This window comes from Sesamum indicum, linkage group LG5 (genome assembly GCF_000512975.1).
Source record: "Sesamum indicum cultivar Zhongzhi No. 13 linkage group LG5, S_indicum_v1.0, whole genome shotgun sequence".
NCBI lineage: Eukaryota > Viridiplantae > Streptophyta > Magnoliopsida > Lamiales > Pedaliaceae > Sesamum > Sesamum indicum.
This window is the reverse complement of record NC_026149.1, coordinates 17,121,749-17,192,636: the sequence shown is the minus strand read 5'-3', so window position 1 is coordinate 17,192,636 and position 70,888 is coordinate 17,121,749. Positions and strand designations below refer to the sequence as shown.

Below are 70,888 nucleotides of genomic sequence, written 5' to 3'. Positions count from 1 at the left end.
CCTTAGGCCAAAAGATTCTTGCTGGTACTAAACATTACCAGAATCTGTATGGAATCATTGGTGAAGCTGTCAAAATGCTCGAAGAAGAAGTGGGTCCTCTAACTGGTTTACCTGTGAAGAAGGCTAGAGGGATTGTGAACAGGCTCTCATCAGGCCCTGAAATTCAGAGGATTTGTGCTTCTGCTGTGGAGTCTCTTGACTTGATGCTTTCTAACCGGCTGTCTGATGTGCCTTCTGGTGCTCTCTCTCTCTCTCTCTCTCTATCTCTCCATCTCTGTCTCTGTCTCTGTCTCTATCTCTATGTCTCTTTGTGGAACAATTCTTACATGCACTCTTCGGGAAAATTACCATACGGTGAGGATTGACCATGTCCTTATAATACAGGTTCCACTACTAATGTGGTTCGATCCTCACTTTTTGGTGTTTTCACACCCGGCATACATAAGAAAAATCTTGCTGTGTGTGTTTGTGCAACTAGGTCCTATTCCCACACCTAAAAAACAGTTATCCTGCCTTTTGTATATTCCCTTACTGTTGGTCAAGACAAGTGTTTGTCATCTGACTCCATTCATGGGGTTTATTATCTATCCAGATTGCAATACACTTGCCTCGAAGCTTGTCAGATTTGAAGATGTCCGTGACTCATCATTAGCGGTGGTTCTGAATTCTGATGATTCAAATATGGGAAATGTCGTGGGTTACTCCATATGGCATCGGAAAGCTGATGATATAGACTATCCAATAGAGCCTACTTGTAGATTGTTTAAACCAAATACAAAGTTTCTCCTTTCTGGTCTAACACCTGCTACACAGTATTTTCTGAAAGTTGTTATCCTCGATTCCGACAGAGAGATGGGCTTCCATGAATTTCAGTTCCAGACAGTAACGTCTCAAGATGAGCTGCGAAATCTGAACTCTAAGAGCTCAGAGGTGGAAAGAAGCCAAAGTCCCGCTACTAACTGCAGCAGTCTCTCTAATCCTTCTTCAGTGGACGATGAGGATGAAAACAGAGGGGATAACAATTTTCTTCCTTTTAATGGTAATGCTGGTAAAATGACTGCAGATATGGTTGATGACACCATCAACTTCTCGGGTCAGAAGAGCCAGAAGGAGACTCCTGGAGACATAATTTCTTTGTTGGATGAAGAATATAGCATGGTGAAAACTAGCTGCACCCCAAGTGGTGATGCTCTGTTGAATCCCAGAAACAAAGAATCATCAAATGGTCAGATGGTTGAGGAAACGAGCACCGAGAATGGGTCTAATACACCTCTTCCGACTGGCTTAGAATGTGTTCCCATTGTGGATAGTTCAGAAGCGGGCTTGCCTATCACTCCCTGCAAGTTTGAGAATGTGAAGGATGACACTGGGAGGAGCAACAGATACAAATTCAATGGCAAAGATGCCGATATTGGTTCCGAAGGGGAAAAGGAGCCTCAGGCCGGTAGCTCTTCTAAGAAGAGAAGTGGAGAAAGGCAAGAGGAGGAGTGTTCTGGGATCGGGGACAAAGATTTCGAGTACTATGTGAAAGTCATCCGGTGGTTGGAGTGCGATGGTCATATAGAGACAGCATTTAGGCAGAAATTCTTGACGTGGTACAGCTTGAGAGCGACCTCTCAAGAGGTCCGTGTCGTGAAAGTATTCATCGACACTTTTATTGAAGATCCTGAATCTCTTGCTGGACAACTTATTGACGCCTTCACAGATGTCATTTCAAACAAGAGATGTTCTACGGTACCAGCTGGATTTTGCACGAAGCTCTGGCACTGAGACGTTCGACAAATTCCAGTACTGTGGGATTAAGCATGCAGATTTAAGGAGATCTGCCTGCTTTATTCTTTCGACTTAGGAATTTCTTGATCATTCTTCATAGAAACTAGCATCATTTACAAACTTGGTACTAAGATATTTGCTGGTGTTATAAGATCATGTCTGTTTTTTTTTGCTCTGGAAATTCCTGGCTATCTGTAGCTCTTTTATGTTGTAGTGCATGAGGGGGGAATTCAAATTTCATGTTCTGGTGAAAGATGGAAGTATTAGTTTTTGCATTGTACATAGGCTAAGCTGCAAAATGTCGTTCTTGCATGTATCCAATCAGGCAGTCTTGTCTGATATTTTCTCTGATTAAGTGCAATTTATCATTAATACTCAAATGCTTTGTTTGGTTCGTAAGATAGGATTAGGCGTGATGAAATTTGGTGGGATAGGAAATGAAATGATAACTAATCTCATCATTCATTAGATAATGTTTGGTTTGATATATTGTATGTGTTATCCTATGTGATAATATAATATAGTATTTTGTTGAAGGGATTGCAAAATCTATGTCTATACTATTATGAATTTTTTATGTGTCTGTTCCTCATTGTGAAAAGACATTCCTATTCTTATTTAAGTAATCTTTATAATAATAAATAAAATTAATTATGAAAGTATAAAATTCTTTTGAAAGAAGACTATTTAAGAGTTCTAATACTTCTAAACTACATGAGAACGTACAATCCTACTAAAACAATAGACTAATCATATGTTTAGGCCATTAATTTGTTAGACGATATTTTTAAATACTTTATTAATATTATTTTACTATAGCATAATATAACTTAAAATGAATAATATCAGAATAATACATAAAAATAATAAACTTCAAAATACATACATACATATATATATATATATATGAAAGAATAAAGACAAAATTGTAAAATTAGTCCTATAAGTATAGGGGTGGCAAAATTAGCCTTGTAAGTATAGGAGGGTGGAAAATTAGTCCTATAACTGCTGGACTAAAAATTTTAGTCCTATACGTTTTAATTTAGTGGCAATTTTGGTCCTTTCAGCCAAATTACCCAAAAAAATTGGAGCTTATGTTTCTGACTGCCAACTAGTCTCAACTTAAACAGATGGTGTCTTGCGTGGCTGCTGACATGGTAAGGGGCGGGTAATTTTGGTCGAAAGGACCGAAATTTACCATTAAATTAAAACATATAAGAAAAAAGTCAAACGATAAAGAAATCGTGACGTGGATGGTGCCGTTGATGGAAACTGATCGGAGGGATGTGAGTGCCATGGGAGCAAATACAAGGGTGTTTGTCCGCCGGCGAGACCCATCGTGGGCGCGGCAAAAAAGTGGCAAAAATGAAAATGAAGAAAATCGGCGGATAGTGGACAAAAATGAATGGGCTTGGGTGCAATCAACTCACCGGAGGATGGGGAGTTGATTGGTGGTGATCTCGAACAATGGATATGTCGGACGGCGGCGAATCTAGAAAAGAAATAAAACAAATTTAGGTTTTAGGGCAAGACTATGATAAGCAATTAGGGGTTCATTTGAACTCTGATTGAAACACATGTTGTAGGGTTGGAATCAGTGTCTGACGGAGAGTTCAGTGATGGTGTGCGTGGCCAGAGACGTACCGAAAAAAATTCCGACGACCGACTGTGTAGTGGTGGTGGGTGGTCTTTAACCATATGTAATGTCCATTTTTCATCAAAACCCTAATCCCTAATTTGATTTGTTTTTTGGTTACTTTTGGTCAGAAGGATCAACATTGCTATAAATTTAAAACATAAAAGACTAAAATTGTTAGTCTCATGGTTATGGGACCAATTTTGCCAATTTCCATAAATACAGGACTAGTTTTACAATTTTGCCAAGAATAAATATCATGAAAATTTAAATAAAAATTATCAATCTTAATTAATGCTTTCCAAAAATTTAACATTGGTGACTTCTTACTAATTAATTTTATTTTAATTTTAGTAGTAGCAAATTATTTTAAGATTATACTTTCACGTACTTTTAATTTATAGCATATAATATAGTGGAGATAAAATACTACTACTAAGTGCAACTTGTGATAGTGAGAATCTTTTTAGTGTTTATTATGATTGTGAGGAGATGTCGTATTTTTTCTGTGGTTCTCTTTTCAATAATAAATTAGAGGGATAATTACTTTTACACTTCCTAATTTATGGTGTATTTATATAAACTATCCATACCTTTCACATAATTACATTAACCACCCCTAACAACCAAAGAATAAGGGTATTGTAATGATATTGATACATGGGGGGGGGGGTGTAATTTTTTAAAAATTGATGGTGATTTGTGTAAATAATTTTGATGTTTCTGGTGGTGTATATGTAATTATAAAAAAGACATGGGTGATCTCTATAAACAAGTCATATATTACAGGGGTGCACATATAATTATTTCTAAATAAGAATTAGTTATAAGAATCAAATTCTATCAAAGCAGTAATTATTTAGTAATCATTCATAGCGAGGAAATGAGCTAAAAGCATAAAATTATTTGGTAATTTTAATTTGTCTGAATTACTTAGGGAATGAATGATATATTCTAAAATATAAATAAATTTCAGGGTAAGTTGCATAACATATATATTAGTTAAAAACTTTCTATGTTAAAAAAATAGGAAAAAGACCCTCTGTATTTTTCAAAATATTGCATACTCTCTCCCGTTAAGTAAATCCTAACACCATTAATTTTTTGTTAAATTATCCATTATACCCTTTTTATGACAACCGTTTATCTTTAATTGTAAACAATGAATGATTTAAATTTTAAGTAATTTAAAATATATTTATATATACTATACATACACTATATATAATATATATTATAAAAATATATTATACAATACACTATATATAATATATATAAATATGTATTTATACAAAATTTAGGCAGCAAAGTCCCCCGTCTATGTGGGCGGGGAAGCCGTCGCCTAGACTTTTCTGGGCAATGACGATAAAAAAGAAGGCGACGGTGAGATCGCCTGCTCGTAGTTGACCACTCCTGTAATGGGGGACCTTGCGCTCACTGGAAGGAGGCGGCAACCAAAATCGAGGGGCGACGTTGCCCCCGTAGTTTTGACCTTGATGACTGTCGTCGCCAAGAGAAGAAGGCGACTTCTGTAGCCCAAGCACCATCGTCGGCCTGTAGTGGCCGGTGATGGAGAAGAAGATTAAAAAAAAAATATTTTTTAAAAGTAATATAAATAATTTAATATATTCAAAATTTAAACACTAATAATTTTAATATTTAATTTTAAGATTCTTTATAATAAATAATATAATTTAAAATAATTGATATTAATTTTTTTATATTTAATTAGCATTATTTATGTGTGAAAGAATTTATTTGGTAAATAATAATCTAATTGAGTTAATAATATACAATTATTCTAAGTGACTTTTATATTGCATAATTCTTTTATTTGAAAAGTGAATTTTAGTAAATTATATTTGTATTGTGTTTTATAAATTTAAAATTTTAATCTTTAACAAATTTATATACTTTTTACATCACATTAATATATTTTATAAGTAAATACAATTTATTACGATATATTTGGACTCAATAAATAATTTAAATTAATTAAATATATTCAAAATAAAATAATTTAATTTAAGATATAATTAAGTGTGAAAGAAAGGAGCAAAATGGACATTATACGTACACTTAAAGTAATCCAAAAAAAGGTCATAAAATGAGGCCTACTTGTACAATAGACGAGTGTCAGACACTCTCTGTTAGTTTCTAATAGAGAGGGATTTTTTGATGTATTTTATAAAATACAGGGTTTTTTTTAATACAAGGAGTTTTTAACTAAATTCTGAAAACACAGGGGAATTTTATACAATTTATCCTAAATTTTAACGTTAATTTGCAAGAAATATTTTAAATATTTTTTAAAAAATTAATTTACCTGGGAACTATAAGATTTAAAATAAATGGCATATAACTAAGATGTAAATATATATTAATCCAAACTTCAAAACATTAAAAAAAATAATAAAGAATAAATATTAGAAAATTCCAAATAAAAACCATCAATTTTCAGTATAGAAATCGGTTGAAAGTTTTATAGTATGCGTATATAAAAATTAAGGTTTTTAAAAAAATAAAGTACTATTGTATAATAAATATAATGCCAATTAAATTTCTATGAATTAATAGATTAAGAAATCACACTAAAAATTTGAAGTTAAAAATGTAAAGAATAATATTTTAAATTTAGAAGCTAATGAAGAATGTAAACAATATTTTGACAAACTTTAAAAATTGATAGTAAAATATAATTAGAATAATTATAGGACATCTTAATACAAATTAATATGGATATGTCTAATTAGATTAATTTTTTATAAAAAATATTTAATAAATAATTAGTTTAAAATTACTTCACATTACATTTAAAAAAAAAAGAATTCGAGATATGATATTTCAGAAAAATATATAACAAACACAAAGTAAAATTAAAAGAATAGAAAATATATATTAATAGGGTGAATAGCAATTTACCCCCCTATGATATTGAAAATGAACACCTTACTCTATAAAAACAATATAGCAATTTACCCTCTAGACTTTTTAAAATAAAGCAATTTACCTCCTTATACACGGAGGTTAATTGCTCCATTTTAAAAAGCATAAGGAGATAAATTGTTATATTTTAAAAAATATAAGAAGATAAATCGCTATTTATTTTTTATAAGGGGGTAATTTGCCCACTTACAATATCACAAAAGGGTTATTAGCATTTTTTCCTATATTAAAAATAAAACATGACCAATTTTACTAAATTATAATTTCTTATAAAGAATCCAAAAACAGGGGACTTCATTAATTTTATTTTAATATTGGATGCTTTATATATTATATTTTACTTTTGTGCTAACTTGTTCTAATATGAAATCATTAAACATAATAACTATTAAATATGAAATGCAAAATTTCAATTTTAAGGAACAAAACTTTTATCTAATATTATCAATTAAATTTAGCATTCGTCACAAATAACAAATTAAATGGTTTCTTCATCAACTAAAGCAATTATTATCAAGTTTTTTGAAAAAAGATTATATACTAATGATTCAATAATAGAAATATAAATAAACTATGAGTTTAATATCTTTACTAACTAATAAATTCTATATTCAAATCTAAAAATATATTCTTACATGTGCATTGCACGTGAAACTTCCTACTATAATTAAATGTGAAATGATATTAAAGATATCATTTTTATGTTATTTTTTTTAATATTAAGCTATGAATAATTATAAAAAGATAAAACCTCAATATTTATTGTAATATAATTTTTACGATATTTTAATTTTTCTTTTCTATATTCATATGAAGCAGGAGTTTAAAATACACATTCAATAATAATAATTAAAAAAAAAAGAGAACGAAGGCTTACTTTTCGGGAAAAAAAAACTATGAAATATGGCAAAAATTGTACTTTTTAAAATTTAATAACTAATGAAAACTCAAGTATTAGTAATTTTTTTATTATATTTTATTATTCTCATTTAAAGTACATTCCTTTAAGCAAACATATTTCACAAGGAAAAAGTCAGAGTGAAAAAAAAAATTGATTTTATTGAAGAAATGAAAAATAATTAACCAACTTAATAATGAGCAAATATATGAATAACAAAAATTATGTCAACTTTAAATTGAAGGCATATAAGGAGAAAAAAATAATAATTCTAGCTTAGAATGATTAAAGGGATAGCAAGGTGGAATATATTATCCTATAAATTAAGATTTGTAAAATCAAGATTTGAACTCTAATAACATGAACCAAATATAATAATCAATATTATCATGCCTAAAATAATAAATAATCCAAATGTTTTACTTATTAGAGCTGACAATGCTACTTCAACGGACAACAAAATGGAGTTGCAAACGATAAATTCTAATTTTAGAAAGTATGTATGAGCAAAAGTCATAAAGGTGACAAGATTCAAGTCTCAATATGGCATCCAACTTTTATGGTAATAGAATAAATTTGGTCAAGTAGTTTTTCAATTGCTTCAAATGGCAATTCAAAATGCAATATTTCTACTCATAAATGCATGACTAATATTCGGTCATTCATAGTTATAATTTCAGTTCAAATCTTCTACTGCAAATTGGTATTGAATATCGTATTATACTTTACATATGCATGCCAAGTTTTATGTTTCATGCCGCCTACAGTGAAACTCAAATCTCAGTTCTATCAGCATTTTTCCATGATCAAGCAATCCAAGAAGGATTCCATGGTGTGGCATTAGTTACTTACACAGAATATTACTCTTTTAACTGCAGAGCAGAACAGAATACAGAGAATAGAAGCAGATAGATACGGAAGGCAAAAATTCCATGTTAGCCCCCGAAACTTTCTAAGTACATTAGGAAAGTAAAAGATAATCCTAAAAGAACAATTACCAGAACTATTGTCAATCTCAAAGGAAATCATCATATAAAGTTGCTGTCATGGCATACAGGGAATGGCTACGATGGCCCAAGAATTATATCTCAAATGAATAAATATTTGAACATCGTAATGATGTACCTTTCGACGGTCTAACAAAGTGCAGATGCATTTTCAGACACACATGACCTCAACTCAAATTTGAAGATCAGTGGAGAAGCTTCCCTACTACCATTCAAAGTCATTCTTCGATTTCATTGGTTAGTGATATTAACTGGGTATTAAGTCCCGGACTAGGGTAGAACTATTATACTCAGTTGTCCAACAATTCCACTGCATTTGTAACCTATTCTTGTCGCGATCATCTGCAAGGATAATTACTTTTAAGGTATTTATTCATCTAACCTCAATCGAGTCTTGGGTCGATAGGCTAACAAATAGTCTAAGATATATGGCATTATGTGTAAGATGACAACTCTGTGCAACTCCAGCTTGAACTTTGTGTAATGCAACGAATTCCTATTTATGGCTCTAGTGCCCAGATTTTCAAGAACACCTTTTTTTGGATGATAAATAGAAGGTTCATATCAGCCATTTTAACGTTGTTGTATCTAGGAAAGGAACACAAGACTTACAAAAATGACGTATTTAAGTTTGTAGAAACAAACAAATTAACAGAGTGAAAGGAACTAGAAACAGAGAGCACAAACCAAGGAGACCTAGCCTCAGAAAATTCATACACACATCTTATTGAACATGCATATGGAAGCATGTAAATTAGGATTAGTTTTCATTCTGATCTTTGTGTATATACGTGAAATGTGATCTCACCAAGCAATTATATCTTCAATCAAGAAAATGAAGACGAACCACTTACAGATTTCTCAATAGAGGTATGAAATGTGATTGAAAATTCATAGACCAACATGCTCAAATTTAACAACACAGAAAAATCAACAGCATATTTCACAATGAATTGCCCAAATAGCTGTAAGACAACCCTCAATTTCTTATAACATCAGTGTATGTCAGTGCAGCTCTCAGTAAATTGTAAAATTGAAGTAAAAGAGAACCAAATACAAGCCACTAGGAGTTTTAGAGCACAACTTCAACACGTTATCACTAATCAAATTGAAGAAAGCATGTCAAAACTCAAGTAGCCGGAAATAAATAAAGAAACAAGCATCTAAAGAAAACAATCCTTCAACCTGAATACTATCACACAGATCGTGTTTGCATCTTTTTCCGCCGCTTCATCAACGGTGTGGCACTCTTCAACCTATTTAGAGCTTTCTTCTTCTGCTTTGCCTTTTTCATGACAGATGGCATCTCTATAATAGGCCCTGGGGGGACCCCCTTCTTCAATGCACTACCCCTTGGAGTGACAGATGGTGGCAATCTCAAACTTTCAGGAGGCAATGGAGTCTGTGGCTTCCAAACCAGGTTATTCTTCATAGCAAACCTAACCTTCTTTGCACTCTTCTCTATGCTCCTTGCAGCATCACCTCCATCTCCAGTCAAATTTGTGTTCGGATTGCCAGGCTCCTGCACATCTGCACCTTTCGTTCTCTTCCTCTTGGATACTAGAGGAGTATCTGAGAAATCTGAACCCTCATCACTCTCGGAACCCATTTCGGTAGCAACTTTCTCAAATTGTTTCTGAAGATTCAGTATCACGTTTTCATTCAAATCCACTGAAGTTCCATCAATTTCCAGGTTATTACTTAGACTATTCTCAGAACCAATATGCAAATACAGATTCTCGGTGCCATTAATCCTATCTAAATCACCATTTTCCTCAGCTGCAGAGTTATCCTTGGCAACCCCATTTTCATCTTTTCTCTTCTTCTTCTTCCTCTTCTTATCATCTCCATCTACCCCCTTTTTTGCCTTCTTTTTCTTCTTCTTAAAGGCATTATCAGCCCCTTCCTGCGTCCTTGTTTCCTCATTACTCTTACTAGCATCATAATCAATAGGGATCAACTGAGGCACCTCTTCATGCTCACCACAATCACCTGCATCACCGTATTCAGGTATACCAATTTCAACACCAGATGATTCTAAATCTTTTTCCAACTTCAGAAACTCATCATGCAACCCCAATACAACTTTCCTATTAGCCTGAATGCAGTCCGCCGATGAACCAACCTCATAAAACCTCGCGGATAACCCCATTCTCAAAGCAACCACCCCCAACAACATATCCGCATCCTTTTCATCACAATCCACTCCTGTCCTCTTCTTTGCCAACAGTTCCTTCCCTAGTTTCACCAACTCATCAAATAGGCAACTCTTTACCTTCCCCAATAAAATCTTATCCTTACTCCTCATCATAACCGAAAAAAATGGTCCAAGAATCACATCAACCACTTCCTTCCTCACAGGAAAACCAACCCCCTTCAGCTCCTCCAAAAATACAGACGCCACCTGATAATTCACCCCATTCCCCTGCAGTTTGTCCTCCGCCAAGAACCCATCATTCTCCAACACCCCCAAATATTCCCCCAAAACATCCACATCCCATTTCCTCAACCTCATCAACTCAAACAACGCCTTCACAAAACGGCGTATCAACAAGTAAAACTTATCCAACCTCAGCCGGTCAATACCAGGCCACTCCCTCCGAAGGGTAACTAAAAACCCACGAAAGAACTCCAAGGAAAGCGAGGGCTGGAGCGACAGAAACAGATTGGTGAGTCGATTGATTAGGGCTAGCTGATTGGGGGTTTTGTCAGCGTGCCAGAGGCAATAAAAGAGCCCTTTCCAAAGCTTCTTGATATCAGAATCCGCGAGCTGCTGCGACTCTGAGGCGAGCCAAGACTGGAGAAGCCTTAAGGATTGAGATCTGACAGTGGTATTGCATGAGGCCAAGTGTTTGATTAAGGCAGGGCCGGTGGCCGATGCTAGAAACGGAAGAAGAGGTTTGGGCTCCCGAGGTCTCTTCTTCATTGAGGAGTACTGGTGGTAGTATGTGGAGAGAGAGAGAGAGAGAGAGAGGAACTTCCAGTTGCCAATTAGGGTTTATGCGGGTTATCAATCGGTTAGGGTTTTCTGGGGTTAAGACTGAATTGAGAAGGTATTCTCAAAGAATGGTAAATAGCATTTCAGCCCACAAATTTACCCATTTTAACACTTTACTACCCAAAAACAATATAAACTTACTCTTTCTTACCCAATATATACTAGCATCACCTCCACACTCTACATTTCTGGTTCAAATTGTAAAAAATAAAAAACTTCCAATATCTATTAAATTTTTTAAATCATAAAATGAACTTTCTTTAATTATCTAATATATTTATTAAATTTATTATAAGTGAAAAAATAGGTTAAAATTAAAATAAATTTATGTAAACAAAAATAAATAACGTCAACAAAACATGTTAATTAACTAATCAGATTTTCTATTACGATTTCTGTTACATCTTCTACTTCATATACATGCTACGTATATAAAATCTTTCCTTAAATGAAATTAATGACATAATTTTTGTACACATGACTAATATATGTAAAATGAAATTGCCGATGCGATAGAAAATCCTATCGATTACAATATAACAATTGATTTTTCTAAAAATAGTCCATGCAAAAAATAAAGGAGCCAAGTGTAGATAAATTACATGTTAAAACTTATAAATAATGTTTTGTTATATTTCTTTTATTTATTTATTTTTTTCTAAGGAGCAAAATAATGCAGGCCACGTAACGTGTATATATTAAATCAAAATATGGTATGCAATACTATTTAAATCGAAGTATTCTTGTGAAGTTAAATTTAAAACACGCATAACGGAGTATTCACGATCATAATCACGAGTAGTTATTATTGTTGCTGGTTCGAACCGACTTTTGAGTTTACTGTTTAATTGCATTGTCCATATCGATACATATAAGTCGTGAAATATATCATCGGTATAGAGAAGATTAGTATGGCCCGTGCACGAGGATGATACTGATGAGTCGAACAAAAATACACTAGAAAGTGAGTGGTAATATAAAGGGGGGAAAGCTTGAGTTTGAAAAACTGTGTTACAAGAACCCTTTTCTGAGGGCCATTAGAAAGCAAGAAGATAGATCAGGAAACTACAAGTGGCTCTTTTTCCAGCCTCATGCAAACAAGGTTGTTTTATTAAGACAAACTCCTCTTCTTAGGTCTCTAAATTAAGATCTTGGCTTGTGGGATGTCGTTCGATTGCTTCATACGGTGTAATGTTGCTGAATTGTCTCAATGTCGAGGCCCTTAAGCTTTACGACTGACTCAACGTGACCCTTGAGCGTATGCAGCTCGCGCAGCCTGCACCGGGTTTGAGCATGTTGTAGTCAAGATAGTTGAAGAAGGGGAGGATGCACTTTGGAACAAAGAAACTTAATGAAATAGTGTTGTTACCTTGCAATCTCAGCTCTCCTCTTTGCCTGTTCTGCAATTTCAGACAGTTCTCTGTAGCTGCTCTTCTCATTGAAGACGGTAGTAGCTTCCGGTGTTTGAAGGCCGTGTAAGGTCCTCTGAGCAAGCGCCCATTGCGCTTCTCTTTCCTCTTTGCCATAGTCCTTCTTGGTGGTGAAAGCAATCTGTTGTAGAGGGAAGCAAGAAAACGGAAGATATCATTTAGAAGCGAAATGAAAAAACCACAAGAAAACAATGTGTGTATATAGGCTAACCTTGTTCTCATACAAGTTCTGCCATGCCTTTCCACTCAAGATGTAACGTACAGCAAACTTCATTAGGTCGAGGGGCACGTAGAAGACGACACTGTAAATCCAGATGACACCAGCCCATCCCCATCCGCATCCCTTGATTCTTGCAAAACCCCAGTTGGCATAGACAGCAATCAGAGTTGCAACCTAAAAAACCAGATCAGTTTTCAGCACTTCAAACCATGATAATGTAATCTTCCGTTTCATGCAAGTTTATGTCGAAAGCATGGAGCCTGACCCTACATTACACTTCGCCAGTTTTTGCAGGTGGGCCGGCTGTTAATAAATTAAGAAACTCTTTCTTGAATGAAGGAGTAGGAACTTTTACCAGTTGTGCAATGACAAAAGCAGTCATTAGCAGTGCTCCAGGGCGTTCGACGTACGACCAGCTGCGCGATCGGGTAACGAAAATGAGGGCCTGGCTAACAATACTCACTTGCAAGTACAGAGCAGCCATCATCTCATGCTCACTATGTTTAATGTGTTTAACTCCAAATTTTTCCTATTTTGATCAGCAACAGAGTGAACTCAGACTCTCATGATTGAACTCATTTTTTCAAGAAAACAAAACAATATGTTTTTTACCGGAAAAAAGTCGGTTTTATGCATCAACCAGAAGAATATAACAGTCATCAAGGCAAGATAGCCTCCAAGAAATACACCGGTGGCGAAGATTTCTTTCAACTTCCAGCTATCAGGCAACGGAGATGGCTTCACTCTGTCCTTGGAGATGGTCATGATTGTACCTGAACAAACCACAGTTATTGATTCATTAATCTCCACACATTACCTTAAAAAGTTGTTAAGGAATCAAGACGGAACAGAGAAGTATTACCGTCATTCAGGATGGCAATGATCAAAACCATGAATGGAGAGAAATCGAACTTCCAGATCAATGCAATAAGCATGAAACCAAACTGCAAAGCACAAGTTCATAGAATAGGATCAACTTATCATGAAACTAATATACTAATAATGTTTTCTTCTCCGAAAACTTACCACAATACGGATAGTGATGGACACTGCATATATCTGCCAAAAATGACACAAAAACATTTTAGCTTGCTTCAATGCAAATATATTTGCGTAAAAAGAAACAACAAAAGAAGAATGGAAACTAACAGTGTAATTCTTCATTCTTTGGAAAATAGCTCGGCTGGTCAAGACTGCACTGATGATAACACTGAGCCCGGGTTCAGTTAGCACGATATCAGAAGCACTTCTTGCAGCATCTGTAGCATCAGCGACAGCGATACCAATGTCAGCCTTTTTAAGAGCCGGTGCATCATTTACACCATCTCCCGTCATTCCAACAATGTGCTTTCTTTCTTGCAACTTCTTAACGATTTCATATTTGTGCTCTGTTGTTGGCCAGAAAATTGAAAGCAAGATGAGTGTGGAGTTTTCATTCAGAGATAATGATGGAAAAAGACGAAAAAAGTACGCACCGGGAAAGACCCCTGCAAAACCGTCTGCCTTCTCAATCAGTTCTTCAACAGGAAGGCCAGCTATGGATTCATCTTTGTGCTGGCCGAGTAAAGAAGAGGAAGGGTACATATTAGCTCCCATCCCAAGTCTACGTCCCGTCTCCTTAGCAATAGCAAGTTGATCACCTAAGAGTATACGATTATGAGTATGAGTTTAATGGAGAAAACATTGTAGCTTAAATGTTGTATATCTAGGCTAATGAACGGTTAACATACCAGTGATCATCTTGACGTTTACACCAAGATGGAGGGCCCTGCGGATTGTCTCTGCACTATCATGCCTAGGAGGATCGAAAAGCGACAAGAGTCCAACAAACTGCCACGGACCACCTGGGCTTTCCTTAGATTTCTCTGGCACTTCCTGAAAATGTAAAGACATTTGGTTAAGTAACCAGCTTTTCTCAATAAAAGCTAGCTAAGAGCTAAGGCATTTCAGACCTGTCTAGCAACAGCCAACGACCGGAGCCCACGCTCAGCAAACTTATTGATAACAGAATGAACGTTTTTCTTGAAGTCTTCCTTGCAGTTGCAAAGGGTCAAGATCTGATTTAAGGAGAGACGGAAACGAAATTGACGATCAAGATCTCAAAGTTCTGTTTATTTATTCATGAATTAGCAGGGAAAGAAAACAAAGAACTAGAGAAAAAAAAAATAAAAGACCTGTTCAGGCGCTCCCTTGCTAGCTCGATGCCAGTTCCCTTTCGAATCAATGTAAGTCAAAGCAGTCCTCTTGTCCACAGGGTTGAAGGGAAAGAAATGCACCTCCCTGATACCAGCTCTTGCCTAAGAATACAAATGTACAAATCATTAACCTGTGTAATCTTTATAGAAAACACAAAATCACGGATAAAAATTATAGAGACAAACGCACCTCCTTAGGATCAGCAAGAGTACCAACAATAGCAGCATCAATTGCATCTTGATTCTCAGTTCTTGAAGCTCTTGCAGCCAAAAGCAGCACATGCTCTTGATCCACACCCTTTGCAAAGACCTCGATCAAGCTTTTATCGACCGTCAACTTGTTGAGCGTCAATGTGCCCGTCTTGTCACTACACAGAACATCCATTCCAGCCATTTCCTCTATAGCTGTCATTCGCTTCGTGATGGCACCTTGCTGGGACAGCCTGTGGGATCCGATAGCCATGGTAACCGACAAGACGGTTGGCATGGCAATAGGAATACCTCCAATCAAGAGAACAAGGAGATTATCAATCCCCTGCCTGTACTTCCTATGTTGAATTGGGTACATCACGATGATCTCGGCCAACATTCCCACTGCTATAGAGCAAATGCAAAAGTTCCCAATCGCAGTCAGCACTTTCTGGAAGTGCCCCACCTGGTTTGTGCTGTCGACAAGATGAGCTGCCTTTCCAAAGAAAGTGTGCACCCCAGTGGCAATCACAACCGCTTCAATCTCACCTTGTTTGCACGTTGAACCAGAGAAAACTTCGTCGTATGGATTCTTGGTAACGGGGAGCGATTCTCCCGTGAGGGCCGACTGATCAACCTTCAATGGATCTCCTTCAAGAAGACGAGCGTCAGCAGGGATGATATCTCCAAGTTTAATGCTTATAATGTCTCCAGGAACCAAAATGGCAGCTTCTTGCTCACTCCATTTACCATCTCTGAGAACCTACACATTTTCAAAGAAAGGTTCGATCACAAACAAGCCGGCCAATTCATTCATTCATGGGTTGGATAAATCATCACATCCTCAAAGAATATACCTTAGTTTTGGGAGCAAGACCAGCCATAAGAGCTGCAGCAGCATTTCCAGCATTGTTTTCTTCAATGAAACTGATGGTGGAGTTGATCACCAGCAGGCAGACGATACCGACAAAGTCCTGCCAGTCGGGGGGCTGTCCGCTTCCGTTAGCCAGCACGATGGCCATCAGGGCTGCAGCTTCCATCACCCATGACAGAGGATTCCACATAAAACCAAGAAACTTGAGTAATTTGCTTTCCTGCATCGATAAATATGTTCACATCAGTAGAATGCTAAATGTTGTCATTACAGTGCAAAAGCAAACAATAACGACGAGACGAACCTTCTTCTCTTCCAATTTGTTGGGGCCAAAGATTTGAATCCTGTTGGCTCCTTCTTCAGAACTCAGCCCCTCACGGGTGCATTTCAACTGCTCAAAGACTTCCTCTATCGGAACTTTTTCCTGTTATTTTCAATACGAAAATACAGTTAATTGCCAACCTCAGTATGATCATTTTCCATAACAAAGAATTCAGACATACACAAGTTTTGGTTGGAAACTGCATATGTTTTTACCTTTGTGGCCTTAGGACTTGCATGCATGAAAGTGGTTTGATTATTACATCCTAAGTTGTCTATTGCATAAAAATCCCTATTCTTGTCTTCTTATTGTAGAATTTCTTGATTTGAGTTAGAATTTCTTGTGAGACTAAGTTTGATTACTACAATCCTAAGTTATCTTTCAACCTTCGAGTTTACCCTATACTCGACCCGTAAAAAATTTCTCGGACATGAACCCAATACTAATTCATTGGGTTGGAATGGCAAAAAATAGGTTTACCACGATCCGAGATCCGACGTATCAAAATTTTATGAATATGAGACCCTAAACGAGACCTTTAGAGTTGAACGTATTAAATTTGTCGGGCCCACTTTACATCTTTCATACTATTTTTTTAAAAAAATTAAATGACAAAATATTACAACAGAAACAAATAGTAAAATTACCAAAATTTAAGAAAAATTAAATCCAATTTGTCTATTTTAGTTGTACAAGTCAACCTAGTACACCAGTTTTATAATTTTAAAAATAATATAAAAGTATTTTTATATTAAAAGCAATAATATCACCGTAACTTTCTAAATATGCCAACGTAATAATTTTAATACAAAATAATTATTCATCATAACCTTATATTCCATGTATTTAAATTTTAATTTGGACCCATTGATATTCCTAGACGTCTAAGCATGTATGCACACTCCTATATATTTATACTAATATAAAAAAAAATTATTTCACTTATTGATTGTTTATGATACCATAATACTAAATTTTTAAAATATCAATTATACCCTTAAATATTTCTAGCCATATTATGACGTATACTTATTTTAAATGACTCGCCATCTTTTATACTTTCATTCAATTCGTCATTTATTTCTTTTTTTTTTATTTTAAAATTTTGTATATCTATACTAATAAAAGGAAAATTCTATTTTTACTCACAAACAACAGTTACTTACAGAGCGGCACTAATTTTTTAAATTATAAAAAATATTTCTAATATATTTTTCAACCATCCCTACTCAAATTTTTATTTTCATGTATATATTTATACTATCTATTTATAATAATCTAAAAAAAAAAAGATCTTTTTCACTCAACGCAATACCAATTTTTTGGTGTAGATAATATCTTTTAATTAATTTTATTTATTTATTTATTTTAAATATAATACATCAATTTATATATTTTATTATTATATCTAGTATATTTTAAAGTATTATCTAATATATTTTAAAGTATAAAAAATTACTTATTATATACATATATAAAGACGTCGCGCTGTAAGTGTTACCACCACATGAGAATGACACAAGCAATCATGCGGACCATGGTGATGGAGACCATCTGAAGTTGACTTTTCAATATTACCCCTATATTTATATTGTAATTGATATATAATTTAAAAAATAAATTACCAACTATATAATATTTTTTTTATTATTGCAATTATAAATCTCTTCTTTACTATTACTCCCAATTATTAATACCAAAAAGAGCGCTATTATTATTATTATTATTATTGATAAAAAATGATAATCACATCACTTTGTCTCAATATCAACAATTACATTCGTATCTCGACCAACAATATTCATATTACAAGTAATAATAAAATATCACAATGAACTCAGATAAAATTTGATAAATATCCATATATTTAGTGGGAGTCAAACTATGAATTTGTATTTTTTTCACGGGATTTCAATCTCAACTATCAGGACTTGATGAATTTTGTTAGTATATTTGACTAAATTTTGTTTTGTGATCCTAACAATGATTGACCATCTTATCAGACAGAAAGCGGACTTTGTAACTTTTATACAACGAGTCTATGTATCTCTATTTTTACTTTTGTTTTCATATTTTATTTCATCTATTAGAGGTTATAATATCATATATTGAAAATTTATAAATTCTCTCTTCTGTACACACGACATATCATCTCTAATGATTCGTATTGTTTCTTTCTGAATGTACGTTTTTAACATTCTACATGCATGAAAAATATTTATCCTACGTTAGAAGCTACAAACGGCTTAAAAATCATATAAAATTCAAGAAAAACAAAATTGTATTCTATTTTCCCTAACTAATTTCAATAAACTTGAAAAAAAACAATTAAATAACCAAATCCCAGTTCAAGATTTCCAGAAAAAACAAAAACACACAGAAAGAGTAGGGAAAAATCTTACCAGATCAACAGTCTCATTCTTGATCTGCTCCAGGCTAATAGCATCACCTCCCATGTTTGGAAACAGCCCAGAGACTATCCCCGTTTGCTGGTGGAGAGGAAGGAAAATCGGAGTAAGGAAAACTGGTTTATCTCCTCTCCTGCGTCTACCCTCTTTTTATACGCTCAAATCACCCTATTTTCTACTGATCCCAGCTCCCTCAGGTACACCCTTCTCTACATGCATTTTTATTCAAAAACACACACACACATTTATCTAATTTTTACACTCTTCACGACGAGGCTTAGTTTAATTGGCAAAATTGAGACTTCATGACCTCATTAATGTATGGGTATTGGTTTATTTTAATAATAGTCATCAGTGAATTTGACTAATGGAGGGACTTTAATTTTTTAGATAAAAGCAAACATCAGGGATGTTAGATGTAATTTTTCAAATCATATGGGGTTTACGTGTAATTACATCAAACCATGGCAAATTGGATAAAAATTTATATTTACCTCTGATTTGACTTATTATTGATTTATTGCAGGTCAAATAAATTCTTTTATGATCAAATTATCCTTGTATATCTTCATTAATGTATGTGATGAGGTATATCTTCACCATTATAAGAGTTGATTGATTAGTTCCAAACAATTGGATAAAAATATATAAGAATATCTCCCAAACAATTTCAAATTAATGCCTAAACAGATTGAAAACCGCACACTTCTCTACCTGCACACGACTCCACCCGACGATCCAAAATCATCACTATTGATCATTCAATACTTGAAAAGTGAAGATCACGACATATGAATCTATACAAATATGAACGAATAGATGGCTTTATATAGGAATGTCAATGAGTAGGGTAAGATTCTACTCAAACTCAGATTAATTCTAAGACCCAGATCTAATGAATATTATTAGACCCAAATCCAAACCTATTAAAAAAATATAGATTGGGTCTGGGTTGGGCGTCTACCCATATATACCCATGGGTCTATGTATCGAACTTAGACAAAAAGAAAATATATTTATTTTTCTTCATTATTCAATTGGATTATTATTTATCAAGCGATCTAATTTCAAATTAACAAATTTTTAAAAAACTTAAAACATCATAACATTATTTAACGTGTAATATTTTTCATAAAATTATTTTGTAAATTTAAATTAAACGATATACTATTTAAAAAATTTTATAAAAAAAAAAGAGCTATTTGTAAATTGGTCTCACAATAAATTTGAATTTATTGTTAAATTATGGATAGAAATAAAAAAATTTAAAAATAATTCCAATAGTACGATTTGTAAAAAAATTAATTTGAAAAAAAAAAAGAGAGAATCGGGTCTAGGTTTAGTCGGGTCTAGACCCATGGGTTTTGAGTGAGGTTCAATGAATTGGATACGATTAGAGTCTATCATTCAATCGGTATTTCATATCTGACATTTACTCAGAATTAGACTATTCTTGAATTCACTACGATCTCGAACCCGGATAAAATATTAATTTATAAATATATAATTATAAAAATAAATAAATAAATAAATTACAACGAGCACCGCTGAAATCTACTATAATACAAATATTTTTCGTTATTTGAATAATTACAAATACCCTTCAAATACGGTCATCTAACACACACAACAACAAAAAAAGGCATGACAATTGATGGTAAATACAAGAAAACAGGTCATGCTCATGCGTGTAATAATTGATGATCGACCTACTCCATCGTGGACTCCCATAAAAAGACAAAATTGTTTGTGAATTACGTATAAGGTACATGGGATGTTTCATGTCATAAATACCAACATAAATTTACTTTTTAATATATAATCGTGACAATATAAAATAAAATTATAAAAAATAGTGTTAGTAATAATAGCAAAATCATCTGTGATAAATAATGATGACTTTATATATATATATATATACAAGTAACCTATAATTATTTTTATTTTTACTATTTATATATAAAAATTACGTAATTTATTTTACTTGAAAGAATATAATACGTTTTAAATAAAATATAAGATACAATAGTATATATGTGCTACATAACGAATACAAAGATTACGTCATTTTTTTTACACATAATGTGTATTTATTAAATAGAACATATATATATTTGAAATAAAAAATTATGTCCTCGAAAAACACTTATTATAAGGTGAAATCCATATTTTTATTTGACACGGAACCACTATTTCTCTGACTTAAACAACCATATTTATGCAAATATTTCAATAAATTATAAATAATTGAAAAATTAAAAGGTCAAGAAAGTTGGAAAACATATAAATATATATTTTTTAAAAAAGGTGTGACTGGACAGGCATTTTATGATAAATAGAACTATGTTTCTGGGGATTATGTGATGTCAAAGTTGCACATAGAATTATTTATTTATGTATTATACAATTTATATAAACTGCATCAATTCAATCAATAATTATTAAAAAAAATCATAATAATTACTTAAACAAAGTTTTCTTTATGATTTTGATAGGAATATACGAGTCTGCGTTATGTAGCAATCAAAATATTCCTTATTAAGGCAAAATACTTAAAACGGGATTAGAATTTGTGTGTTTTCTTACTCGAGTCGGGTTCCTCCTCGACCCGGTCACACGAAACACGATCATTGATCAATCTAGACCTGAGAGTTCGATGTCGTGCCACGTGATCCCGTACTAATACAAATATCTGGGCCTTTAAATACCCCACAACTATTTTGAACCATGGGACGCCATTTACTACTTTCAAACTAGCTAAAAATCATGGTAAATGACTACTATTAACTACAGTTAAATAAAATCGATGCAAAAAATTAATTTTTCACCATAAAAAGAATTATCTATCACGGCTAAGAACCCATAGTCAAAATATTTACCACCCTCATAGAAACCACGACCAACAACTATTGCAAAATTGTGGCCAATAATTATATTTTATAATTATTTATTATTAATCATAATTAAATGATATCTAGTTACTAAATTTCAAAGTTGCATAAAGTCATGGAAATGCACCTCAAAACACACGCACATCACACACTCATGTGCTTGACATTATTGTACATCGCGACTTCTTTTTTTTAAATTTAATTTTATCTACTACTAAGTCAACTCTATAAATTAAATAAAATTAGTATATATATATATATATATATTTCTCATATTAAAATATCTTAGTACAAAATCCTTATATCATCATCTATATATTATAGTGTTCGTGTTTGAAATGTGAATTACACCTCATCTTTTGCTTTGATTACGTCTACTAGTTGTCCTACACAAATATCTCATATTCTTTGTAATCTGGATAAGGCCACTTTTTTTAATATATTAGTTCGATCAATGCATTAATATGACAAAAAATTATAAATAAATTACAATAAATTTACACAAAATATGATAAATAACTGCACCCCAAAAAAACTCGAACCCCGTGACGTCTTGCAGATTAATAGTTTAAGGTCCCATTTATTCGTGTGATTAGGTATGATAAAATTGTATATCATGCATAATCACACGTTTGGTTTGCATTAGGGATAATTTCACTTTTCATATCCAAAGTATACCCTTTTTTCAGTTTTAGTACACAAATTTTTAATCATCAGACTTGGTACTCAAAATTTTTAATTTTCATCCACCTGAGTACCATCTGTTAAGTTGACTGTTAAAAAAAACGGTCATCCAATTTTGAAGGGAAAATTAGGCAAGAATTTGTCTATATAAGGACATGTTCGACTTTCATTTTACACACAAAAATTTATTTATTTTGATTCATTTTGATTTTAATCATAATTGAGGACAATAATGTTTTTAAAAAAAATCATATTTAATCCAATTTCTATAAAATAAAAGCAATTTTATTGAAAAAAAGCAATTTTTTTTTCCTTTTTTCTTTTTGGTTTCTTTTTTATGACTAATGAAATAGAAGGTTTTGATAAATTTATAGATAAAATTCTCTATCCAAAAATAATAATTAAAATGTATTTTTTATGTTGTATACGAACAACGGTATAATATATAAAAGTATGGGTATGCAATTTTATTTGACTCAAAAGTACATTAATACCCTTTGAGTGGCTTATTCGATTTTTTTCTATTTATTTTTTCGCATACAATGCGAGTGGCCATATGTTTAAATGAAAGACTCTATTAGTTTTCTTAAATTATTACTAGGCAATTATTTTTACATTACTCCATCTTTAGCATGCGTTTTTATTTTTATAATGATTTAAATTAGAAGAAAATGCTTGAATTGCTATTCCCATAATGGTTTGAATTAGTATTCTTTTTTTTGTATATATAGAAATTGGGTTAAATATATATATATATATATATATTATATTATTATCCTCAATTATAAAAGGGTAAAATACACTTGTCTCTGAACTATTTTTGATGTAATATTTACCCCTTTAAATTAATAAATATGATACTTACCCCTAAAATTTAATTTTTGAACAATATTACCCTTATATTATATATATATATGTGTATATATTTAATTCAAAGAAAAATTTTTTCAACAATTTTTCATTTTCACTTTAATTAAAATTTTCTTATTTGGAAAAGTATCTTTTAATTATAATAAAATAAAATATAATTAGTGAATTAAATTGTTCTAATTTTATTATATTTTATAGACTCAAATTTAAACAATGAATGAGTACAACAACTACACAAAAAAAATTATAAAAAGTTTTTATTAATTTGGTTACAAAATAAAGTTATTAACTATTTATTATTTTAGACAAAAATAAGTACTTATGCATCAATTTTTTAATATATTTTCTATAAAAAAAGAAATAGAGTTAGATACACTTTGCACCCCTGAACTATGCATTTTGTCTCATTTACACCTCTAAAGTATGAAAGGTAATAAAAACACCCCTGACAAAATAATTTGACATTAATAAGACAAAAATGCCCTTCTCACTTATCCCTATACTATTTTGTTCTACTTCCTAAAATCTATTTTATTAAAATATATCCCTAAACTATTTTTAGTAACTTAAAATTTTACTCATATTCTATTTTAAAAATAATATTATTTATAATTTTTTATAAATTATGAAGCACCAAAAATAATATTCTCAATATAAGAGAATATATTTTACAAAGTAAATAAATTATGGTAAAAAGTATATGTAAATATGTGTAAAATACATAATGCATATAATATTATAGAAAAAGTATGTTGTATAACTTATGAATTTTCATTCAATTATATTTCAACATAATAAAAATATACCATATCATTACTTAAAAAATATACAATACTATATATTATTTATATTATAAATTTTCATATTTTACAGTATATATATTCGATATAATATTTTATTTCTAAAAAAAGTTCAATATATATAACAATACTGGCAAAACTTATATAAATTTTTTATTAGTTGAGTAAAAAATATAAGAATTATAAATTTATGGAGTTTATATATCTTCTAATTAAAAAAATTATAATAATTTAGATTATATTTAGGAGAATAATTGTAATAGCGATCTTTTAGGGGTGTAAATAATAAGGGGTCATTTTGTTACATTTTATAGTTCAGGGTGTAAATAGACTTTATGGATAGTTTAGGAGTGCAAAATGTATTTAACCAAAAAAATATGATAAAATATATTTATTTATTTCAAATATTGAACTCTTGATTAAGCATATATATATATTTGCCAATTTTTTTTAAAAAGCATATATGAGTTTAATTTAAATATTCCACAAGGATTATTACTTTAAATATATGGAGTTTACTTCATATATATATATATATATATATTCCACAAGGATTATTGCTTTAGAAATTATATTTCAATAAATATTGAGACATTTTTTTATTTTTTATAATTATTCAGAAGCTACAATATAAAATAAAAATAACTTAAAAAACAATATCCGTAATGATTTTTTTACATTTAATCATATTTTGTGATCCCTTCAACTAAATACTATATTATATTATCACAAATTATATCACACGTACAATACGTCAAATTAAATGCTATATAATGAATAATAAAATTAATTATCAATTCATTTTTTATCTCATCAAATTCCATTATATCTAATCTTATCACGCGAACCAAACGAGACCTAATCAAATACATATAGTTATCAGTCTATATCATCTATATTGAATAGTACACTTAGAATCCAACATAATAAAGATAAAATGGATTCAAGTCAAACTTCTACTATTAAATGACATCATGTCCTCTTGCATCATAATTGCATTTATTTAAATAAAAATAGTTATATATATATATATACATACATGAACAACAACCATGGTTGAATTATAAAATCTTATAAAAAAAGCAAATTAAATATTTCTTATTTTTAATAATTATAGGAGATATGATAAAAAAATCATTGATAAATATTCATATTTAAATATAAAAGTAAATTACATCGACGCTGCTTAACAAGAAGGTTAACCAGTGGTGTTAGTGTAAATATCTATGTCAAATTTTATTAATAAATAAAAAATATACTTATAATTTTACAAAGAGTATACTGTATTTTTATAATTAAACCTAATTTCATAGAATGTCAATATACCTAAATATATAATATAATAAAATTATATATTGAAGAATCAACATATTCAATATAATTTACTCCTAAATATAATACAGGGAAAAGTATTATTTTAGTCTGCTAAGTATACCTAATTTTAATTTTTAGTCCAATAACTATGTCCATTTTTGTTTAGGTCCAATAACTTATGAAATTGCTTATTTTTAGTCCTTTGGTAGATTTTCGGACAATTTTATCCCTATGCAACATTTGAAAGGCAGTTTTAGGCGGTATGCACTTATAGGGTAAAATTATCCGAAAATATGTCAGGGGACTAAAAGTAAGCAATTTCGTAAGTTACTGACCTAAACAAAACTAGACATAGTTATTGGATTAAAATTAAAATTAGGCATACTTAGCGGACTAAAATAATAATTTTTCCTATAATATATAAAAATATATACTAAAGGTGTGTAGCCACCAACTTTGAACTTCAATTAGGCCTATTCATGCTTGTCTTTGTACCGTACCTACATAAAGTTTCGATTATTAATTCAACGAATCACAATATAAGCTGGGTACAAATTCAACATAAATTCCGATTATTAAATTAAATTTTCTGACAATTATCATATAGGATACCGTTACTATATATTAATTCAACGAATCACAATATAAGCTGGGTACAAATTCAACATAAATTCCGATTATTAAATTAAATTTTCCGACAATTATCATATTGGATACCGTTACTATATATTAATTCAACAATTCACAGCAAAAGGGTCCGAATTCAATTGGACCACATCAAATTTCGGCACAAGGTTTTAAATGCCAATTATTGTTATTATTACCTTCCCCGGAAATTACTATACAAAATTTGTGATATTTATCCATCTTTTGGTTGACTAAAAACGGATTCTTATTATTTTATTTTTTTCACAAGTAGTTTATTGCATTATTGAATAGATATTACTTTATTATATTATACCAATAATTTTAGATTAAAAAATATGTATATATGTTTGAAAGAAAGAAATAAAAAAAATATAGAGAATTATTGCAAAAAAACATTTATATTTTATTTTCACTCTATAGCATATGTAAGATAAGTTACAATACGTTTCTCTTGAAATTTGACATAATTACAAATACTTTCGCTGTATTTGAAAAATTATTAGTATCTTTCCGATTTTAATGGTTGTCTAACAATTAACCCAATTTATTAGTCTCAATTAGGCTTTCATCTATTTTTGTGGTGAATCGTCCACAATGCTCTTGTAGATTATGAATTATAATTTTATTTATTTCTAAAATTTTTTTATTTTTTTAATGGACTAAGTGAATGCTTTTTTTTTTTATAATTTTTTCAAAAATTTTCATCCATCTCGTTTGATTTTTTTTCTAAAAAAAATACAACAATAGCAAAGTTGACAATTTCAGATATCCATTCAAGAATTACATAATTTCATCAAATATTATGGGGTATTTGTAATTTTTTAAACAACAAGAAAATATTTATAATTATATCAAACTTTATAAAAGTTTATTGTAATTTACTCGTAAATATATATATATATATATATATATTGTTGTAGTAGTGATATAAGTTTTATATAAATAATTACTATATACTTAGAAGATAATATTAATTTGAAATAGAGAATATATTAAATACTTGATAACGACTTATTCAAAGAAATGAGTGAGATCTTCTCTATGTGTCACTCATTTATTTAAATAAGTCTTTATCAAGTATTTAATAAATAAAATATTTAAAAAATTATTTAATAAATAAGACAAGGGTAAAATATATTTCACCCTCATGAATTATTTCTGATGAAATATTTATTTTTTAATTAATAAATATAATATTTATTTTTTATAATTAAATTTGAATTATATTGTCCTTATATTATATATATAATTAAAAAAAATCCTAACAATTTTACTTTTTAAGGTTAATTAAAAAATATATCTTTTAATTATAATTAACTAATAAATAATTAATAAATTAAATAATTTGAATTTTATTATATTTTACAGATGCAAAGTTAAGAATGGATGAGTATACACAAAAAAATTTTACGAAAAGATTTTATTAATTTGATAATAAGATTAAGTTATTAATTATATATTCTTTTAAATAAAAAAATATAATAAAATATTAATATTTATTTATTTTTTTAATATAAATATTTAACTTTTGGTTAAGCATATATATATTTGTCAATTTTTGTTAAAAAGTATATATGAATTGTTGGTTATATTATATTTACAGCGTATCTACTGTATATATTAATTTATACTCTATTTTAATTTAAACTCTTCCCTTATCAAAAACTTAATTAAAAAATAATTTAGTAATGATTTAAGGTGCAAAACGTTAAAATATATTGAGAATAAAATACTTATTCAAAACATGTTACATCAGGGTAAATTATACGTACACCGGAAGAAATACAATATTTTTTTATAATTAATTACTGTGGTTAAAAATAAAAAAATAGTAATTAATCAAAATAAGCTACAACTAGTAAATCGCGATGAATAAAAATTAATCATACTTAAAACTTAAGCTTGTAGATCCGTTTTGATTGGCCGCAATAAATAATATTAATTTTTCATGATTTTTTAAATCATAAGAATTTATAGTGTCGAGAATAAAATATTTCTTGCAATATTACGTGGAATTCGAACGCAAAACCTTTGTCTAATAAAAGAGTTTTGAATTCTCAACCTTACGTCTGAGGGAAGGCAAAGAACTCATTGGCCAAGTAGGTGAATAGTTGCTATGACTTATGTTACAGTTATTGTGAAATGGGCAAAAGAGCAGTTGTGTAATAAATTATGTTTTAATTATAAAGGATGTCAGACTACGGATTTTTAGTAAAAATCTTTCTTGCTCTGTTAGCTCTAGTGCACTTTATAAATTATGGCGTATCCCTTGGCCTGTTGAGGGATAACATATCATACGAGCACTGTTGTATTATACATCCTTTTCCCATTTATGAAAGTTACCTTTCCCAAAAAAAAAATAAATTGTGTTTTAACTTGACAAAAATATGCATTATGTTTGTTTTTATTTTTAACTTGTTTTGGGTGTTTTGTCGAGACAGAGAGAGAAAAACAAAGATAAATAAGTGTAAGTTAGAGGTAATGCGTATGTTTGAATTTGTTTTTGGTGATAATATAAAATAAGTATGGAATGTTTGATGTTGGTTAGTGGGAGACAACAAGTATCTTTCATTGTCAAATCATGTTTCTTTTATATATATATATATATATATATATATGTATGATATGCATATAATTTATTTAGTTGTGAGTGGATTAAAATAAATAGTATTTTCTAATTATATATGTACGGAAATGAAAAAAATATAATTTATATAAATATACTTTTATAAATAATTATATACACTCTAGTAATGGATTAACAATATTTTTGTCAGATATTTTATTCGAGGTGATAAATTTAAATACATTATTCAAATAATATAATATATGAATTAACCGCGTAAAGTTGATATATTATTTTGTGTTTTTTGAAATTTTTTAATTATTCCAATAATGTAGAAAAATATTACGTATAAAATAATAAGTGGTTAAAATGAAATATATTTGTATTTAAAAATAAAAAATACAAACCTCACCGGAAAAAATATTATACAGAGGATGAGAGATGTCGTTCTTTTGCAAAGAGAAATGCTGAAATGAAAAAAAACTATCTCATAGCAGCTATTTTTGTTGGGCTTTAGGAAATATACTCATATATATATATATATATATATATATATTGTTGTAGTAGTGATATAAGTTTTATATAAATAATTACTCTTAGATTAGAAGATAATATTAATTTGAAATAGAGAATATATTAAATACTTGATAACGACTTATTCAAAGAAATGAGTGAGATCTTTGTGTCACTCCACTCATTTATTTAAATAAGTCTTTATCAAGTATTTAATAAATAAAATATTTAAAAAATTATTTAATAAATAAGACAAGGGTAAAATATATTTCACCCTCATGAATTATTTCTGATGAAATATTTATTTTTTAATTAATAAATATAATATTTATTTTTTATAATTAAATTTGAATTATATTGTCCTTATATTATATATATAATTAAAAAAAATCCTAACAATTTTACTTTTTAAGGTTAATTAAAAAATATATCTTTTAATTATAATTAACTAATAAATAATTAATAAATTAAATAATTTGAATTTTATTATATTTTACAGATGCAAAGTTAAGAATGGATGAGTATACACAAAAAAATTTTACGAAAAGATTTTATTAATTTGATAATAAGATTAAGTTATTAATTATATATTCTTTTAAATAAAAAAATATAATAAAATATTAATATTTATTTATTTTTTTAATATAAATATTTAACTTTTGGTTAAGCATATATATATTTGTCAATTTTTGTTAAAAAGTATATATGAATTGTTGGTTATATTATATTTACAGCGTATCTACTGTATATATTAATTTATACTCTATTTTAATTTAAACTCTTCCCTTATCAAAAACTTAATTAAAAAATAATTTAGTAATGATTTAAGGTGCAAAACGTTAAAATATATTGAGAATAAAATACTTATTCAAAACATGTTACATCAGGGTAAATTATACGTACACCGGAAGAAATACAATATTTTTTTATAATTAATTACTGTGGTTAAAAATAAAAAAATAGTAATTAATCAAAATAAGCTACAACTAGTAAATCGCGATGAATAAAAATTAATCATACTTAAAACTTAAGCTTGTAGATCCGTTTTGATTGGCCGCAATAAATAATATTAATTTTTCATGATTTTTTAAATCATAAGAATTTATAGTGTCGAGAATAAAATATTTCTTGCAATATTACGTGGAATTCGAACGCAAAACCTTTGTCTAATAAAAGAGTTTTGAATTCTCAACCTTACGTCTGAGGGAAGGCAAAGAACTCATTGGCCAAGTAGGTGAATAGTTGCTATGACTTATGTTACAGTTATTGTGAAATGGGCAAAAGAGCAGTTGTGTAATAAATTATGTTTTAATTATAAAGGATGTCAGACTACGGATTTTTAGTAAAAATCTTTCTTGCTCTGTTAGCTCTAGTGCACTTTATAAATTATGGCGTATCCCTTGGCCTGTTGAGGGATAACATATCATACGAGCACTGTTGTATTATACATCCTTTTCCCATTTATGAAAGTTACCTTTCCCAAAAAAAAAATAAATTGTGTTTTAACTTGACAAAAATATGCATTATGTTTGTTTTTATTTTTAACTTGTTTTGGGTGTTTTGTCGAGACAGAGAGAGAAAAACAAAGATAAATAAGTGTAAGTTAGAGGTAATGCGTATGTTTGAATTTGTTTTTGGTGATAATATAAAATAAGTATGGAATGTTTGATGTTGGTTAGTGGGAGACAACAAGTATCTTTCATTGTCAAATCATGTTTCTTTTATATATATATATATATATATATATATGTATGATATGCATATAATTTATTTAGTTGTGAGTGGATTAAAATAAATAGTATTTTCTAATTATATATGTACGGAAATGAAAAAAATATAATTTATATAAATATACTTTTATAAATAATTATATACACTCTAGTAATGGATTAACAATATTTTTGTCAGATATTTTATTCGAGGTGATAAATTTAAATACATTATTCAAATAATATAATATATGAATTAACCGCGTAAAGTTGATATATTATTTTGTGTTTTTTGAAATTTTTTAATTATTCCAATAATGTAGAAAAATATTACGTATAAAATAATAAGTGGTTAAAATGAAATATATTTGTATTTAAAAATAAAAAATACAAACCTCACCGGAAAAAATATTATACAGAGGATGAGAGATGTCGTTCTTTTGCAAAGAGAAATGCTGAAATGAAAAAAAACTATCTCATAGCAGCTATTTTTGTTGGGCTTTAGGAAATAAAATTAACTAAAACAGTTGAAAACAAGTCTAAAAACTACAAAATAAGTTGACCCAAACACACAAATGTTGCGATGGGCCAAAAACGAAGACAAACATAATGATAAAATTTTAAATAGGATAAATTACGATGAATTCTTTTGAAATTTGATATAATTATAATTATTCATCATTGTTCAGAAAAATATCAATACCCCTTTAATTTTACATACAGTGGTCCGACAACTAATTCAATTTGTTAATTTCTGTTAAACTTTCATCAATTTTTTATAATGGACTGACCAAAATATCCTTATAGATTATAAATTAAATTTTACTTAAATTGACAATTCCAAACTGTCATCCAAAATTTAGTACTTACAGTTTCTGGAGAGTATATACATCAGACCACCAAAAAAAAAGAAAAAAAAAAAAAAAAGCGCGCTGATCGACCGCTTGACAAGAAGAAGACGATGACCGCGGCGGTGCCGCAAAATATTTACCTCACAAGAGGAATAAGCAGGTACTCTGCATAAAAGAGCTGCATAGCAGAAGATGAGGTTACAAATTCACTATACATCGACAAGTCAAATAAGAAAGATCGATCAACGATCAACGATCAACGATCAACGATCAACGATCAACGATCAAACGTGACAAAATACAGGGCCGAAAAATAAATAAAGTGACTAGAGGAGCGGGAAATCGACAGTTGATCGAAGCAAAGTTTCCGATGATATATCCACAAATACACATTTAGACGATGCAAAGTGAATTACCTTCCATATGAACATGTAAAAGGACGTTACTGAAGCCTTGTTCTTGAAATCGATGGATTTCGCACGACTCCACAGCAATGAGCCCAGCACGGCGTGACCGATGACCTAAACGAGCGCAAGAGAACACGATGAGTAGCTGGCCATTTGCGATGTTTTACATCAAAACAAATAAATTGTCAACAAATTTAACCTTTCCAGTTATCCGTTTTCACCATTCTAGTGGCCGTTAAGATTGGATTCTGTGAATAAGTTCGAGATCATGGATTCAAATCTTAATGAATGATGTCTGGATGTTTCTCACTTTATTTGAATTATAGTAATTTATTTAATTTTTCTTTTTCCCATTGATGTATGATCTAACTCATGTATTACTTAGTTTATTGAGATATTGATATAATTGTATAATCATCGCTTATTAATAATGATATTTCTTAATATGTGTACAACGAGCTCCCATGAAGTTACGGACTATACGTATGGTAAAAGCATTAAAAAAGCGTAAATTACAATGAAGTCCTCTAAAGTTTAGAATAATTAAGAATACCCTCTCGTTGTTTGAAAAATCATGATGTTTGATAAAATTGTATAATCATTGAATGGAGGTCTGGAATTGTCAACTTTGTTGTTGTTGTATTTTCTTTTCTTTTTTAAACAAAATTATAAAAAATAAGATGAGGTGAATGGAAAAAGTTAAAAATTTATCCACTAAGTTAGTGAAAATTTTCAAAAAATAAGTAAAACTATAATTCAGTCCAAAAGAATATTTTGGTCAGTTCATCACAAAAAATGGAAGGAAAAATAATGGATTGTGCTAATTGTTAGTCGGCCGTTAAAATCTTGATACTTTTTCAAACAACAAGGGGGTATATGTAATTATGCCAAACCTCATGGGAGCTCGTTGTAATTTACCCTTAAAAAGATCAGTGTAGTTAAAAATATAGCATGACTATGCCTTTTCGTATAAAAACCTACTACAAACATCGTAAATTCAAACACATTATCATTTTATCACGTCTTTTTGTATAAAAAAAACTATCACAAAAATCCTTACTATTTTACTAGCGTTAGACAAGTCCAATGTATGTGTAGGAAGTGTGGGGTACGATGTTTGTTTAGAAGAATATTTTGTTAATAGTTTCGGACATGTTTTTAACACGTATACTAGAGTATACTACTCTATCGAGATATCCAATATGACTATGGCATCCAATCAAAAAGCAATACTAATACGAACAAGAAGTCGAGGAATAGTTGTGTCTTACTATAGTCCACTTGCTCCAAATGCAAGAAGACGTTGCTCCGACTAACAAAGCAACAGCATATGCCATTTCAAGAAGTGCAATGCAGATCCAGAAGACCTGCCCGAGATCGTTTGAACAAAATCAGCTTGGAAAAATTAACTGCAATATTGTAGAAAATGCTTGTTCAAGAGTTGCAATAATTATTAGCTGATGACTAAGTTACAAACCTTCTCTTGGCCCAATCGGACCGTAAAAGATTGGATCCCGTATATCTTGTCCCCGACAATATCAGGTATGTCCTAAAAACATGAAAATATCAAAGTCAGAATAGCAATTTTTTTCTGAGATTTTAATCCAGCAGTGATTTTGGGTAGAAGATGGTAATCTCGGAAGCCGCAAGGATTATTACCTTAAACAATGCAATGACAACTGAGAAGAAGCTCATGAATGCAGTCGCAAAAATCACTGGCTTCGTGAGAACAGCTGGTCGCCCATACACATACATCTAAAAATGGCGAAATGCGTTAGTGTTTTGCAAGAAATTGTTTCACATAACTGTTCATGTTGGCCCTAAAGCCGGCAGACGAGAATTACATGCGCCTTATAGTGTGTACTTTTTCAGGAAAACAAAGAGGCTATTCTAGAAAAGATGTCCGACAGTATTTCATGTGAACTCTAAAACAAATGTATCGTCGTTTATGCATGTTTGGCCTCTTAAAGTATTTTCCATTGCCGTTATGAGAAATAAAACGAAACCATAACCAGAGCTACAGATCTGTTCACGATTGTACCTATGTATGTGTTAAACGATCGATAATGACCCCTAAATTTTATGATCAGAACCACTTACACACACTAGTAATCTTTTTACAAGAAAACAATACTGTATGGAAAATAAACTGTAAAGGAAACAATGTAACTTTGGTCCTTCACCTTCGATTGGATTAACACGAAAAATGTGATAAGAAACTCTGATTGTACCGGACAAAAAGCATAGACAATATATAATTTCGTAAGATTAGTCCCCATTATCAGTCAGCGAGATTTTGCATATTAAGAGAAGAAACGACTACTTAAAGAATTAACACCTGGACGTGCAAATAAAATGCAATTTGTACAATCACTGCTCGCACCGCCAAGATGCACATCGCTGCAACTACAGCAAATCTCTTCCATCTCAAAAGTGGTACCTGCACATTGTTGGACGATGTAAACAATCAACCGATACTTAATATCAAAGAGAAGTTCTACGGTCAGCTCACGTTAATGGAATATGCAGTTCCAAGTATGAAGCTGATGAATAGAGCCCAAAATAACGGCCATGAACCAACGACCCATCCGAGCCAAAAGCTCTGCAGATATAAAAACAAGAGTTCTTTGCTGAGCAAATGTTTGCGAATAAATTCAAACCAATTAGATAACATATTATATGCAAACTACACGAAATTGTTCTTGCCCACCAAGATTGCGAAGGATGAGACGATCATCTTGCCCGTTGCAACTGAATATTCCCCAGATGCCAATGGAAGATAAGGTTTGTTTACCTGAGAAGGATATGATGTCGAAGTTTTTATCTACGCGTGGGAAAATGTAACTAATCATTGATCGAATAGTGAAACATGTTCTTCACACACTTGAGAAACAAACACATACTTGTTATCAGAGGTTTTCCCCCTAAACAGCACATGATGAAATCACTAAAACCTATTGTTATCAAGACGGCCTAGTCAAAATCCTCGATCAGCACTTAGACAACATAAAACCTTTCTTAGTTTTCACAAACACACATGGTTGCAGGAAAAACACATTTGGAAGATAACCTTGTCTATTTCAATGTCCGACAGTTGATTCAAACCAACAATGTATATATTCATCAACAGGGCAGCACCAATTGCCTGCAAGAAATAGGGCCTGGCTAAGTTTAGCATCAATCAAGTTCACAATTTTAAGATTCTAACTTACGACAACTTTGCCACACCTCTAGGACCCCAGTGAAAAATAACGGGGAAAAATCTGAGAGCTTCTCAACTGCAAGGAGAGAAACTGAGATTATGCTCAATGCCTGCTCACGGAAATAGATCGTAAGTTCTCCTACATATGAATGCACATCATATATCCAAAGACGCAAGCAGCAGTGTGCTCAAACATATAAAACAAGAATGCTGAACCTAACTGTTCCTATAACAGTATGAGGCCGCGAAAACCTGTAGAAGGCGTCTGCGGCCTGTTGCACTGATCTCCAAGGTGTCTTGGGAGGTTCAGATTCAAGCGAATGTCCAGAAGCTGAATTCACTATGTACTTCAAATCATGCCTTGGATTTAATGTAATACTTCTTTTGACATGCTGTAGCCTCAAATTCTGCCTCTGTTCTTGCAATCTCACACTACAGAGTCTTTCTACATTCTTGAAAGCTTTGCATCTTAAGACATGAGCTGCTACATACGAACCCATTATCAAGAAATAGATTTTGAGAGATCATTTCCCCACAAAAACAAACAAACATAAGAAGGGTTTCTCCTTAGATCAAAACACAAAGTACTTAAAAGACATATATTAAAAAAAACACACACACACACATTAACGAATTCAATAAACAGAAGCAAAGTGAAATCTTTTGGGAAAAAACAAAGGAGCCCTTGTGCCATTAAAGACTAATATATCAGAATTAACCCAGAATCAGACTAAAAGTACATAAAAAATCTACACCACCCATACCCCCCCCACCCCCCACCCCCCACCCAAAGAAGCAGAGGAAAGAATTTACACGCATACCAGAGGGAGATGAGCACAACTGAGCAGTAGATGGAACTGAAAGTGGGGATAAAGGTCTGTGAAAAGACACAGTTAGCAAAGACTCCATCTTTTTTCTTGAATTTGTACTCTGCAGCAACTACAAAACACCTCCTACACCTATCTTTACAACTGATAGTAATCTCTCTCTGAGAGAAGAGGGGATTTAAAAAATCTACCCCACCCATACCCCCCCCACCCCCCACCCCCCACCCAAAGAAGCAGAGGAAAGAATTTACACGCATACCAGAGGGAGATGAGCACAACTGAGCAGTAGATGGAACTGAAAGTGGGGATAAAGGTCTGTGAAAAGACACAGTTAGCAAAGACTCCATCTTTTTTCTTGAATTTGTACTCTGCAGCAACTACAAAACACCTCCTACACCTATCTTTACAACTGATAGTAATCTCTCTCTGAGAGAAGAGGGGATTAGTGAGAAAAGGGCTGCATCTGCATGTTCAACACGTGGGCAGGACCAACTGCTTCAATAACCCACGTGAAGAAAGTGAATCAAAGCCCCACTGCCAGAGCACTCTCACTACCCCAGTTCGTAAATCAGTACCAATTATCTATACTATTATTAAAAAATCCTTTCCTCGTACTAATGTTTTATTTCTTCAATTTATCCTTTAAATTATTTTACTTTTTTTAAGAAATTATCCGTAATAATAATTTAAACATTTTTTAATTAATTCTTTTTTCCTTTCAACCACGGCTCCATATCTCTCAATGCATACGTTATATTTTTTTCGTCTCTCACATTCCACTACATTTATTTCTTATCATATATTTCTTTTTTTCTTCTCACCTTAAACTATGTATTATACTTTTCACAATTTATTTTCTTATTTATACTATGATTTTTTTTATATGTTCATAGGGACGGCGTGCAACAATAACTAATATAACAAGTAAAATATACTTTATTAGTACACGATTTACAAATAATAATAAATTACATTATAAATATATAATATTTATTTTTTAATTAATTTAATTTGATTGAAATAATTTGAATAAGAATTTTTTCAAATTGAAGCTACTACCATTATAACTGAAAGGCCAAATTTTTGGTATTATATGTAAGTTACAAAGTTATTCTAAAGTAATATTAATGATCAAAGTGGGATACTGATATTAAAAATAAAATAGGTTAAATATAATTTACTCATGTAATATGTAAATGAGCAAATACCTCTTTATAAAAAAAGAATTAAAAAATTACCTTTTGTATTTCAAAATATAGCAATGTACCCTCTCACAGTAGTTTAGAAAGATGAGTAATTTGCTTTATTTTCTAAATTACAGGAAATAATCTATTATTTTATTTTTTATGAGAAACCTTTTTGCTCAATTCTCATATACTAACATAAATTCTTTTCCGAAAATTAAAAACCAGAGAAACAGCCTCAATTTTGTAGGCAGAAGCCGTTTTTGGAGTGTGCAAAGAAAGGTCTTTGTCGGGTCCCCCGACAGGGCCCCAACTATTAAATACACGTCGCTGTTCGTCGTGTTGGAATAGAACTACAAAGATTATATTATATCTGGTAAAATCATACTTAAATATATTATTTAAATACCATTGTAATAACAATTATATCAAATGCAACCAAAACATTACAAAATCGGTACCAAGTTTTTTTTCTCATGTCACTAATTTTGTAACTACTCCCAACTGTTACAAATTATAATGACTTGGCATATTTTGAAACACCTCGTTTAATCGCAATAGGCCTTTCCGTTAAAAAAAAAACCATTATAAAAAGAAATACACTTCAAATTGATAGAAAAAAATATTTTAAAAACTGTTCCAATAAAATAATTTTTTTGTAGTGCAAACCTACCCCAAACAGGGCGGATCGGGGCCCAGAAAAATTGCCGACTCTAGCTCCAATCAAAGTCCAACTCTTTACGCACAACACTTGTCCTCTACCATCAGGTATTCGTAATGTTACAAGTGCATATCCATCCTTAGAAAAATTGATTACTAAAAAAAAAAAACATAGCTCACTAGATTTCTTTTAATTGTCATACTCAAAGAATATCGGCTGGTGTAACAACTAACGACATGAATCATCAAGTATAACAAATGGAAAAGAACGACACGAATCACCAAACATGATAAAGGGAAAGAACCAAAAACATTGTAAAGCATACACACATTTCTCACTAATCTTTTCTGTTGTGTTTCTCCCAAGTTTCAACTTACAGAAACTGAAGCACAACACACAAAACATGATGTAACTAAGCTATATATATATATATATCATACCCTACAATTCTACCAAGTCTAGCAGCCTAGAGAGAGCTATTAGCTCGAGTGTTCCCATGAGCGCTACACGGAAAGTAGAAATTTATGTACCATTTTTGATCGTGCACATGGGCTGTTACAGCAGCGCAGGTAGAGCATTTCCAGAATGTAGAAACGGTCTCTAAGTAAAATGGTTGCTCTGGACGGTGTCAATTTCTTGAATTCAAAAGAATGGCTTTTCACATAGAAATTCCCAAATTGTTGTCATTCTTGCTCATACAACAGAGCTTGCTAACGATAGTTCGTGAATCTCACTGAGCATCCACTCTTCTCCAGTTTGACCTCCAAGAACTATAGCTCTTGTCCCACCAACAATGCATGTACTGTGTCCCCATGCAAATCTTGGAGGTCGCCCAGGTACATTTAGGATCCTCCACGTTGGCTTCTCTTCAGTGGGATCAAGTATGTAGAGCTGGGAAGCAGAGTGAAGGCCAGCCACAGAGCCACCAAAAACAAGGATTCTGCCACCAGGAAGACTCACTGCCACATGATCGAGTCGAGGAGGAGGAGCCATGCCGCCAGGATTTCCTGCACCGGGCATCCCACTTCCCGTAACACATCTCCAACCGGGTTCCTCCTCACTCAGATCCATGGTGAAAACATCGCTAGAACGGAACCGTAAAGGACCACTTTTGGCAAGACCTCCAAACATCAAAATTTTCCTTCCACCATAAACGGATAATGTGTGCCCCAAACGCGAAGGCGGAGTCCACGCAACAGGTATCTCTCGCCACACAGGTTTCTCCATAGACAGATCAAGCAAGAAGGTGTCACTCAAAAGCACTCCAGAATCTGCACAACCACCAGAGACTATAAGCTTAGTGCCATCAAGAGTGCATGAGCTATGCCAAGATCTAGGAAGTGGTGGAGCCAAGCTGGAGATTTCTCGCCAAGTAGGATGTTTGGCATCCAAGTCCAACACAAAGACATCATTGAGTAGGCCTTGTCTCCCGCAACCCCCAAACAGGACAAGATGAGAACCAACAAGAAAAGAAAGATTGTGGCCCCAACGGCCAGGAGGAGGAGAGCTCACTTTGACATGTTGCCACTCTGGATTAGTTGAGTTCAGGTCCAATACAAAAGTATCGTTCATGGGTTGCATGTTGACACCTTCGCCGCCAAAAAGAACCACACGGTTCCCAACAGCACATGCACTGAAATTGCAGCGAGAGGGTTCAACTGCACCTCCAACTGTTAATTTCCTCCATGCTGCGGCTTCAAGGGTCGTAAGTTCTCTTGCCAATCTACCCCACCCTAATCTTTTAGCACCAGGCACAGTCTCTAGCACCCGAGTTGTTTCACTACCCCAAGCATTTTGACATACCATTAGCCAAAGGTCTTCATTTTTTGTTAGCTCATATAGCCGGCGACAAACAGAGCCAACAGATGCAATATCCCTCGGTGTCAATCGTGAAAGTATCTTGAGAGCAAGAACTTCATCACTTAACTGCATTATTCCACAAACCCCACGGCTGACACTCCTAATCCCGTCTGAAGTTACTCCAATAGGAGAAATATTAAATCTAAACCTATCAGATGCTCTTACAGATTCCTTGGCAGAGGATCCTGGAAGTGGGCCTAGATCAAGATTTGCTTCTTTAAAAACTTGTATGCCAATTACATGTGTTATTGTTTCATCATCACCGTATATTGGGGTCATACGCAACCTATTCATCAGTGGAGATCCATCTTTTCTGAAGTTCAATAACTCCCCCTCAAACTCAATCCCTTCCTCGAGGCATCTTCTTATTTCAGCAACTACTGTCGGATTCACAAGAGGATGTCTTCTCTTGGCAAATGGGCCTCTGCATTGCAAGAAACGGCTGCAGCAATTTAAAAACAATCAAGCATGAGTAGGCTATTATATATGTCACCAGCGATCACATATAACCAACATAAAGCAGCGCCATCCCTTTTGGCGCATCAGTGATAATAGCCGAAGCTCCCTTAGGAAATTGCAGTAATTTATAGATAACAAGGAAAGGAAATAAAATCATCATTTGAACTCCTTTACAATGGTCACCAGGAAAGATAAAATCAGGTACAGCAAGAATATAATTCATCACCAATAACTTGAAGTTGAGATGTGAAATGTTGATTCATGGAATCTCAATTAAGCAGTAGCGAAAGCCTAAATTCCTGCTATGAAAAGATTCACCATTGATGAGAGCTGCCACAGTTGTTGACCGCTCAACTAGAAAAGATACAAGCTTCTAGAAACGTCATTCAAGTTCCAATTTACCCCAATCTCACATCAGTAGACGAACAAGTATCGAAGGATTTGTGTCTTCTTAATTAAGAATTATCATTCCTTACCTTTTTAGCCACAGTTAAGCAAAACAAAATGAGCACAATTCTTCATGCAGTGGACTGAGCTTTATCCTTCGTTCAGTGATACCCCTGATCCTTAACATCCTTAACCTTCTAATGAAATGTATAAAGAAAAACTAAATCTATAAGGAAGAATAACACGTGGAAACAAAGCATTGGACTGACATTATCAGAATAAAGACAGCATCATTTCTGCAACCACTACCTCAAGAAAGAAAGATTACTCTAATTTACAACATAAGACCAAAAGCCGGGCTAGCTTAAGCTATAGGCAAAGGAGGACTTTTATATGACACTTGCTACTTGCGTTGAGAAACATTTAAACTGAATCCAATTAAATAAAACATAACCTCCTACGGCACCTTAATACATTACCACCAAAAATTAAGTTAAAGCATATAAAATAAAAAACAACCAGCAAAACTTTGATCGCAAAGTTGCTATCTGTAAAAAGGATAGAAATTCTTCTCAAATCAAAATCTCATATATTAGGCCATAGAAAAAAAAAACGAACTTTTATCCAAAAATAGCCTGAGTGTTAGAAGGTAACTCATCCACGAGTAGCAAAAGCGAACTATCAATATATGCCAGATTCTGCAAAATGTATATGAAAACAGTACTAACATATCAAAAGGTACTAGCTTGTCCTAACAAAGCTGCTTTAACTGGGACATCTACTGCAAGTAGGACATGTACTGTGGCTGTTTGTTGAAGAAACGTCACAGGAGAAAACCACCACCAAAGTATTAAATTTAAATTATTTACAAATATATAGAGTGGCTTTTCTTAATCGAGGAACTTATGACAGAAAAACAATGATAATGTACCGGGAATTAAAACAGTACCATTATTGTCCAATATACAGCTAGAGTACTTCCCCTACATAACACCTACCTTCAACTTAAACTGGTTTCTACTTGTTTTTTGGATTGACAGAAAACACATGACGAGACATGGAGTACATATCAGTTCTGGGAGAATGGCAACTCTTCTCCAACTCCCTTTTGTTCTCCTATGTTACTAGTTTTGACTTAATCAAATATTTCTTGTGGCACAAACTAATACTTTCTCGATTCACTCATTGCCCAATTGCAATATAAAAATAAGTGGAACTCTACCTGTGTGCAACTGCTGCTGCTATAACCACCTCGCAAGCCAGTGAAAATATGTGAGATGTGAGACTGACAAGGCATCTTAATGTGCTTTCTTAATTCTTGAACAAAGTCAAACAAGAATCTGAGAACTTTTTTTCTTTATCGTTTGTAAATTTCTGAAAAATAAATTAAAATAATCCGATTTATTCAAGAAAATCTCTGTTGTGAATGATCACCACTTCTTTTAACCACAATGGAAACCATAAACAACTTCAGGTAATAAAGAAAAAAGGCATGATACATATAGCGAGGAGTTCTGATAAAATCTATTATGTTAATTTTAGGCATTCCAAGATCAATTAGTCAATGATTTACAAACTAACACATAATTCATATTAGAAAATGAGTCTAGCAACACTCCCTTAAAAATAGTATATCAAGAATATAATGCAGCAACTGCTTTAGGAATTGCATCAACCATTATCCGCAGAAACTGGAAAAAATTTAAACAGCAACCCTGATAATGTCAGTCTCAGTCAACTTTCTAGGGTGCCTAGATAATTATCTTCAGATATGAGGAAATCAAGTAAAATGAGATGCATTCCATATGTTTCTAATGCTTGAGTTTCACTCAATTAAAGCCATATAAAAACTGAAATTTGTCAGCTACCATGATAGACGTATGAAAGTCAGTTCATTAAAAGCATGCATGTAATAAGATTTCCTTCACTTGTTCTCCATTGTAACCAAAGAAAAAAACTTGAAGCGTGTATATAGGCCTACACACTGCAGTGCAACAATGACTTTACAATTACAAGAACTTCAGAAAGCTGCTCTTATGTCAAGTATTTTTCTTAACCATATGCTGCAAGCCATAAGCACTAAACAGAAAAGCACTACTAGGATATATGAGAGCTGTTTATGGCAAAACTATGATAACATGAAGGAAAACTCAGTCTCAAACTTTTAAATATCTAATGTGGCCAAACCTCAGCATAAATGACTTGGTCGCAAACACATTTCCTGAAGTCAAGAGAAACTGTATACATTTTCTTCAGATCTTCAACCCTTATCTTGCACTGATTAACATTAGCTCGTGATGTTTCTATGGAAGAAAAAAGAAGGATCAGTGCCCCTGTCCTAAATTGAATTACTTTATATCCTACAATTTCCACAAACAATAATGCCCCGCCAACATAGTTAGGAAATTAAAATTCAGAAACATAAGAGAAAGGCCCACTTTCAATTCAATTCTGACTCAAAGTTCCATGCCAATTCGAAACAAGGCAATTGCTGGGGAGGATACGACAACCCATGTTTCCTATTTACAGTTTACAATTGTATTTCTTAATTAGTACGAAATCAGGTTTGAAGCGCACTTTCTACGCTAAACCCAAACTGAGGTTTGTTGTTAATCTAGGGTCTACCACTATTCTACACAGCCACCATGCGAACCCACCTGAAGCCAGTTAACTTGGGTAATTGCAAGTCAGGCTCGGTATCACTGCAGTGGTCACGCAGCAGTTTGAGGAGCAAAAAGTATGATTAATAAGGTAAAAGCAAAAAGAGACTCTAAAGTATGAACAGTCTGCGAGAGACAGCATGAGAGTGAAAGAGAATTCAAGATGAGGAAGACTGACAGTAAGATCCTTAGAGCAAAACAGCATGAGATGAGAAAAGGGAAATCCTGATTTCATAATCTTCATTTTCAAATCGTACATATTTGGTCACATGATCAGTTTGGAGGTGGCACCCTCCAACCTAAAAACCCAAACCTAGCAAAGATTGTTACTAGTTGAAATGTCCTCTACCAAGAAGCAAGAGCCATTTTATCTATCAGGTAGTCAGACAAGAAATTGAGGAATGACTAAATTGTAGCTGAATGATTGCCATCCAACAATGGCTTGACCAAAAAGAAGACACGAAATACAGAATAGCATGACCCTGGACTCTGTCAATTCCGCCTATTTTCTTCCATAAACACAATACAAGAAAAGCCGATTTCAATCGCGCATGCTCTAGCCCACGCAATGTCCTATGTCAGATAGTAGAGTCGAGATAATCCATGCAAAAGGTCCCAACCAACCCTCAATTGCCACAAAACCCCAGGATTCTTCAAAACAAATATTTCAACCACAAAAGCCCTTTCGTCCACACATCAAATGGTACAAGATAAAGCAAACAAGAAACGAAGTTGAAGAAAACACTAACCAATTACGTCCAAGAACTTCCTCCGCCCGATACCCAGTAACCATCTCAAACACGGAATTAACGTAAATAATGGGATGGTCCGGCTCCAAAGCATCCGCAACAACAAACCCACACGGCGCGGGTTGCAGCAGCGTGTCCACAGGGAACGGCAGTTGTCCTCCACCACTCTTCCTCAACAAAAACCCTAACCCTTCTCCAACCTCCTCCTCCTCCTCCTCCTCCTCCTCGGCGCCGCTCAGATCAGACTCCGAGTTACTATCCCACTCCATCACACCTCAGTTCCGATAAAACACAGCTCTCTCTCACCCCATAACAAAATCAAACAATACAGCAGCAAATAATTCAGGGGTCTAGGGTTGGCAGAAATTGGGTTTTCAGGGTGGGAAATGAGTGGACGAGATGATGGGTTTAGCGTTTAGGGGGTTAGTTTTAGCAAGAAAAAAACAGAGGGACCAATCTAGAGAGAATGTTCTGCACAACACACCGCCTTCAGGGACAAAATGGGGAAAATGAAAATTGCTGGTATGGTGAATGGTGGTTATATATATATCTTACCTGGACTGAGGAAGATAACGTTACGACGCCTCTTTTCTTTTTTTCTTTTGACTTTTGCAAACATATATCAAAATCACACCTCTCTCTCTCTCTCTCTCTCTCTCTCTCTCTCATTTTTTTCTTTTTTTGGTTGGTCGGAGAGTAAATTTTGTTTCAACATCTCGAGAACACAGAGCTTGTTATTTTACATGAAAAATATATTTTAGGATGGTCGATTTACTATTTTATGTAAGTATTAATTTGGGTCGATAATTTAAATTATTTATCAAATAATTCGAATGTGGTATTTTTTGAGACATAAAAATAAAGAAAATCGCTAGGTTTACTTAGTAGTCCTAACAAAAACCCTTCAATACTTAAATTAGTTCGAGAAATCAGAAGAAATGCGATAAATTGGTGTGCGAGTAATAAAAAGGACGCACCATTACTAGGCATAGTTTGATGTAGGTTGCGCGAAATCAGGATCTTCTGGTCGGATCGTAGAGTTTGGGTCGTCAAATCCTTCTTTCGAACTACCTATAGTGGATCCTGAGAACAAAACAAACGTGAGACTAGCCGAGTAGCCCTCGGCGATGGCCCTCCGATGCTTAAGTTAGAAAAGTGGGGTCGAAAATAGGATAATGAGATCGAATGAGAGCTCAAATATGGAGATAAAATGATATGATGAAAACGTATTTGAATAATCATAAATAAGGCTATTTATAATTGTACGGTACCCTCTACGTATGCGACACGTGGCCCCAATGAAAGCGAGCCACGTCATCCTCTGTAAAAGCCTGCTGCCGCCGCTTCTGTACCTGCACACTGGGCCCCACACGCGCAGTCATAGAATACAGGAAAAGGTGCTGAAAAATATAGGGGTATTTTGGTAATTATATAACTTCCCTTATCATAGTTGGTATTTATAAGGGTAAATGTCCATATTTTTTATATCCACGTAGCATCATCCCTACCTCCCAAGTATAGTCAATGGCCCTAATTCTGGAACGTTGGTCGTGTTGGGTCAGGGCGTAACCGGACCCAAAATGGAGAACTCGCATATCTTGGGACAGGGGGTTATTTTGATCTTTTTTAGTATTGAGTCAGATATATCCCCATTAAATGTATTATTGCTGGTGATGCTCAAATTTAAATAATGTCTCAACAAATTTCAAGATACAAATATTTTGGTTAGGTTTGCTTTTTTACCTTTCATTCTATAATTTGAGATGAAAGGAGAAGTAAATAACACAACTTTGTTGTTTGATTAGTACACAGTAAAATAAAATTATTTAAAAAAGATATATTTGATCATAAAATATCTGATAGACAATACACACATATGTATAGTCATGCACTAGTATAATAAAGGCATTGGTCTCACTTTTATGTCACTTGATGTTTCGATACTTATATAGAGAAAGTGAAAGGAACAAAAAATCTACCATTATTAGTCGTCATGACATGTTGTTACTGTGTGTATATAATTAATAAATTTTATATTTTAAAATTAATAAAAATAAATTGAGAGCTAGTGATTCAAACATACTATACACTTCACGAGTTATAAATCTTTTGTTTTTCAGTCAAATCTTGTCTTTTAAAGTTCCTTTTTACAACGATACAAAGTGATATTTACACTACTCGAAATATTATTTGCCCTTTGATTGGGCTTTTTTTTCATAAAAAATATATATTATAAATAAAAATAAAATATATAAATTAACACATGATATTTCATTAAAAAATAAATACATTAAGAAAATAAAACTAATTTAAGGGTATTGTCAAAAAAAAAAAAAGAAAATAGTTCCATAATGTCAAAAATTATTAATTTTTGAGCGAAAAATACTTTTTTGTTAAATATTAGTATATATATATATATATAATTCTTACTTGGGTGAAAATTACAGTGAATTTAATCACATTTTGTTTAAACTTGATCCGGGTCAAAATCCACACAATCTCCTTGGTCAAGCGAACTGGTCTTCCAAATGGTTCGAGATCGCTACCTCTCTCAGACTAGTGATTGGGTCCTGATTGTTAGGCTTGCTGGGGTGGCCCTTAGCTAAAACCCTCTGATGCTTAAGTCAGTGTAGTTTTGAGGTCGTGAAAGCAGGTTGCTAATGAGCTGGAGAGCCGAAGTGACCAGAAAGTAAAGAGTGGTAACGTGGGCGACCCCTTAATGCACTGACTATGGAGTATTTATAGAGAAAAACTGGGGGTCTGGTTGGTCCGATGCGCGTCCTCCATTTGTCTAGGGTTGTGAGCCGACCCGGACGAAAATGCGCAAATCCTTCTGGCGAACTTGTAATTTCGTGCCCTTCCAGGGACAAATTGGTCTTTTTCTTAATAAATTAGGGTTTTACCCCATCAAAACTGAATATCTAAAAATATAAAACTAATATCAACATATAATGCATAATTTTCAAGTAGCTCTTTCTTTGGCATTTATTTCCAAAAAGAAAATAAATGAAAATACTTGTTATAATAAAATGTTTTCAAAGAAAATAAAATATCCAAAAGCGTGGATATGATGAATGAAAATTATCAGCGTGGGTTCTGGTGGGGCATTAGCGACTTAAGCATCCTCTTTTCATGCATCACAAGATGGGGAACATAAAGATATTTTCCCAATGATATATAGATAAAAAAAATATATTTTGTAGTATTAATTGATTTTTTTTTATTTAAGTTAAATTTGGATGGTATTGTCTCTGATTACTATCACGGGCCGAGACATATTTTCAGAACCATAAGCCGTTTATTTAAGATAAATTATAGGTAGTTTCATGACTTCTAATCACCATCATAGATCAGGACATTCGTCCAGGCCGTTTACAAAGTTCCTAAAAGTTAGAGTTAAATGCAATTTACCCCTGTAATATTTGAATGAACAAATACCTCTATGTGAAAAACGAATCAGCAAATTACTCTTATGTGTTTGAAAAATCAAGCAAATTACCCCCTATCAGTGCTTTAGATAGGAGGATAATTTGCTTTGTTTCCAAAACACAGGGGGTAATTTGCTATTTTATTTTTCACATAAATTTTTTTGCTTATTTCTCATATCACATAAGGATAAATTGTATTTTCCTGTTAAAAATTATTCAACAACACAAACCGTCACATTGATAAATCGAATTCACAATCATGAATATTAAGATTTTAAAGATTTGATAAAGGTAATCTATTAAATAATTATATGATAAGTTAATTAAAAATATTTTTTAAAAAAAATATAATCTTGTAATGCAAGAATGCTCGAGTACATAGTACGTGTTTTATGTTGTAGCCTCATGAATTTGGACAAAAAGATTAGAGTCGAATGATAACGACAGTAAGATAAATTAAAAGAATAAAAAATATATTTATTATTAAATTATATATATATATTAAATTGTCAACTCACTTTAGGGGGATATGATTATTTTCATGTCTTGTATATATATTTTTTTTAAGAAATGATTATTATATAAATAAATCAATTTGATTAATAAACTCATATTATAATAAATTTATATTAAACAAGATAAATGATTATTTATAAATTATTCACATTAAGTGAGATAGACATACACACGTATGGTGGGGTTCAAGCTCATTATCTCGAACTGAATGGGGGACTTCAGTCTCAATCATTAAATTAAGACATTATTGGTTCATGTCCTGTACTTAACAGGAGCATTCCATATTGAAAAGGGACAAGGAATTTGAATGATATAAGAGGTTCAAAGTTTTGATCACTTGAGGGATCGTATCCGTGGAATTTGCATGGGGATAAATGCATATTTGGTTCTCAAATATATCACTAATGCGATTTTGGTTCTCAAATAATTTAATATTACAATTTTGGCCCTTAAACCTTTACTTTTTTAGTACTTTGGTCCTTCCGTTAATTTTTTCATTAAACTTAACAGAAAATTCATTTAAAGTGGAAAAATTGCTATTTTCCTCACATTTTGAGGTGTTTCCAAATTATAATCCAACGCATTCATTTTTTCTATTTTTTTTAAATTTTAAAAGAGAATAAACCAAAAAAATTCAATTTAAGCAACAAATTTTCTACATAATCTTAACAAAAAATTGTCAATAATAGGAAATTTATCAATAAAATTTAGAAAATTTTTTGTTTAAATTTATTTTTTTGGGTTTATTCTCTTTTGAAATTTGAAGAAAATTAAAAAAATAAATGCGTTGGATTACAATTTGAAAAAACCATAAAATGGGAGGAAAATAGCAATACTTTTCACTTTGAATTTTCCATTAAGTTTAATAAAAAAGTTAATGGAAGGACCAAAAGTGCCAAAAAAAGTAAAAGTTTGAGGACCAAAATTTAAATTTTTTATTAGTTGAGGATCAAAATTGAATTAATAACTATATTTGAGGACCAAAAATATATTTATCCCGATTTGCATGATGTAAGAGGTTCAGAGTTTCACTCACTTAAAAGGAGCGTATAATCATGGACGCATGAATGAGGATTCTGATTAAAGTAGAGAATGCCTTGTAATTTGTAGCACGAAGCAATCGATGCCCCGTTGGACGAGATACTCTCCACTTTGGCAATGTATCACTGAAAAATGAATATTTTTTTACGCTTGTAAGCTACTCAAATTTGTTTGTCTGCAACTTATATATGATGCTTTGTTGCGCGCCAACATCGTTTGGATAAAAAGCATTTGATTGTGATAGACGAGTACACGCTACATCATGTAACACATTATGTGAGAAAGAAGTCATATACCCTTCCCGTATCTCTCCTTTCGGGGACTTATGATGCAAAGTGTGTATTTCTATTTTGTATCACGTCGAGATAAGGAATTTATTGCTCATTGCTAATATTTACACTCATACCCCTTTTGAAAATTTACCAGTTACACCCGACCCTTCTTCCACTAAGGCTTTGACAAAAGATATTGACGTTATAAAAAATATACTAATATTTTCAATTATCAGGGAGTAAATATAATATATATAAATAAAGTAAAAAAAGAATATAATTGTAATAAATATTGTTTCTAATAATAGCCATTGTTTGATATATTACAAAAAAATATTAAATTAGGAAAAAATTAAAATTTAATATAATTTTTTTTATTGACGTTAGCATTTTTTATATAAATCCTAATGGAAAAAGGTTAGATATAAATGAATTTTTTTCAAAAGAAGTATAAGTGTGATTTTAATTTTTTTTTTGAGAAAAAGTACAATTCAAATTAAATTGGGTCTAAATGTAATTAACCGATTCTTTATGAGCAGAAAAAAATAATATGAAATAGTAAATTATATAATATAAATTCAATAAAGAAGTGGGAGTTGGAAAAAAAAAATTAAACATCATTATCGACGAATAAAAATTACTATAAAATAATAATTTTCCTAAAAAAATTCCCTCACATTCCAATAACAATAAATAAATATTGGAAATTAAAGAAAAAAAAGAAATAAAGAAATGTTATTATCGAAGAGGCAGCGGAGGGAGACAAAGATTTGGGCCATGCCAACACTGGATGACGTGTCATTACACCTGTATTCCCCAAATTAACCCTAACAAACATTGGAAATTACAGTCCCATTTATAAGTGTACCCCAAGCAACCCCTTGCTCCACTCTTCACACTCTCTCTTCACACATACACACACCACACACAGTAGAAACAGAACCTGATATGTGTGTGTTTATGAGAGAGAGAGAGAGAGAGAGAGAGGGAGGGAGGGAGGGAGGGAGAGAGAGAGTGTGAGAGATTTGCTTGTTTTTTCAATTGATTAGTTAGATTGAAAAATGCCAATGAAGAGTGAGCCATCGACGCCGCCGCCGCAGATCGGCAAGATCGGGCCGTACACCGTGTTTGTGACTCCTCCGGCGACGCCCAGTCCCCGTACGGTACCGGAGTCGCCTAGTAAAATCGCTCCGGTTGAGACGACGCCGGTTGAGCGTCCTCCGGTTATGGCTCCTCCAGCTCAATTCTATAAGGAAAAGCCATCTTCTTTTGGTTTCTTCTGGGGCGCCGTTGCCAAGGTTCAAAACGGTATCGTTTTAGTGAATCCTTTTTTATACTCGAGGACTATACATACATCATAAATTTTTTAAGAAAATTGCTAAGTGGATAATTTTTTTTATAACTTTTCAAAATCTTTTATCCTCCTTGTCTAATTTTTTATTTTTTTAAAGAAAGGAAAAAAAATACAAACTTGACAATTCCAAAACTACATATCCAAGAATTACGTTATTTTATAAAATATTAAGGGTGTTTATAATTTTTTAAATAAATATTAATAATTATGTCGAAGGCATGAAAGTTTGATGTAATATACCCATAAAATAAATTATATAATTTGTGTATGAATGGAGTTTGTGTTGGATTGATTGTTTCAGCACATGCAAGTTTGGATGAGCATGTGGCGTATTGGTTTGGTTTGAATCAGTCAAAGTATCAGTGGGCATTAGATGATTACTACGAAAACAACCAGAAGGTAATAAGATTTCTTCTTTAATATGTTGTTGTCTCTGTGTCTTTGTTTGTGTGTGTGTGTGTTTTGAGTTTTGTTTGCATTTCTTGCTACTGACTTTGATCCTCTACTAATCATGTTTGCTACTAAGCATGATTAGACTTATAAAACAAAGAGCAAATCAGTTGTGAGGAAATTTGAGAAAATTATGGTACTTCTTGTCTGTTTCTTTGAGTGTCCTGTTCTTTGAACATTTGGAAGGGGATACTTGACAATTGCACTTGAAGGTGAAACATAGGATGTGACTTGGGAAAAGTTGAGAATGTAAAGGATGTGAAACAGGTTTGTTTCCTTTCTCATGCATACAAGCATGAGGAGTGTGTGTTGATATAATCAGAGGGATTCATGGAATTTGAGATTGGCTGCTGGAACATCCAGGTTGAATATGCACTTCATTAGGACAACGTCCGATGATGGAGAGATGGTTCGATGAATCTGTATGAGAATTTTGATGTAAATGTCTGTGACTAGGATCCTTGATTAGTAATTTAGCAACGAAGATGTGATAGGACAACTTACTTTCATACAAAGTATGTTGGATCTTCACTTCCATTATAAGAAATGGATGACCTGCTTTGCGGTAATTGTAATTGTCATGGCCAAAAATGAAAAAGGAATAATTACGGTACACTTTCTAACCTATAGTTTATTTACAAAAGTTGTCCTTGTTAAAAATATACATATATCTATTAAAAATATCAACATCATTTACGCAAATCATCCTTACTTTTTGGAAAATACACATGCACCCCTGGAAACATCAATATCATTATAGTAGAGTAGCTACCCTTATTTTTGGGCTAATCACGATGGTTCTGTAATCATGCAAAAGATGAGGGTGGTTTATGTAAATAAATAATAGATTAGGGTGTTAAAATATAAGGGGTAATTACACTCCCTTTCCTAAGGTTTGGTATAATTATATGTAGACTTCCTGTGGTTTTGGAAAACTATATTTACTATCCATGAGATTTGCTTCCGTATAACAAATAAGTCCGATGTTTGGTGTAAATATACGTAAACCTCATGTGGTTTGAAAAATTCTACACTCTAAGGTTTGCTTCCGTCTAACAAATAAGTCTATATGTTGGTCAAAATTTACCAAATTTGATGATCTTAACAAAAAAAATTAGATAAAAAATTCATATTTACTTCCGATTGATTTATTATTCATTTATTACAGGTCAAATAAATTTTTTAGTGACCAAATTATCCTTGTATATATCCACACGTTAATGCATATGGAGAGGTATATCTTAACCAGTACATGGGTGGTTTAGTCACAAAAATTTTGTTGGACTGCAAGTAGATAATAAATAATCGAGGGTAAATATTGAGTTTCATTGTCAACAAATTTGGTGAATTTTGACAAATAGATGAACTTATTTGTTATACAAAAGTAAATTTTATGAATATTAAAGCAGCGCAATGACTAATGCTTTGACCATAAGTAAACTGAACGCATATGTCGATCAATTGTGGTCGATAACTCAAATTTGTATATTGATTTGTTTCACTATGGTTAATAATATTGATTTACCGAAAACTTTAAACCATATTCACTGTGGTGCAAGAAATAATCCATTTTCCTGTAGTGTTCTGTTGAAGTCAGTATGGAAGTGATGAACAATGTTTGCGATCCTATTGCTTTTGCTTGGATATGATTTGTCTAACATGCATATATGAATTGGTCTAATATTTGTGAATTTTCGACTGCAGAACCCAACAGAAACAAAAACACAGGTTAAATCAAGCAAAGCAGAGAGCGTATGATATCCTTACAGGCAGGTAATAATTATACTTTATAATTTCCTCTTTCCTAACCATATGTTTCTTTCATGGAACTTTGTCGAAGTTCGGACACCATTTTCCAGGGTCTCTTTCAAGGCGGAAAAGCTGCTAAAGGTATTATGTTCCTGAGCCTGGGAAAAACAAAGCATAGATTTCTGACTGTTGTGTACTGAGGAATTTTGTTTCATGTATGCTTAAAGATGCCATTATTATTATTTTGTAAATGAGTAATATTTTGCTCTTATAAACATTTACTCTGTAACTTTCAAATGTCAATGCTAAACCCAAATTGCAAAAGCAGCAGAATACAATTCCCTCGAGCAGGCAAGTTCATGAACCAACACGCTTCAAGACCCTATATTCAAGTGTCGGAAACAAACATTTTACATCCTAATCCATGATCCCTACAACATTTGCAGTAGTAAACAGATCTGCTGGAAATTAGAAGATGCAAAAAAGCCTTGATATATCCAAGTCAAAATCATCTTTGAAGATGCCTATGTGAGTTGATGAAAGTAATCAAACAACACAACATCCATTGAGATTCAATTTAATGCATCTGTCTATACAGGAACAGAACTATACTCAGACGTGTACATTGTCCCGTGTACTGTTTATTATTTACAAGCACATAGGTAGGAGCTGAGAAATAACTGAAGAGAAATTAGTATAAAAGACATAAGTAGAAAGGAGCGACACTCAGCTCAAATGATGTATGTATGTACATTATTTTGCGTTTGCCAAACATGTCTAGACTGGAGGTATGTTGGAAAAGGAGAAACCTTTGTAGCCCTGGTAAGCATAGTAGGCAATCCGTGTGTAGTAGAACCCAGGAATAAATAGAACTCCGCCCAGTATAGCGAAAAATAGCCCTGAGTAATAGCATTAGATTAAAAGAAACTAAGAATGGGGGAAGTCGAATAGCTGATGGTAAGGGGTGTTGGAAATAGAAATACAATGCATGAAAAGAGAAAAAAAAAAAAAAAGTCAAATCCAATCTGAAAATCAAAGTAGGCAAAACCCCCTAAACGAAAAGGAAAAAGAAAATAGAGTTTGAGAGTCGCTTTAACATTTTGAGAAAGAAGCATCTAACTCCCCTCTACCTTGTTGTGTTCTTCAGTCGTGCAATTTGTGGCTAATTTTCATCTTTTAGAATGAATATTGTCTATTTTGCACTTATTTAGTAACTATAAATCCCAAATATTCAACTATTGCTTAGTTATGTTTTCTCTCCAACATCAACATACCTTATTTTTGGGCATGTTGGGGTTGGAGAGAAATCAAAACTAGGTGCTGGTTGAATATTTGAGCTCTTATAGTTGGTGAATAAGAGAAAAATAGATAATATTGAACCCAACCATAAAAACTAAATGCAAATTGAGCGATTGACGAACACAACACCGGGAAAACGAGTTAAATGCTTCTTTTTCAAAATATTAAGGTGCTTTTTTGACATTTTTTTTCAGTTTATGGGAGTATTGTACCTATTTCAATTTTCACAAGAGGTAGTCTGGATTTAGCCCACAAAAAAAAAAAAAACAACAACAACAACATGAGAGAAATGATAAAGCAAGAACATTGATTTTAACATAGTTAAGAGATGATTCCTTGTACATACGGCCACCTATAAACAATATGTAACTAGAGTGCCTATCAAAAATTGATGTAGGATCAAACTCCAAACTCCAATGAAGGTAGAAGAAAACCAAGTTGTCTAAGGCAATGACAAAATCTGTGCCATGACACCTTCTCATAAAGGGTGCCCAACAATTTGTTCCCAGCAAGAACTTCTCATTCAAATGACAGATGAAAAACAGACAACAAAAGTCCAACTGACAAAGGGAAAATTTCTAGTTAGAGTAGAACTGTCATATTCAACTTAACATGTGTTGTGCAGTTTGTCCAAAGTTTGCTCACATGTTGTAGTAAAAGAAAGACAAGGAATAAAGGCAAGTTTAGTACTCTAGGTTATATGCATGATATCCACTGGCTGATAATGGTAGAAGATGCAGTTTTTGTTCACACTGATGAAGGTCATTTGATTTTACAAAGAATAATGTATGGGTTTTGGACAACCTTGTGTTCTCTCTTTTACCAAAAAGAACCTCATATGTTGTATCAATCAACTAATTTTTCATCATTGTAATAAAATCAATATGGTTCCTCAGCTCCATTTGAACTTATAGAACTAACCCTCAAAATTTATCAACATCCTATCCTTTTTCTCCCTTCCAATTCTCTGCATTTAGCTACAAACTATTCTTAGCGCACTTTGAAAACAAGCCATTCTGTCTGAGAAACGATGGAATCATGCCATAAGGTTAATTTGTCTCGCATAGGACAGCAGAAAACTAATTGCTTTCTTTATTTTCATCTTTCAATTGTCGAAACAACAGCATAAAACATTCGGAGTGTGTGCTTATATTTTTATAAAACACATAGTTCAACATATCTTAATTTTTCATTTATCTTACACTAATATTAGAAACACTAAAAACGACAAAACAGACATCTCTATTTTTTCTCACTCTATCTACCAAAAGCAAATAAAAATACCTTAAAAATAGAACTAAACAGGGCATTTGTATCCTTAATGTTTCATATCATGTTATGTATTAACCTCATTATCCAGCATTAGAAACTGATGTTTCTTCCTTCACCCTGAATCGCACCCCCAATTTTCAGCAATAATATAAAGATCAACACAACTTCAATTCTTGCTAGTTCCTTATTTCAATTGTCAAATTGCATCAGCAACAATCATCGATAACCTAACAAAAAGTGTGAACCTTTGCCAATCATATCTCTATTCACTATAAAAATCGAATTTTTAACTCATTAAAGCGGATCAAATAATTCGAATCAATAAATAAATAATACCATGGGCGCGGTCGCCGCCGACTTTATTGACGGCCATGGCAATGCCGGCGACGATTCCAAACGCGCCGAACACAAAGAGAGCAACGGCAAGAGAAATCTCCTTGGTTGGGGGCTTGTTTTTCACCGCGTACGAGGTCTCCATCATCATGTCCTCGTCCGATATCGAAAACGCGTGATCCACATACGCCATTGTTTCTTCTTCCACAGATTTTTGATGGGCTTTTTTTCCCAACTTTTCTCTCTCTTCCTTCTGGGATTCTTGAGGGGTTTTGGCGGTGGAGCAGAAAAGGCTGGTAGAAATGGGAGGAGGGATGGGGGTAAGATGAGAGAGTCTTTTCAGTAGAGCACAGAAAGAACAGTCGTCGGTGAGAGTAGGAGTAGTGCCATTGACGTCTGTACGAGAAGGGTTTAAAGCGGGACACTTGTTCCAAATTTTCTTTCTTTCGCTTTATCCAATAATTATTTTTTTATTTTATAATTAGAATAAATTAGATCAAATTCTTTTGAGTTTTGATATAATTATAAATATCTGTTTGAAAAATAATGATCAGTATTTTATTATTTTAAAAATCGTCTAACAATTAGTTTAATTTTTAATTTTTTTAGATTTTCATCTATTTTTTATAACGAACGGAGCAATGTCCTTATGCATTATAATTTTACTTATTTTTAAAAAAAATTAAAATTTTTTTTACGATTAAGTAGATTTTTTTTTAATTTTTAATTCACCTCGTTCGATTTTTTTTATAACAAGGGTAAAGTTGATAATTCCAAATCTCCATTTAACGATTACGTAATTTTATCAAACATCCGGAGAGATTTATAATTTTTTAAATAATAAAGTGGTATATGTAATTATGTCAAATTTCAGAAGAGCTCATTGTAAATTTCCCTTATAATTAATTAACAATTATTTAAAAGTAAATTGCATTGACATACTTTAAGGATAGATCTAATTACACAAACACAGTTACAGACTCTTGAGGTTGTAATTCGTATTACAAATACATTCTTTATTCAATGACGAAATTCTACACAAACGCCACTCAAAACATGTATCTATAATTTCATAAAAGACATCGAATATTCATATAATTCTGTCCAACCTCAAAAGGCATTGAATGTACTTTACAATTACTAAACTCATGACTTTATAATTACGACTCTCAACAACCAATACCTCTTATTATTTGGAATATTATCATTAATAGGGTATTTATAATTTTTCAAATAACGAGAAGGTATTCACATTGCTCCATGTTTCCCTCACATTATTTCTCCATTTTTTTCCTACAGAATTTTTATAATTTTAATAAACACATCATAAATCTGAGGCAACGATATTACAACTTCTTCAAATAAAAAACAATTATAAAAATAAATAAATATTTACATTCATGGAACTCGTTTATCAAACTTATCATCTGAGGCAACAGGTCGTTAAAACTTATCTACAAATGTACGTGCTGAAATCATTAATTACAACACAAAAATAATATTAATGACAAAATATTGAGCAATAATTTTAAAAGTATATATAATGATATATTTGAAGAGATAATTATTTTAATCTTGTGACAATATAATTATCAGTGAGAATAATTGTGAATTAAGTTGTCACTGTGAACACAATGATGATTTGGTAGCCGTCGGGGTGGAAGAAGAGACAAGTGGAACACAGTCCGTACTTGTTGTCGCTTAACGACATATCTCACTCAAAACGAAGTAGCTACCAAGAACCAGCTTTGATTTGTACGACGCTCCCACGCTTTCGAGTTTCGATGAAATCCATGCCTGCACCGCAATGCAATCACTCATTCCACACCAAACATTTTTGGGAACAAGAAAAACAGATCACAGAGCAGACAGAACCGAATACTTTCGATCGGCTGCAGACAGTACTGCAAGAACAGAACGAATCAAAGAGAGAAATCCCCTTTGCCTTTTTCTTGCGATGAGAAATATGCTCCGTTTAGCATTTGAAGGTATGTAATCCAACTGGGGTTTTTTTGCACATTTTACAAACCCTTTTTCTGCTTTTTTTGCTTCTTGAAAGCTGTTGAAAATCATACATATATAGCTCTGCTACTACTTTCTTGTCCTAAGACATCATAGTTCTATTTGTTCTTCGTCACAGTTAAAGTTGTACTGTTGAATTTCACGTCAATGCAGTGAATTCTCCACCGGTTATGCTTAATATGCAGAGTTCCTCATCCAAACAGTCTTCACCAGCTCTCTTCTTGCTCCTTGGTGGGATAGTTCTGCTCCTCATTCTGCTAATCCTCGTATTCATCTCACGCAAACTCATCAAACTAAGGAAACTGAAAATGCTTGTTGCTCGGACAACAAAGCAACCAGGTTTGTGGATTCTGATGTTGTTAAGGGAGCTGAGAACGATCGAGTTAAGTATCGTTGTCTTGTTATGACGACCTCATCTTTTTCTCAATTTATTGCAGTAACAAGAGATATCCTGAGTGGAAATCTTCGTACGATAAGTTATTTCGACTTCCAAACGTTGAAGAAGGCGACCAAGAATTTCGACCAGAATAATCTGCTTGGGAGAGGTGGTTTCGGGCCAGTCTTCTTGGTAAGAATATGGTGACGTATGTCTCGTTGCATGCTTTTCGAGCCCTTTTCCTGAATATGTTTCTGAGTTTGTCCAAGTGATTGACATTGGGTTAAGCAGATGTCTTCGTATTAGTACGACGTTGTCGCTGTAAGAAATTAGTATGAGCATACTTACAGTTGAGTTTTATGAAATTCATCCATTTTATTACAGGGAAAGCTAGAAGATGGAAGGTTGGTTGCCGTAAAGAAGCTATCAGTCGACAAATCACAGCAAGGAGAAACAGAGTTCCTAGCCGAGGTGAAAATGATCACAAGTATACAGCACAAGAACCTTGTCCGTCTTTTAGGTTGTTGCTCGGATGGAGCTCAACGCTTACTTGTCTACGAGTACATGAAAAACAGGAGTTTAGATCGTATCATTTATGGTAGATTACTTGTCTTAGCATCATACTTCCACTTAAGGATAATTACTTATAATTTGACTGTTTCTCTTTAAGACAAGGTTGTCCTGCACTGGTGCTGACGGTTAACCATATCCAATGAAGAAACTAGTTCCTTACTGTCTGTTTGACTAGGATTCTTGTGCAATCTGGTGCAGGGGAAAGCCAGATATTCTTGAACTGGACCACTCGGTTCCAGATAATACTCGGGATTGCTCGAGGATTGCAATACCTTCACGAAGATTCACACGTCCGAATCGTTCACAGGGACATTAAGGCAAGTAACATTCTCCTGGACGACAAATTTCAACCTAGGATTGGGGATTTTGGGCTGGCCAGGTTTTTCCCTGAAGATCAGGCTTATCTCAGCACTAGGTTTGCTGGAACCTTGTAAGTGTTTATATATGGACAAGAACAAACATAGTACTCATTCATGTTCACAAAAGAGACAACCCCATTTGACGCTTCAACTAAATCAAGAATCATTACATAAAAGTTGCGATGAAAACATTGTCTTTTTTCTTTCTGGGACAGAGGATATACTGCACCCGAATATGCAATTAGAGGAGAACTGTCAGAAAAGGCCGATATCTACAGTTTTGGAGTTCTGGTTCTTGAAATCATTAGCAGCAGGAAAAACACTGATCTTACGTTGCCATCAGAAATGCAATATCTCCCTGAATATGTAGGTTTGATCAATCTCAACTCTACCTTAACTTTACTTCTAACTTTCATTGCACTGAACTCATTCCTTGATTGATGCATGTTTCATTAGTCCTGGAGGCTGTATGAGAGGGGCATGCTAACTGACCTCATTGATCCGAGGATACAAGAAGACAGTGTTGTCAGTAAAGATGTCTTGCAGGTGATTAAGGTTGCATTTCTGTGCCTTCAGCCTCATGCCAATCTACGGCCACCAATGTCCGAGATCGTGGCGATGCTAATGTGCAAGGTTGAAGTGGACGGGACGCCTGTGAGGCCGACGTTCTTGGATCGGAAGCCACAGAAAGTTGACAAGATTTCATGGGACTCAATATCAGAGCCTTTCCCATCTCCGTTGAAGAGTGATTCATCGTCCTTTCCTCAGCATCCAAAGTAAGAATGTTGTCCTAGACACGTCGAGTTTGATCAAACCTAACCAATCATATCATATGAATCGTATTACACGTTATCAAAACAATCTTATAATGACCAATGCCATGTAAGTTTAACTGTAGTAGTTCTTTATATACTCATCATGGTTTCAAGCATTAGGTAAAACAATATGCAGAAACCGTTTGTTTTCAGTCACGCATTTGTTCTAAGATAGAGTTTTGGTTGTTTATATATATGTCCGAAAAGCATTTGTACATACATACAAATAAATTTACAGTTAAAGAGATCTCAAAGTTTCATACTTTGGTTGTCCAAATTATTGGACGCATAAATATCCTTCAAGATTCATGTTTATTAAGGATTGATTCTTAATTTTTTCGTGGTTATGCATGTGGGATGAGTATGGCAACAGGGCGGGTTAGCCAAAACTCGAGACATGCCCGGTTAAGAAAATTTTGGACCTAGACCTGGACGAGCTTCGAACTTGATATCCGCTAGGTTAAATTCAATAGACCGGTCAATATTTTGTAAAATATTAAAAATTATATATATATATATTTTAAAAAATAATACTACCATAACTTTATGAATATGAGACAATAATATATTAAAAAGTTAAATCTTTTTTTGTAACTTTATATGTGCATATTTTAAGCAATGAAATATTATAAATTTTAGAATATGTATTACTTATATAAATATTAAGACTTTTATAAACTATTTTATCATTATTTTTATTTATAAAAGTATTGAGTTTGTATATTATATGTAGTATAAATAAATTAAACATATTCTTTTATATATGTATAAATATATTTTATATACGCATATATAAAATATATAAGAAAAAAAAAATCGAGACGAATCCAAACCACTAAAAATTAGGGATACACATCATGATCCGTTTACGACTTCAAAATCCACTCTAATTGAGGCCGGTCCGCTCCAACTCGGACCCATTATCATGCCCAAATTGTGGGATGAGACACTGTCGAGAATTAATTGAATTTCTTTATAGAGTTATGATTTGGTGTAAGGCTTAAAGCCAACAACAAATGTCGTGATTTTTCATCAGTGAAATATTTTAATTTTAAATTTTATTTTCATCACTTCATATATTGGAGTAATGTTTCTACCAAATAATTTTTGAGATAATGCAAACACAAATAACTTGATAATGCATCAAAAACCCGACCACCGACCAATCAAAACTCTGAAACAACTGGTAAAGAAATTTATACATCATATGAAATATTTCTAAAATTTATTAAAATTTTACATCTTAATTTAAAATTAAACTTTTAAAATATTTGAATAAGATAATATCACCAAGTTTTAAATTGGTAAATTAGCAAAAACTTAAAGAAGGCTGTTAAAGTTTAAAAAATAAATTATAGAAATTATGTAATAATAATGCACCACAATTCTAGAAATTATCTAATATGTTTCATGAAAATAAAAATTTCCAACATGATTGATAGTGTGTCCGAACATTTTAGTCAATCCTTTTGTAAATTTTATTAAGTCGTTGGGAAAAATGTGTAGCGTTAATTATATTCAAACCCCCTCTAAAAATACAAAATTATACTTTTTTCTAAAAAGAATTTCAAAATTAGACTTACACGTCCTCAAAAGTTCTCCGTTTAGAACTGATACTTATGATTTGGACACAAAATGTTTACATCTGATTTCATTGGTACAGAACATAAGTAGCATCATATTTCCGAATTCACTTCTAAAGTCACATGTCAATGCATAGACAAGTTTCCTACAATCAACAGAAGAATCGAACTCAAACTGTTTTTACGATGTTCATCGTATCTTTGGCTTAATATGTAAACTGCAGATGAGCCCAGAAATATGCTCTAACCCTCATAAATCTTGGAATTGAACAAAACATCCTAATCTTAGGAAATTTAGTAACTAATGTAATGATATATACTGCATTTCCTAACTTCTACAAGGTTTCATGTTTGTTATGACTTGTGATGGAACAGTAGAGGGTTGTGGGAACAAGTACATATCTATTGTAGGAAAGGGGGAAACAGTACCAACATTTAAGAGTGGGAGACGAAATATTGAATCGTGCTTAGGATGAAATAACCTCATGTTCGTCGTGCAGAGCAGAATGGAGCGAAAGCATACCGTTGCGATACTGTTTCCTCACCTTCCTGTACTTCTCGAGCAGCATTTTGTAGTATTGTTCTGCATCCTGAAACTCTACTTCACGACAAAACTTAGACTTAACGTGCACAAAAGCAGCTTCCGCTGTATCTCTATTATGTGGAATCAGTAGATCAGGAAGGCACCGGCTATCTACTGATGAAATACTCAAACTCTGTGATCTCTCGACTTCTTCTCCTTCTTCATTGAGATGTTTCATCCATTTTACGTGTTCAAGAGGATCTTCATTTTTGTGTATGGCTGCTTCTAACTGTTCAAGAGCGTCTGGAAATTTTGAGCCACTGGTGATCCGGCTGATCAAATCCCCAAAGATCATCATCTGGTTGTTAAAGAGACAACCTTTGCTGTGTATTGCACCAACCAAGCAAGCTTTTTGAAAGCCTGGATCACGATTGCCGATTAACTTTATTGCAATATGCAATAGCTTCACGGATAGCAAATGTAGACTCCATGGTACAGAATCATCGGATTTGTATGGTAATACTTTCTGCTTTTTGTCCCAACAATATAAAGCAACTTGTATAAAACCTTCCCACCTGTCACAGAAACCATCAAAATCAAAACGACGAGTCCCTGAGCAAAATTCAGGACTACAGATATCATAGCAGCTGTTGTTCAGTTCTTTCTGTGATCAACAGCTATAAATTTAGGCCATTTTGTTTAGGACATCTGCTCAATGTGTGAAAGGTGCTACAATTAATGAAGATCTATATGATAAAAGCACGCATGGTAAGCCCAGCATCCGTGCTTTATGACTCAGTTTCGTTCTTATAGCTTTATAGTTTGGGCTTGTCACATCATAAACTAGTCCAATTTGCTGGAGATAATTTTGAAATGCTTAGAATCATATTTGATGGTGCAGTAAATCAAAGTACTTACTCAAATGGAGGTTCAATTTCAATAGCGAGAGTCAAATGTAAGGAGAATCCAATAGTGTCATTTACATTTTGATCCTCGTCATTACCGGTTCTTGCTTCATGCGGAAAACCTCTTGGAATATATAAAACATCTCCCTCCTTCAGCAGAAAATGCTGGCGTTCATCGACTTTACAACTTTCATCCTGCAAATCATGCAAGCTATCACAAGGTTCATATAAGCGAGGTAACCGGGTATCTGGCCGAGGAAAAATTGTCCATCTTTTCGCGCCAATAAGTTGGCATACAAAGACGCAATGGTCATCGCTGTGACGAGCCAGTCCTTGTGAATTAGATGGCGTCAAGTACATATTAACACCAGCTGAAGGCAGCCCAAAGAGAGATGCTAATCCATCTGCAATAGCAGCAATACTTTCATAGCGGAGCTCCATACCACGTAGAGCAATTGAATAACCCTCCTGGAATGCTACTTCACATTTTAATATATCATCAATACTGAGAGTATGAGGAGCCAAGGAGCAGCTAGAACCCGACTGCTCCTGAAAATAGTGCAACTCTCTTTCTCCAGATTGTGTTTTTACAACACGAATATCCTGATGGTAGATTATTGGGCAACCAAGATTATTTATCTCCTTGATGACATGAAGAATATCTAGGTCATCTGAGGCAATGGCTGGGCAAGAAATAATGCTTCTAAGTAGGGAAGGAAGAAAGGAAGGTATTGCCTCTTTTGAACCAAGATACTGAGTGAATGGACTGAAAACACTGCCCTGCAGTAATGAGGCTTTTGTTGGATTCCTTACAAGCATAGGAGATACCTCCCAAATCTCTAATAAAAATTGTTCAAAACTAGCTTCCCCCAAATTAAAAATGCTCTTCTTAACAGGTTTAAAATCTATAGGTCCTGGTTGGGGACTGCAATTAATAGATAGCCTGAAAATACATTCAGCAATATTACTTGTTTTAATGTTACTTGCGCAGAACTTATTTCCCTGATCACGTCTTGCAGAACTGCTAAACAACCTCAGTTCATGAGCTTGTCTCCACAAGCTTTTTAAAAGCACCAAAAATCTTTCAGAAAGCTCTGTCGGTATGTGCTGCAGCTGCTCAATGATGCATGAGTTGATAAGAGTAGTAGCACCCTCAAGAAGCAATATTGAATACTCATCTTCCTCTGACAATGTCATTTCAGCAGCAGGAGAGATTGTCGCAGATGAAGATTTAGATTCCTGTATGAAGCAAAGACTAATAGATGTTAAGTCAGATAAGACAATGGTTTCAGCCGGAAAGTGGGTCGTGCAAGTACCAATTCGTAAAAGACCACTTGGGACCTATAAGCTCCATTAGATCTAAATTTTACTAGGTCTAACTTAACACTCTTTAGCATTACTTTCTCCGTAAGTGCACGCCATTAAACTAGCATGTGATATATTAATTCAACCAGAAGACCCTTTAAAGGGCGTTTTTTTTAACCTTCCCCCCTAAGAATCATGTCTAAAAGGACAGATAAACAAAACTATAATGACAATTATTGGTTTCAGACTAGTGTTTGTCGATCCGACCATGCTTAATATCATGATCAGTCATGAGACCGCTGACAAACGTGCAATAAGTAAGTATCATGAAAACATAAACAGGCCCACACATAAGCTTGGATACCAGACGTAACACCATCAAATACTATTCAAATCATGGCATACCTACTGATAATTGTTACGGTAACTTAATCTATCCTAGTGCAAAACCGATGGTCTTAGCCTTATCCTTGCATTGGTCAAACAACCAAAAACTGAAGATCAACCAGTGCAGCTCAAAATTCTGGGATCGAAATCATTTCCTCTTTATAAATCAAACTCTTAGAAGATGCTCACAGGAGATTCTCAATTGCGGAGAATTCAACCAGCCGCTGTCGTCCAACAGACGTCGTGGATAAATCCAACAAGGCATTGCAGGCAGCCATTGCAGTTCCCCTTTTCGAACTTCCTAACAGCGAGATTAAGCCCTTCATTGTTTCACCTTCCTCAGCAATCTTTTCATTCATCACAATCGAAGCCAGGGATGCAGCACCGATAATCTCCAAGCTTTTACTCACAATCCCAGCACAACTTTTGCAACAACAGAAAAAATATTACGAAAGTACTAAACATACTGCCAAACTATACTCAAACAAACACCAAAATCCAATGTACATTCTACTCTAATCATTTTGCACTAAGTATAACAAATGGGTTTTTCATCTATCGTTAATTTCTTCACATTTGATAACAAAAACAGCAAAATTCAGAAAGAGAAACGATTCCAAGAATAGTTCCCGACCCCCCACCCCAGAAGAAATGAAAACACAATACACAGAAAGATACAATCTTTAAAGAAGAAACGACAGAAAATTGCATATTAAGATTATAATTACTTGAATTTGAGAAGTGCGGGAAGCAAGGAGAGGATTGGTGACAAGTCGAGATGGGGAAGGGAGAGAAACACTCTGTTCAAGCATTTCTTGATGAGGGCTCTTCTATTATGACAGTTGGAACAAAGGGCTGCTAAAAGCAACGGGAAAAGCGTTGTCTCATGTTGTCTGCATCTCTTCTTCGTCGTCGTCGTCTTCATGATTCTTGTTTTTCTCTTCATCTTCTCACCGTGCTGCTGCTGCTGTTCTTCCACTGTCATTTCTCTGCAGAAGAAAAGATGGGATACTGGACCACGAAAACTGGGCCTGAAGTTTGATGGACCCTTTACTAAGCCCAAAAGTATATGGGCCTGATTCAATTGAAGCCCAAACTCTGTCAGCTGAAGTGGAGATTGGGCCTTGTTCGGCTCGACCCACAAATTGGGTAGTATTTATCTTCCTTTAAATTTTGTATAAGAATACAAATACTTTTAGATTAATGTATTGTAAATTTAAATATAATTTAAAAAATTATATTTGAATTTAATATTTTTAATTGGGTACTTTAAAAAAATTAGTCTCCATCTATTATATATTTATTGAATGGTAGAAATGAGGCAAAAGAGTAAAACTAATTCCATTGTTTTTAATGGTAGAATTTCAATTTTGATCCCACGCTTTATAAAATTTCAAATTTAACCCCATGAAAGTCACTTGCACGTGGGTCAAAAAAATGGTCAACCGTTAAGTTTTAACATCTATTAGTGGGAGGTGGCTTTTTCTTTTTGCAACATTTTGACCTCTTTTTACAACTTTTAACGGAACAAAGGATCGGTGTTTCATTTAACAAAAGATGGTAATATAATAAATAAAATATTCAATATTTTAAATAATATATAAAACTATGAAATTTCACAATGAAAACAAACAAGTCTTCTAACATGCTATTGTTATGGACGATCAAGTGACTCAATAATGACATTTTATTAATGTAAAAGTAAATCATAAATTTAAAAATAAAAAAAAATAGATATCAATTTCGAATCCTTATTTAAAAAGAAAAAGAAAAAATAGAGAAGTATCTTTGATTTGACACATTTAGGCCTTACAAATTATTGGGTAGACAACAAAAATGAGGAGCTGAGATGTCCTAAAACAACAATAAAGTGATGTGAAAGAACACTCACCAGTCACACTACAGAGTACAGACACTGATGTCACAGATTTCCCCCACCCCACCCTAAAACACGACAAGCCTACCACATTGCCAACCAAGATTTGCTTTAAAGGCGTGAGACCAGAAGTAACACTATATGACAATTCCTCAACTAATCATTCTACTTTCTTCCACAGTGCTCAGAAAGCGAACTGAGGGAAAAGAGATATCATTTGCGCCACTGCCAACAAATTGTAGGGCTGGAGAGACAGAACAGAGAGAGCTCAAAATGATCAGCTGAATCTTTTAGAAAGCAGTGAATGAATCCATAATCCTCAATATAATTTAGTTTTCAACTGTCCGTGTTTTCATTTTCAATTTTTAGTTTTTGAAATAATAATTAAAGTAAAAATATATTTATTTATACGTACTCTCATTGAAAATATATTGATTCGACATAATATTTTAATATAAAACACAATCTCAGTAAATAATTCAAACATATCCTCATCTCACATAAAAACTTATACAAAATCAAGAATACATATGTTCCACTGAGAACTAAAAATAAAAACACAACAAACAGGAGTAACTACAACATTGCAAGTTCTCTTTCGCATGCTTCAATAGTATCTGCAACCAAGTAATTCTTCACTCATTAAACATTAAGTGTGAACGATGTAATTATAAGTAATCGTCGAGAAATTGGAATTTGGAAAACAGATGCATTCAGAACCTCCAAGATGTTTACCATTGATGAAAACACCTTTACCCGCCGATGATCTCACTCAAGGCATCTTGAATTTTTCGGCCATCGTCGGAGCACATAAGAAGCATGGAAATTTAGGAAAAGATTTCCCTACTCTTGTGCACCTGTCTTGAGCTTCATCAGAAAGCCGTAAGCTATAGTAATGAAAGACCCCGTATAGCTAATTCCTTCTAACTTGGCATTTCCAAGATCACATTATTATTATTTCATCTTCTCTCCAGTTACTCCTCCTGGGAAGATGCTTCTTTCATGTCCATGGTACTTGATAATGAACTATTATTTCAAAATGCAATTATGCTTCCTTTCTTTATTACAACTCAGGCGAAGAATCAACTGTCAGGATGGAAAGTTCACTCTGAAGTAATCTGTGTCTTAGTATTCATAGCTTGTAAGAGCTGTTGATGCTTTCAGTTTCACCATTCAACAATTCAGTTCCTAAACTCCACATTTATCAATAATACTTACAGAAGGAACTCAAAGGCTAAATGGAGATCCTATGAAAGACTTAAATCCTCAACTCTTTAAGGACGTCTTTTGCCCTTCTACAGTATCTGCAGATCAATTACAGCAACAACAGAAATAACATTCCAAATAAATCAAAAAAATAAGAGTCAGTCATGCATCTGATATCTTTTCTGTCCAAAAATTCCCAGAAATGTCGAGCAATTTGAGACATAACCAAGCAGATCATAGAGCAAAGTATTAGTTGCTACACAATGGCATATAAATTTAGTTGCAAAGTTGAAAATGTCCCATATATAATTCAGCCATTTCGAAACTTGGGTCCTCCATACATCATTCGATCAAAGCAAAGGTACAAGTCTGAAGTTCAAACTGTAAGCATGACCACGACTAACCGTGGGATCCCAAGCTTGTTTCTATCTGAGGCTTATACATGACACTGCAGTGTCGGACATCGTGACTGAAAATCAAGATCAACTGTTGGATAGTGATGGATAAGTTTAGAATTAACTCCACAGTTCAGATTAAAGAGTTGAAACTCCAATCAAACAAGGAAAACTTGTGTAAGAAATCATTTATCAAGCAGTACAGTTAACAGTAATCCATCAACAATAAGATGATAATGCAAGAGGGCAAAATGCACTAAGCGACCAACTGCTAAACAAGATCGGTAACTCCAACTTATCTTGCAATATTCTAGTCGATCAACATGAAACATCTTCAAATCTAAACAGATGTTATCTCATTACAACCCCAAGCTTCACATTGATACCAAACACTATGCAGTACACACCTACTTTCTCTGCTGACAAATTCTTACACTCACATGTACCTCGGATGAAACGTAACAGGAAAAGGAACTCGACCCAAATACAAAAACCAGTAACTAAATTCAACTGCCTTACCTGAAACAAGAACATCATTCAAAGAACCTGAAACAGCAATTCACATTACAAAGCACTAAAAATTTTAAGAAAGAAAATGAGAAAATCGATCATACGATACGGGCAGTGAGAATTGGGCTCTACATCAACGGACCCGAAATACGATGCCCATTGCAATGCCGACAAGTAGGAATGCGATTACCGAGGCGAAGTACAATGATGGTACTGAGGCATCGCCATTTTCCTATGTACTCTCACTGTCGCCTGAGTTGAGTTACCAACTGTATTTCAGGATCTCAACTTTGGGATACCTCAACTGATTGATTGATTGATTGATAGGAACTTCTCCAACACTGGATTTTTGCCCATGTTGATCAATGATGATAGTATTGATTAATGAGACTGAAATAATTTAGGGTTTTTTTCTCGAGTAATTTGGGTTTCAACCTGTGGTAGGACAGTAGGGCTCAGTATAATTAATATTAAGTATTATTATTATTTTCAATTGAATTTAATTTTTAAGTGCTAAAATGTGGAAAATAAAAAATTAAAAAATTTAATTGTGTAATGATCAGGGTCAAAATCCACAAGGCCTCCTTGGTCGGGCGAGCTGATCCTCCAAGTGGTTCGAGATCGGTATCTCTCCCAAACTGGTGATTGGACCGTAAGAAAAGAAGCAGATCGTTAGGCTTGTTGGGGTGACCCCTATCTAAGACCCTCCGATTTTTAAGTCAGTGTTTGATTCTGTGGTCGTGGAAGTAGGTCACTTAGCGAACTGGAGAACTAAAGCGACCTGAAAGTAAAAACTGGTGAAGTCAACGTACCATTAATGCACTGACTGGGGAAATTTATAGAGAGAAGCTGGGGGGGTCTGGTTGGTCCAATGCGCGTCTTCCATGTGTCTCGGGTTCTCGGATTTGTGCCCTTTTGGGGGCAAAATTGTCCTTTTCTGCACCAATCAAAGTACAGGGTTCTTTAGGTGATCATCTTCTTCCTAATTCAACTGGTAATGACTTCATATATTTATGTTACTGAATCTCTATTCTTTTGCAGCCTCAATCATAATGGATGCTCGGATTATAAGGAGGATTCATGCAAAGAAGGCGAAGCAAACAACTACTCCGCAATCAGACTCCCCACAGCCGCTTATTAGGAAAAAATTAAAGGGAAAGGAGGTCGTTGCAGCGTCGTCTAAGAGGAAATACAGGTTCACATGACTTAGTCCCACATTATCTCGGAAGAAAACCAATACGTCGCTTCAACAGTGGAGGAAGCTGAGGGCCTGAGCGTAGTGGACGAACTCACGACCTGGTGGAATGAGGCCTAGGTAGAACTCCAATCGCCTTCATATAAACCTGCTGCAATGGAAGGCGAGAGACTGTCACCCAACTGGGTCATCTCTAACCAAAGTTTAGTGTTGAAGACCCTTACTGGCCAAGACTCATGGGAGTTGTACAAATCTACCATTTTACCCCGCGACCAGGCTCTGCTGACCCCTATGTCACACATTCGGGTTGAATAGAATTTTGCTCATTCCCTCTCTCAGGTAACATTCTTTCATAACAAGTCACAAACCATCCTTAGATTTATCGGCTTATCCTTCTCGACCATTGTTTGTAGGTCTCTGCTTTTGGCCATCACCTCTATTTGAAGTGCAATTACTAGCGACATGAGAAGATGGTCGCTGATAAGCTGCTCGAAGAAAAGAATTCCCTGCTCGCGACCTGTGAAAAGGAAAAGGCTAATCTCAAGGCACAAAAGATTGATCTTAAAGCGCAACTGCTGGAGCTTAGATCGAAGTTCGCAGCTGCTGTGGATTCAGCCAAGGCAGAAAGTTTCTCTTCGGGTCGAGTAGCTGGGTGAGAGGAGTATCTATTTTCAGATGAGCATCAGCATCAGCTCGAGGTCGCTCGTGATCAAGGTCGCGAACAGTACTTAGCATCCGGCGATCACAAGAAACTTCTGACTCATATGCGATTGCAAGGAGCTCGAGATTTCTTGAAGTCCTCTGCATTTCAGGTGGCTGTAGAGATCAAGTCATCAGACTATTTGATGCAAGGGTTTGATCGTTGCATCTCTCAAATCAAGAAACTGAAGGGGTTCGCAGTTGGGTTCGATACGAACTGGATCGACCCTACCTTAGATGGTAATCTCGCAGCATTTCCTGAAGAACCCCCCTTGAAGCATGAAGATGAGTTCGCAGCTCTATTAGA

General features: G+C 33.2%; 9 protein-coding genes across 17 annotated transcripts in view; 3 read left to right on the top strand and 6 right to left on the bottom strand.

Moving 5' to 3' along the window:
- LOC105162840 (VIN3-like protein 2) overlaps window positions 1–2,153 on the top strand; it is a 5,086-nt gene extending 2,933 nt beyond the window's left edge. Inside the window, exons 4-5 of the mRNA XM_011080990.2 lie at window positions 1–237; window positions 593–2,153. The exon at window positions 1–237 is cut by the window's left edge and continues 68 nt beyond it. Of these exons, the coding sequence (XP_011079292.1) occupies window positions 1–237; window positions 593–1,770 (1,415 nt within the window). The 3' untranslated portion in view covers window positions 1,771–2,153. The remainder of the gene's footprint in view (window positions 238–592) is intronic.
- LOC105162839 (ribosomal RNA processing protein 1 homolog) lies at window positions 9,214–11,288 on the bottom strand. Its single transcript, XM_011080988.2, has one exon. It carries the CDS (start codon window positions 11,184–11,186, stop codon window positions 9,456–9,458), a length of 1,731 nt encoding a protein of 576 aa, XP_011079290.1. The 5' UTR covers window positions 11,187–11,288; the 3' UTR covers window positions 9,214–9,455.
- Window positions 12,165–19,093, bottom strand: LOC105162838 (plasma membrane ATPase 4). 2 transcript variants are annotated; one of them, XM_011080987.2, is made up of 16 exons: window positions 18,891–19,090; window positions 16,471–16,590; window positions 16,150–16,386; window positions 15,294–16,055; window positions 15,083–15,205; window positions 14,861–14,965; window positions 14,639–14,783; window positions 14,384–14,548; window positions 14,058–14,296; window positions 13,935–13,967; window positions 13,771–13,852; window positions 13,521–13,681; window positions 13,264–13,437; window positions 12,900–13,082; window positions 12,628–12,809; window positions 12,165–12,534 (listed from the first exon to the last, which is right to left on the bottom strand). In XM_011080987.2, exons 1-16 carry the CDS (start codon window positions 18,942–18,944, stop codon window positions 12,438–12,440), a joined length of 2,862 nt encoding a protein of 953 aa, XP_011079289.1. In that variant the 5' UTR covers window positions 18,945–19,090; the 3' UTR covers window positions 12,165–12,437. The 2 variants fall into 2 exon arrangements, with proteins under 2 accessions (XP_011079289.1, XP_020549394.1); XM_020693735.1 differs by having other exon boundaries at window positions 14,058–14,548; window positions 18,891–19,093.
- On the bottom strand, window positions 31,703–36,629 carry LOC105162836 (homogentisate phytyltransferase 1, chloroplastic). 3 transcript variants are annotated; one of them, XM_011080986.2, is made up of 12 exons: window positions 36,438–36,629; window positions 35,573–35,832; window positions 35,378–35,461; window positions 35,220–35,294; window positions 34,860–34,943; window positions 34,662–34,751; window positions 34,488–34,589; window positions 33,809–33,904; window positions 33,627–33,698; window positions 33,421–33,516; window positions 32,159–32,263; window positions 31,703–31,920 (listed from the first exon to the last, which is right to left on the bottom strand). In XM_011080986.2, the coding sequence occupies exons 1-12, from the start codon at window positions 36,523–36,525 to the stop codon at window positions 31,879–31,881; spliced, it is 1,194 nt and encodes a 397-aa protein (XP_011079288.1). In that variant the 5' UTR covers window positions 36,526–36,629; the 3' UTR covers window positions 31,703–31,878. The 3 variants fall into 3 exon arrangements, with proteins under 3 accessions (XP_011079288.1, XP_011079285.1, XP_011079287.1); XM_011080983.2 differs by lacking the exon at window positions 36,438–36,629 and adding an exon at window positions 36,173–36,322 and having other exon boundaries at window positions 35,573–35,835; XM_011080985.2 differs by lacking the exon at window positions 36,438–36,629 and adding an exon at window positions 36,173–36,322.
- LOC105162835 (adagio protein 1-like) lies at window positions 38,314–44,758 on the bottom strand. 2 transcript variants are annotated; one of them, XM_020693778.1, is made up of 3 exons: window positions 44,139–44,277; window positions 42,917–43,032; window positions 38,314–40,325 (listed from the first exon to the last, which is right to left on the bottom strand). In XM_020693778.1, exons 2-3 carry the CDS (start codon window positions 42,922–42,924, stop codon window positions 38,717–38,719), a joined length of 1,617 nt encoding a protein of 538 aa, XP_020549437.1. In that variant the 5' UTR covers window positions 42,925–43,032; window positions 44,139–44,277; the 3' UTR covers window positions 38,314–38,716. The 2 variants fall into 2 exon arrangements, with proteins under 2 accessions (XP_020549437.1, XP_011079284.1); XM_011080982.2 differs by lacking the exon at window positions 42,917–43,032 and having other exon boundaries at window positions 44,139–44,758.
- Window positions 50,373–53,827, top strand: LOC105162833. 3 transcript variants are annotated; one of them, XM_011080980.2, is made up of 4 exons: window positions 50,373–50,703; window positions 51,051–51,148; window positions 52,904–52,968; window positions 53,059–53,827. In XM_011080980.2, exons 1-3 carry the CDS (start codon window positions 50,457–50,459, stop codon window positions 52,955–52,957), a joined length of 399 nt encoding a protein of 132 aa, XP_011079282.1. In that variant the 5' UTR covers window positions 50,373–50,456; the 3' UTR covers window positions 52,958–52,968; window positions 53,059–53,827. The 3 variants fall into 3 exon arrangements, with proteins under 3 accessions (XP_011079282.1, XP_011079281.1, XP_020549697.1); XM_011080979.2 differs by having other exon boundaries at window positions 52,904–52,972; XM_020694038.1 differs by lacking the exons at window positions 52,904–52,968; window positions 53,059–53,827 and adding an exon at window positions 51,467–51,822.
- On the bottom strand, window positions 52,915–56,270 carry LOC105162834 (transmembrane protein 230-like). 2 transcript variants are annotated; one of them, XM_020694039.1, is made up of 3 exons: window positions 55,856–56,270; window positions 53,758–53,847; window positions 52,915–53,106 (listed from the first exon to the last, which is right to left on the bottom strand). In XM_020694039.1, the coding sequence occupies exons 1-3, from the start codon at window positions 56,043–56,045 to the stop codon at window positions 53,093–53,095; spliced, it is 294 nt and encodes a 97-aa protein (XP_020549698.1). In that variant the 5' UTR covers window positions 56,046–56,270; the 3' UTR covers window positions 52,915–53,092. The 2 variants fall into 2 exon arrangements, with proteins under 2 accessions (XP_020549698.1, XP_011079283.1); XM_011080981.2 differs by lacking the exon at window positions 52,915–53,106 and having other exon boundaries at window positions 53,492–53,847; window positions 55,856–56,267.
- Window positions 57,521–59,994, top strand: LOC105162831 (putative serine/threonine-protein kinase). Of its 2 annotated transcripts, none has more exons than XM_011080975.2 (7): window positions 57,521–57,840; window positions 58,028–58,213; window positions 58,312–58,442; window positions 58,635–58,848; window positions 59,022–59,253; window positions 59,398–59,548; window positions 59,639–59,994. In XM_011080975.2, exons 1-7 carry the CDS (start codon window positions 57,660–57,662, stop codon window positions 59,960–59,962), a joined length of 1,419 nt encoding a protein of 472 aa, XP_011079277.1. In that variant the 5' UTR covers window positions 57,521–57,659; the 3' UTR covers window positions 59,963–59,994. The 2 variants fall into 2 exon arrangements, with proteins under 2 accessions (XP_011079277.1, XP_011079278.1); XM_011080976.2 differs by having other exon boundaries at window positions 57,993–58,213.
- Window positions 59,875–65,677, bottom strand: LOC105162832. Its single transcript, XM_011080977.2, has 5 exons — window positions 65,429–65,677; window positions 64,890–65,123; window positions 63,022–64,263; window positions 62,104–62,678; window positions 59,875–59,997 (listed from the first exon to the last, which is right to left on the bottom strand). The coding sequence occupies exons 1-5, from the start codon at window positions 65,644–65,646 to the stop codon at window positions 59,933–59,935; spliced, it is 2,334 nt and encodes a 777-aa protein (XP_011079279.1). The 5' UTR covers window positions 65,647–65,677; the 3' UTR covers window positions 59,875–59,932.

Coding starts and splice junctions, on each gene's coding strand:
- LOC105162834 (XM_011080981.2), bottom strand. CDS start 56,045: ATGGCGTATGTGGATCACGCGTTTTCGATATCGGACGAGGACATGATG. Junction 53,848..55,855: donor CGGCGGCGACCGCGCCCATG/GTATTATTTATT, acceptor GCTATTACTCAG/GGCTATTTTTCGCTATACTG.
- LOC105162836 (XM_011080983.2), bottom strand. CDS start 36,260: ATGGAGTCTTTGCTAACTGTGTCTTTTCACAGACCTTTATCCCCACTT. Junction 35,295..35,377: donor TTTTCACTGGGGTCCTAGAG/GTGTGGCAAAGT, acceptor TATTTCTTGCAG/GCAATTGGTGCTGCCCTGTT. Junction 33,699..33,808: donor TTGTCATTGCATTGTTTAAG/GTAATAATCCTT, acceptor TCATGTTTTTAG/GACATACCTGATATTGTCGG.
- LOC105162832 (XM_011080977.2), bottom strand. CDS start 65,646: ATGAAGAGAAAAACAAGAATCATGAAGACGACGACGACGAAGAAGAGA. Junction 65,124..65,428: donor CCCGCACTTCTCAAATTCAA/GTAATTATAATC, acceptor TTGTTGCAAAAG/TTGTGCTGGGATTGTGAGTA. Junction 64,264..64,889: donor TCCGCAATTGAGAATCTCCT/GTGAGCATCTTC, acceptor AACATCTATTAG/TCTTTGCTTCATACAGGAAT.
- LOC105162835 (XM_011080982.2), bottom strand. CDS start 44,407: ATGGAGTGGGATAGTAACTCGGAGTCTGATCTGAGCGGCGCCGAGGAG. Junction 40,326..44,138: donor GAAGTTCTTGGACGTAATTG/GTTAGTGTTTTC, acceptor AAATTGCTGCAG/CCGTTTCTTGCAATGCAGAG.
- LOC105162838 (XM_020693735.1), bottom strand. CDS start 18,944: ATGGGAGGTGATGCTATTAGCCTGGAGCAGATCAAGAATGAGACTGTT. Junction 16,591..18,890: donor AGAATGAGACTGTTGATCTG/GTAAGATTTTTC, acceptor TGAAAATAACAG/GAAAAAGTTCCGATAGAGGA. Junction 14,549..14,638: donor AAACGTCAAGATGATCACTG/GTATGTTAACCG, acceptor GTATACTCTTAG/GTGATCAACTTGCTATTGCT.
- LOC105162833 (XM_011080980.2), top strand. CDS start 50,457: ATGCCAATGAAGAGTGAGCCATCGACGCCGCCGCCGCAGATCGGCAAG. Junction 50,704..51,050: donor CGTTGCCAAGGTTCAAAACG/GTATCGTTTTAG, acceptor TGATTGTTTCAG/CACATGCAAGTTTGGATGAG. Junction 51,149..52,903: donor ACTACGAAAACAACCAGAAG/GTAATAAGATTT, acceptor TTTCGACTGCAG/AACCCAACAGAAACAAAAAC.
- LOC105162831 (XM_011080975.2), top strand. CDS start 57,660: ATGCAATCACTCATTCCACACCAAACATTTTTGGGAACAAGAAAAACA. Junction 57,841..58,027: donor GCTCCGTTTAGCATTTGAAG/GTATGTAATCCA, acceptor ACGTCAATGCAG/TGAATTCTCCACCGGTTATG. Junction 58,443..58,634: donor GTTTCGGGCCAGTCTTCTTG/GTAAGAATATGG, acceptor ATTTTATTACAG/GGAAAGCTAGAAGATGGAAG.
- LOC105162839 (XM_011080988.2), bottom strand. CDS start 11,186: ATGAAGAAGAGACCTCGGGAGCCCAAACCTCTTCTTCCGTTTCTAGCA.